This window comes from Apium graveolens, chromosome 11 (assembly GCF_009905375.1).
Source record: "Apium graveolens cultivar Ventura chromosome 11, ASM990537v1, whole genome shotgun sequence".
In the NCBI taxonomy this organism is placed as follows: Eukaryota; Viridiplantae; Streptophyta; class Magnoliopsida; order Apiales; family Apiaceae; genus Apium; species Apium graveolens.
In genome coordinates this window covers 188,103,111-188,175,199 of record NC_133657.1, presented here as the reverse complement: position 1 = coordinate 188,175,199, position 72,089 = coordinate 188,103,111, and the positions used below count along the sequence as shown (strand labels likewise).

Genomic DNA, 72,089 nt, shown 5'->3' with positions numbered 1-72,089 from the left:
CTTAGCTGACTTCAACTCTACAGATGCAGAATCTATTACTTGTCTTTTCAGCAAAGCAAGTTCAGTTGAGAGTTGGCTATGGCACAAGAAGCTATCCCATTTGAATTTCAAGACAATGAATGAACTAGTCAAAAAGGACTTAGTAAGAGGAATTCCTCTTGTTGAATTCTCAAGGGATGGTCTGTGTGATGCTTGTCAGAAAGGCAAACAAAGGAAAGCATCATTTCAGAAGAAGCTTGAAACAACAATTGATGAACCATTACAGCTGCTACATATGGATTTGTTTGGACCAGTCAATGTATTGTCAATAGCAAGAAAAAGATATTGCCTAGTGATTGTAGATGATTTCTCAAAGTTCTCATGGGTCTATTTTCTTGGATCAAAGGATGAGGCAAGTGAAATCATTATCAATCACATCAGGCAAGTCAATAATCATCCTGACTTGAAAGTAAGAAACATCAGGAGTGACAATGGAACTGAGTTCAAGAATTTGACATTAAGGCTGTTCTGTGAAGAAAATGGAATCATGCATGAGTTCTCAGCTCCAAGAACACCTCAGCAAAATGGGGTAGTTGAAAGAAAGAACAGATCTTTAATTGAGGCTGCCAGAACAATGCTTGAAGAATCAAAGTTACCAACATATTTTTGGGCTGAAGCTGTTAATTGTGCCTGTTTCACTCAAAATATTTCTCTGATCAATCAAGCTAAAGGCATGACTCCTTATCAGTTGTTCAAGAAAAGAAAACCAACTCTAAACTTTCTTCATGTCTTTGGATGTAAATGTTTTATACTAAGGAATCAATCTGACCATAAAGGGAAGTTTGATGCAAAGGCTGATGAAGGAATATTTGTTGGTTATTCAGCTGGAAAATCTTATAGGGTCTACAATCTAAGAACCAACATTGTTATGGAATCTGTGCATGTTGTGTTTGATGATAAAAAGATTGATGGACTAACAGATGAGGAACATTATGAGAGACTCAAATTTGACAATATTGAAATATATTGTGATGATAGTGAAGAAGAGATTGATGGAGACGACACTTCAAAAGGAATACAAAATTTGCTCCTGGATAATGCACAAAATTCAGCATCCGTTGAAAGACATTGTGCATCATCCGTTGAAGTACTTAATGAAGCATCCGTTGATCATAGCTCATCAACTGATAATCAATTTACATCATTAATTGATGGAACTCCAAGTTCCCTGCAAAGGACCAACAACTCAGGGGGAGTTTCAACTAATCAAAACTCTATCTCACATCATGACAATACTGAGATCACCTCATCTAGAGCTCATCTTCCACCTCAAAGGAAATGGACCAAGAATCATCCCTTTGAACTGATCATTGGTGATGCATCATCTAAAGTGCAAACAAGAAGAGCTACTCAAGATGAATGTCTGTATAGTAGTTTTCTATCTCAGGAGGAACCTAAGAAAGTGGAAGAAGCCTTATTGGATCCAGATTGGATACTAGCTATGCAGGAAGAGCTAAACCAATTTGAGAGAAACCAAGTTTGGAAGCTGGTACCCAAACCAAAGAACAAGAGTCCTATTGATACAAAATGGGTATTCAGAAATAAGATGGATGAAAATGGCATTATCATAAGGAATAAAGCCAGATTGGTTGCTAAAGGCTATTCTCAGCAAGAGGGAATAGATTTTGATGAGACATATGCTCCTGTTGCAAGACTTGAAGCTATCAGAATCTTTCTAGCCTATGCAGCCCATGCCAATTTCAAAGTCTATCAAATGGATGTCAAGAGTGCATTTCTAAATGGGAAATTAGAGGAAGAAGTCTATGTAAGTCAACCTCCAGGATTTGAAGATCCAAATTTTCCAGACTATGTGTATTATCTGTTGAAAGCACTCTATGGACTGAAGCAAGCACCTAGAGCCTGGTATGAAACATTATCAAAATTTCTTTTGGAGAATCACTTCACTAGAGGTACTGTTGATAAAACTCTCTTCTTTAGAAATGTTAATGGCTCTAGTATACTTGTTCAAATTTATGTAGATGACATAATATTTGGTTCTAAAGATAATAATCTTTGTAAGAAGTTTGCTAAGCTAATGCAAAGTAATTATGAAATGAGCCTAATGGGAGAACTAACCTATTTTCTTGGTTTACAAATTAAACAAGTTAGTAATGGAATTTTCATTAGTCAAACTAAATATATTCATGATCTTTTAAAGAAGTTTGACTTAATGGAATGTTCATCTGCAAAAACTCCCATGGCCACTGCCACCAAACTTGAATTAAATAAGACTGAAAGGTCTGTGGACATTACAAGTTATAGAGGCATGGTTGGTTCACTTTTATATTTAACTGCTAGCAGACCAGATATAATGTTTGCTACATGTCTGTGTGCGAGATTTCAAGCTGATCCTAGGGAGTCTCACTTAATTGCTATCAAGAGAATTTTCAGATATCTCAAGGGTACACCAAATTTAGGAATTTGGTATCCTAGAGAATCTGGCTTTGATCTAATTGGTTATTCAGATGCAGACTATGCAGGTTGCAAAATAGACAGGAAAAGTACAACAGGCTCCTGTCAATTCCTGGGAAACAAGCTTGTATCATGGTTTAGCAAAAAGCAAAATTCAGTCTCTACTTCAACAGCTGAGGCTGAATACATTGCTGCTGGAAGTTGCTGTTCTCAAATGTTATGGATGAGGAATCAACTCCTTGATTATGGACTTCATGTTGATAGAATACCTATCTTTTGTGACAACACAAGTGCCATAGCCATAACAGAGAATCCTGTGCAGCACTCAAGGACCAAGCACATTGATATAAAGTACCACTTCATCAGGGAGCATGTCATGAATGGTACAGTGGAACTACATTTTGTTCCAAGTGAACAACAAATTGCTGACATATTTACCAAGCCACTTGATGAATCAACATTCACAAGATTGGTAAGTGAGCTAGGTATGCTTAATTACTCTTAAAATTCATGTCTTCTTTGCAATTTGATGTGGAGCCTGAAATATATTAGTTGCTAGAACAAATTTGACTTTTAACAAAGTTTATTCCATCAACGGATGTTCCCTATCCGCTGAAAGTCAAAATTGCTCTATCAACGGATATTCATTATCCGTTGAAAGACAAGTATATCTCTGGAACTTTTATCCGTCAACGGATAAAGCTGAAGTACCTTTCAACGGATGACAATTTACATTATCCATTGAAATGTCACATCAGACGTTTGAGATGTTTCACAGCCGTTGATTCTATTTTCTTAACCGTTGATACCATACATACATCTGTATGTATTGGTTTTAAAGGTAGTTACTAGAATACTTACAGTTTATTCTTAAACGGCTGAAATTCACTAACACCTATTTATTGATTAATCCTTTATTTATTTTTTTTTCTTTGAAAGCATATAAGCCCTTCTGATTGTTCATTATTACTTTACGCTTTCTTAGAATTTCAAGCATTTACCATTTTCTCTCTGCAAAACCCTCAAGTTATTCTCTGCAATTTCTACTCACAACAATGGCACCAGTCGTGAAGATTATGTCTCAATCTGGGTTCATCTACGAGAAGAATAATTTCATAGCTCTGGTAGAGAAGAATGAAGCCCACTCAGATTATCACAAAATGATGGACTTCATCAAAAACTGTAAACTTAGCTATGCAATGCTGGAAGCCCCAACGATTTTCTGTGAAGTAGTTGAAGAGATTTGGACAACTGCTGAGTTCAACTCCATGGATATGACTATCTCCTTCACTCTCAAAGGTAAAAATCACTGTATTAACTGTGATGACTTACAAGCATGTTTTAAATTACCTGAGAACAATGCCATGACACCACACACTGATAGTGATGTATCCAGCATGTTAGATTCCATAGGTTACTCTCTTAACTCTGCTAATTTAGGGGGTATTAGACGAAAAGGCCTTAGGAAAGAATGGAGTTTTCTTGGGGATGCCTTCATAAAGGTTTTCTCTGGGAAAATTAGTAATTTTGATGCCATAACTTCATCTCTTGTTAACATGTTCTATATGCTTGTTTCTGATAGGTACTTTAACTTTAGCAACTATGTGATGCTAGAATTAGGTACTAGATTAGGTAACAAAGCTAATAGACCTAATAACATCTATTATGCTAGATTCTTTATGTTATTGGCTAACCATGTTGCTGAAGGTTTAGTCATAATCAATGAGAATAATAAACTCAAGTGCTGGACACAAGAGAAAAGAGTTCTTGCAGACTTGAAGAGAATGGATCTTAACAGCAGTGTGCAATTGGTATATTTACCAATCATGAATGCACCCCAGGTAGGTGAGGTAATTGCTTCTACAACTCCTACTTCTTCCAACCCCTCTATTTCTTTATCTTCTAGTGTGGCCATGAAATCTGTGTCAATGCCCCAACAGATTTCTACCAAGGTCACCAAATCCAAACTTTCAAAATCCAAGACAAAGAAAACCACCTCTGTTGTTTCTCAAAAGACAACAGTTGTAACAACAACCATTAACCCTGAGGGAAGTGATCAGGGTGTGAGTGGTGAGGGGAGGGGTGAACATCAAAGAAACCCCCAGGATAAGGAAGGAGAGTTGAGTGCTTCCCAAGCTAGCCAAGCCCCAGTTTCTCAAAAAGCTGTGGTGGTTGAAAAGGTCTCTAGCACATCCCTAGTAGCATCCTCCCAAAAGGATGTTACTATTGAAAAGAGTTCCCATCCAGGAACACAGAACAAAAGAGGGAGGGACACTAAAGCCAAACACTCACCTACAAAAGCCTTTATTAGAAGAAAGAAGGCTAGAACCCAATCTTCTACACAAGGTGCACACACTGCACAGATACATCCATCTGTCTCTGTGCCTTCTCAAACTCAGTTTGATGTGACTCCAATAAATGTGGAGTCACAGCCCCATTCTCTCACAATAACTACACATCAATCACCAAATACTTCTTCACCATCTCTGGATGTGGATATGCTATTCCCATCAATTCCTGATTCTCCCTCTTTACAACTCAGGGAGGAGCCCCACTCAAATACAGGTGATCATCATCTTTTAGATGATTTGTTGGATCACCCGCAAATTCTTTCAGATATAATTGAAGGATCTGTATCAACACATATCAAATCAATCTATACAGATTCAACAGTTATATCACTTTCAATTTCATCTTCTTTTCCTTCTTCAATGGATATCACTCATCCGTTGACAAGTGGTTGCTCTTCAACGGATAAGCTTAACAGCAGTTATCCGTTGATAACAACAGTTTCAACTTCAACGGATATTCCACATCCGTTGATAGTCTCTACACAAATAACTGAAATGATTCCAAGTGTAGAAGACATGAATACTGTGCAATCACTTTTAGGATTGAGGGCAGGGAGTGAAAATTTGAGTGAGAGGCTGGGTTGCTCCCAGGCAAAAGGAGAGATTGAGAGCACAAAAATGCATGCTATTTCTTCCAGCATGGCAAAAGTCAGTGAGTGGAGTACCACCTTAGAAGGTGAAGGTGAGGGAGTGAGATGTGTGAGCCAGGGGGAGCCCCTGATGCAAGAACATAGAGAAAAAGAGAGAAAAGCAGGTACAGTTGATACAAGGGTGGAACCAGCCATTGCTCATGAGTCAATGATTGTGGATGATGCTGAAAAGGAAAGACAATTTCAGCAACATTACAAAGCTGTAATTGATAACATTTCCTTGGATGCTGACACTTTTACTCATCCTGTGACAGCCTATCAACTGTTGGCTGCTCAGGGCAATGAGGAGGCAGAGAGGACACTACATCTAGTGCACTCAACAGAATCTCTTCAAAGGGATAAAGCTGCTATTAACAGGATGCCTTCTACAGCTGGTGAGCCATCTGAGGAATTTGGAGTAAATTCTGATGATGATGACTCTATTTCTTCTGATGGAAGCATGAACATAGGGGGAGATGAAGACCCTAGTTCCATTCCTAATCTACCTGAATGGGCCCTGACTAAGGAGCATAGAACAGGTGAATTCAATGTCCACCTGGTCAAACAAATCATCACTATTCAACAGGCCATTCAGAACACTTCAAATGCAAATATCAAGGCTATCCTCCAAGCTCACCTGGACTCACTGCATCTCATGAAGTTGCAGAAAGTAAAGCAAGATATGAGTCTAAATGATCTCAGGAAAGATATTGCTGACTTGAAATCCTTCACTTCAGAAAAATTGGATTCAGTCATGCCCTATGGTACTTTGCAGGACTTGGTTTCGAGATTGAAAAAGGAATCAGTTACTGAACAAAGGCTGGCCAAGTTGGAAGACAGAGTTCAAGGAATTGAAGATTCTGTGGCCACCCTTCTTCTCAACCAACAATCTCAAACCAATCTCCTAATGCAGCTGGCAAAAGCACAAGGCTTGACCCCTCTCCTTGATGATAACAAAAAGGGGGAGAATAAAAGGGAAGGGGAAGGAGAGCCCTCTACAAAGATTCAGATATCTAAAGTGCTAGTTCCTGCCATCACTACCTCTCCAATCATTCAAATCAAGGGAAAATCTGATGGAATTGATTTGATTCAGCTAGCAGCAGCTGAAATACAAATGAAAGAACAATGGAGGAGAATTGATGAAAGGTTGCAATTGGTGTTTGGTTCTACACAAAATAAATCAACATCTGTGAAATTTAGCACAAAGATTGAACCAATCAACATGGAGCTCATGCCAGTAGGGAGTCTTAAGGATGGAGAAGCTTCTTCCAAAGAGCTACAAGCTATAATCCTCAAGCCCAATGAAAGATCCAATAAGGACTCAACAAAGAATCCTTTAAAAGAAGTGGACTTTCCTCCTTCAAAAGATGATGAGAACAAGATCTTAGGCAGGAGTATTGCCTATCTCAAAAAGTCCATGGATGAGGCTGTAAGGAGAAATAGAGCTATTATCATTAGAGAGGGAAAGAGCATATGTGTGATGCAAGGACATCCCAAATTCTCAATAGCTAAGAAAGAAGAAGCCAAGCAATTAAAGGCTGACAAAAGAGCACAAGCAAAGCTTGAAAAACAGCTAAAGTCAAGCCAAGTTAAAGAAATGAAAGGAATTGAAGTCAGGGGTGAAGAAAAGATTGCTAACTTAGATGAGGTTCTTGGGAGCATATTTGGTGAAAATATGGAGGAAAGAGAGGAATGGCAGAAGGGAAACAGAAGAAAGGCCAAGGCACACAGAAGGAGTGAAGATAACCCTGAAGATACCAAATCTATATCTAAACCACTACCTTCCATACCTGAACCTTTTGTTACTGATCCCTCTATAAATATCCATGGTGAACCAATCATTCCAAAAGAGGAACCTATTGATTGGGACAACATCACATTGCCTACCTTTCTAACCACTCTTCCACCACCAAAGAAACAGAAAAGAAAACCAAAATCTACACCTCCCACAACCTCTAAGAAATTCACTCAAAAACAAAAACCTAAGCCTAAGTCACCCATTTCTAAAGATGATTATGTTCACATTTGTGACATAAAAGAAATTTCAGACATTGAACTCTATCTGGATGAGCTGGAGGATGTAAGGGGAATAGCTGCCTACAGACAGTTACCAGAAAGATTAGTGTTCAGATATAAAGGAGCTGGGGAAAGAACATGGCCTCTCCACAGGATTCTAAATGAAGGCTACTCTACCTTGATCAGAGTCTTTTCAGCCATCAAAAAGGATTCTGGCTTTACCAGAACAGCCAAGACTGAAATTCTCAACAAGATTGCCAACATAAGGAAGACTTGGAGGGAACCAAATGCTTTGCCCAGAACCTTACTCATACAAGAAAGGGGAACTAAAATTCACAAATCACCTCATTGGTTGATGGAATTTAGAGATGACAAAGGAGTCAGAAGATTTTTCAGACTTGAAGACCAACTCAAGATTGCCAGCAATGAAACTCTCAAAGAAATGCAATCTAAGTTGGATATCAGTGATGAAGATGAAGCTGAATTCTTCAGAAAACTCCAACTCCAAATTGAGGGAAATGACAAAGGGCTAGGAAAGAAAACCAGGGAACAAAGAAGAAAATGATGATTTGCTCAGGCTAGAGGAGCACCCTTGGAAATACTGTAAATCTTCAATTACCTCCTAGTACATACACTTTTGCAGCACTTTTTATATTTCTACTTAGTTTCAATTCAAATATTTGTTAAGTGTTTTGTTATCATCAAGTTAACCCTGAATTTATGCCTACAGTTCTTATAGACATAAATAGGGGGAGATTGTTAGGAATATATGTGCATTAGTTTGATGATATGTTTAACAAAACACTTAAGTAGAAATTTAGTGTCTGTAGCCTCAACGGATAAGACCACTTTGGCTATCCGTTGATGGTGTAGCTTTACTTAGAAATAAGTCTAGTATTGTAGCATATTTCAGTCTCTGTATTTAAAATTGTAATTCTTAGAAGTTGAGAGAAACTATGAGTCATGTTGACTACTAGATGATATGCAGATAGGAAGGCCAATTGTAAATATTTCATGCCTTGTAATTTTGTATAAATGAAGTGGTATCAACGGATGACTTAAAAGACCTTCAACGGATGAGAAGCTAAGCTTCAACGGATGTCTCTAAAGCTTCAACGGATAACATCCTTCAACGGATGAGAGCATCAACGGATGAAAGCTTCAACGGATAACATCCTTCAACGGATGAAGTCATCAACGGATGAAAGCTTCAACGGATGTTCTGCTAATCAGCCGTTGATAAGTGGTAGTTGTACCTACAAGCAGAGGCACGTGGGTTGACAGAGAAAACTGAGATGTGGTAGCCGAATTTCAGGATCAACAGAAAAAGCAGCCGTTCTTCTTTTGTACAAAGTTGCAATAGTCAACAAAGTACTTGAGTGAACAGGAAAAGAAGCAAGTGAAGAACTTATTTTACTATTGTAATTTTATATTGTTTTTCACTTGTACACTTGGTAATATATATGAACCAAGAAGAAGCTAGTAATTAGAGAGATTTTTTCCAGAGCTGTTAAGAAATATCTTGAGAGAAAATTCATCTAGTTTGTACTAGGATGCAGCTGTGATCAACATTGTTGAACACAGATTTTCTAATACACCATCTCTGGTGGAACAACAAATCCACCAGAAAAGTTTTTTTAGGTCTGTTGTGTTCTTTACATTTGTGCTTGAATATATATCTGTCTGTATTAGCTTAAAGCAATTCACACACTTGTTCTTCTTGAACACACAACTTTATAAACTGCTCAAAACTTGAAAAAGTTTTGAGATTTACATTCAACCCCCCTTCTGTAAATCTCATTGTTAGTCTTCTAGGAATAACAAAACCATATGAACAAATCAAACAAAGGCACCTTGACAAGGTGTTGTCTGCTCAAGTTGTGATAGATGCTCATGATAAGGAGAATCTAAAAGAAAAATTGATCTTATTTCTCAATGATGGAAGGACTTATAGATTAGCTGATACTGATGTATTAAAGAAGTCTATCAGAGAACTTCAACATATTCACTATCTTCTGGAAGTAAAATCTGATGTTACAAGATGATGGTCAGAATACATTTTGAAGGCTATAAGAGATCTATTCAGAATCTCTGGTACAAAGACTTCTCATTACAGTCCAATGATTATTGAAGGTGATAGAAAAGAAATTCCTGTGCTGAAGAATTTTGCTAAGGTGGAAGTTATTCTGAAAGGAAGATGCTTATGTTATAATGAAAACTCTTCACATCCTAAGGTTATCAGACTTGGTGATGGACTTGAAAGAACATCCATTCAAGCTCTCAGAATAGCCATTTATCAAATTGGTGATAGTAAGGAAGAAGAACTGATGCAGGTCAAAGCACAGTTAGCTGAAGTTTTGAAGAAAGCTGAAGATAATCTGATAAATGATTTTGTTAAGAATCATTATGGATTCAGGTTGATTCAGTGATGTTGGTAAAGCTGGATGTTTTGTAAGTTATAATTAATAGTCTTATTAAACTCTTATTGCATTTGAACTTAAATGCTTTTGACATCATCAAATCTATTAACTTGTATATTCTTGCATAATTTACAAGTTGGGGGAGATTGTTGGATATATTTGAGATGTCATGTTTAGTTTTCAGATCTTAACTAACAGGAAATATCAGTTCTTACTGAAATCAGGACTTACTGGAAGTCAGGACTTACTGGAAGTCAGGACTTAGATTATCAGAAGATAATATCAGAAGATGGATATCAGAACTTAAATACTGGAGGACTAACAGTTAAGGAAGGAAGCTGATTTACAGGAAAGAAGATCGAGACTAATACAAGAAGAATATATACATGGAAAGAGTTAGAGGACTAGAAGAATTATATAAGATATCTGGTTGATATATTTTAGGAGACAGAATTATATTCCATATCAATTAGAAGTTATCTTGTAACTGTGTGTCGATATAAACACAGACATAGGTTTACTCTATAAGAGTTACGATCATCGAGAAGATCATACAATTGTAACCTAGCAGCTCTCGTGATATTTGTTCATCACTGAGAGAGAAAAGTTCCATTGTAACAGAGTTTATTATATCGAATACATCTATTTTCTGTTACTTGTGCTTTAAATCGATTTGATTGTATTCTACACTGTATTCAACCCCCTTCTACGGTGTTGTGTGACCTAACAGGACTGACCTTTATCAAGAAGAGTATGAAGTACGTCTGCTACCAAATTGAACAGCAAAGGCGATAAAGGATCACCCTGACGTAAACCCCTTCCAGGGCTGAATTTCTTGGTAGGCAAACCATTGACAAGAACAGAAGCTCTAGAGGAACTTAGGATAATTGACAACCAATTTATCCATTTAGCATCGAAGTTTACCTCTTCTAATAGGTGCAAGAGAAACTCCCAGTCTATTGTATCGAAGGCCTTCTCAAAATCAATTTTCAAAATAACTCTTTTTTGACTACCAGCCTTTAATCCTTGCAGAATTTCAGAGGCTACCAAGATGCTATCAGCAGTCTGCCTGCCTTTCATGAAGCCCGATTGAGTGGAGTCTATTAACTTTGCTAAAACTCTATGTAGCCTTATTGTGAGAATTTCGGTGATTAATTTCATGCATGAGTTGATGAGGCTAATAGGACGAAACTCAGTTACCTTAGTAGGGTTATCACGCTTCGAACTAAAGTTATGAAGGACGAGTTTATGCCCTTGGGGAGAAAGCCTGAGTTGAAAAACTTTTCAACCAGAGAGAAGACATCAACTTTCATAACTTCCCATATTTTTTGAAAAATTCCATACTAAAAACGTCTGGACCCGGGGCTTTATTTGATGGACTTTGCCTCAAAGCTTCTTCAACCTCCAATAGAGTAACCTTCTTAGCCATAACTTTTGCATCTAATTCATTCAGCTTGACCCGAACTAGATTCCCGAGCGAAAAGATTCTAAGAATGTTCCTTCTACTAGAGAAAGATTTAAAGTGGCTCAAAAAATCCATATCTATCTATTCTTTGTCTAAAAGCCACTGATCATTCCTATTTGTAGAATCTGGATCTTGTTCCATCTTTTTTTTATCCAGTTATGATAAAACCTGGTATTAGATCGCCCTTCAATTGCCATTTCAGCCTTGACTTCTGACTAAGCATGTACGCCCTGTCATTATACAACTGATAAAATTTATCAGTTGTCTCAAGCTTGTCAAAGTCGCTAGCCCCGTTTTTATCTTGTTGGTACTGAAGATATTCTTAGGGCTGAGCATTCGGTCGGTTCGGTCCAAAATCGGACCGAACCGAATAGACCGAAAAACCGAATTATCATATTTTCTTGGACCAAATCGGACCGAAATTTAATTATGGACCGGATCGCACCGAACCGAAATAATTTGGTCCAGTCCGGTTTTGGACCGAACGGACCGAATTTTTTGAAAAAAATAAAATTATATTAAAATTTCAAACCAAAAATTATAAAATTTAAATATAATTAAAGTAAGGTGATATGTAGAGTTCTAAGAGTGTTTAAATACAATTATAAATTTAAAATTTATGATTAAAATTTTTAAGATATATGTAAAAGATATAATATAAAATTATGATATTTATGATTTGGACTATTCGGTCTATTCGGTCCGGACCGAAATATTTTTTACAAGAACCGAACCGAACTGAATTTTATTTCGGTCTATTCGGTCCGGACCGAATAGATCGAATTTTCTGAAAAATTAGGACCGGACTGGACCAAACGGAATTAGCACGGTTCGGTTCAGTTTTTCGGTTTTGGTTCGGTTTTGCTCAGCCCTAGATATTCTAGTTGAGCAATTTTTGCATTTATATCACCATTAACCTCTTTATTCCAAACCTAAACCAAAGATTTGGTTAACCTCAACTTTCATTGCAAATCTATCTTACCAGTTTGATTCCATTTCTCTGTCATTGAGTTTACCAGATCTTCATTCTCTAACAAGTGATCAAAAAATTTGAAAGACTTGGGACCCCAATTTCGGTTACTAATTCGCAAGATTATGGCCCTATGATCAGAATTTTTCCTGTCCAAAGTAGTTATCTCCCAACAACCCTGGACCATCCAGTTCCCGTTAATCAAAGTTCTATCAAGCTTACTAAGCTTCTGTTTTGTACCATACCAAGTAAAGCAAGAATTACAGAAATTAACATCATTTAACTCATAATTCAGAATAAATTTATTGAAAGCATGAGTATCCAATTCTCTATACAGAAATCCTTTCCTCTCCTCTGCATTTCTGACACAGTTGAAATCTACAATAATGCAAACACTACTACTATTATCCTTCATTACTTCCTCCGACAATGCATTCCAAACTACAGCTTTTTCTTGGGGATTTTGAGGAGCATAAATATTCGCTATGAAAACTTGGACTTTGAAGGATGTTATCTCTCCTCTTAAACCAATCCAATACCTATTAGAGCTGATTTCATCTATCTTCAGGACTGAAGGGTCCCAAAAGTTTACCAAGCCACCAGATAACCCAGCTGAAGGGACCTCCGTAAAACAAGAAACATCATAAACTCCCATCGAGTACTTAACATTATCTAGCTTAATAGAGCACATCGACTCTTGCAAACAAATGACACTTGGTTTATTTTGCATCACAAACCTTTTGACATTATTTCTATTTACTGAAGATGCCAATCCTCTAACATTCCAACTTAAAATTGATAATTTATCCATAAAAAGCCTAATCAGTATGAGTAAGAAGGGGAGCAAAAGCAACCTGGATTTATAAGCACTTAGCTATGTTTTCTAGTGCTTCCTTTTTAGACCCTTCCACGACTAGCCCCATGAGCTTACCTGTTTCCAGGATTTGAAGGGCCTCAATTTTACCTACAGTGCTAGCCATCACTTGATTTGCTTTTACTTTCTTGCGACTAGAGGTAGGTTTTTATGGGAATGCTGGAATATGAAATGCCTTAACAGGCATATTTGAGAATTTCTTTTTGGGGCGACCTCTTTTCTTTAAGATTTTAAGATTTTCCATGTTCTTCACAACCATTAATATAGACGATTCTGGGGCTTTAACTGGTTGATTCGATTGCAAAGAAATCATTTTACTCAGAGAATCCTGATTTTCTAAAGTAATAGCACTGTTCTCACTATCTCTTGGCTTCCATATAGCTGTTACTACGTCCACTTTCTCCATGGGAGTTGATTCCAAGGAGTGAGATGAATTTTTATCCATCCGAAGATCATTCACACATTCCCCATTTAATATCAGGATGTCATTAGCTCACATTAAACTCTACCCCTTTGAATTGCTTCCTTTCAGCACCTTCACTATGTACACTTTCCTCCAATTCTGCCTCATTTTCAACATAGGTTACGTCTTTGTCTTCATTCACTAACAAGGACTCACTAGCATCACTATCTATTTCATCGAATTCCCAATCCTGATATCCCGTAATTTCCTCCCTACAGTAAATTTCCATCAACCTACCTTCAAAATTGATCCAAATTTTACCACTTAAGTCTTCATTAATAAATGTGGCAATTTTTAAAACTGGGAGTTTAAAAGCAGTTTCGCAGTCAACACCTTTAGTAACTCCTAGCAAATCTCCCCGTTTAGAAGCTAAGTTGCTAAAGTACCGCTGCTCCACAATTTTAAAGGCAAGCCAAGGCACTTAATATAAGCAATTCTGGGAATAATAGTATTTTTCTTGTATTAGCCTTTACACAATCCAAGAAGCCTAATCCTAAATGCTCAATATCAACTGCCTCAAAGTACACTCGATCCTGGAAAGTTAGCAGAAATTTTTTGCTGGAGATACTGCGAACCAAGATTCCCCCATAGCCCAGTGAATCTAAAATATTAAGTAAGTTTACAACCGTACTACTTTTCCAGGTAGTAACTACTAGACTTCTTTCAATCTCCTGAGAGAAAAGCTGATTTATGACTACTGGCAAAATTGATTCTACTGAGGAGACATCCACTTCATTCACACTATTTGATTTCAGATCCAACTACACACTAGCCTTTGCTTTTACCTCCATCTTTTTTTGGTTATCTTTATTAGAACCTTTGGATGTGGCTAACTCACATTTGAGAATATTATTCATCATTTTTTCCCAGATATAAGCCCCAACAATTTCCTAGCCTCTTCCTTGGATCTTGCTTTCAAAAAGCCTAATCTCCTACCATATTTATCCCTCTTTTTAGGCAGAATGATATCCTTGATTAAGCTTAATTTTTTGAAGAAGGACCAAATGTCTTTAGTAAGATCATTAGTAGGAAGATTTGAGACAAAGACCGTATCTACCTCAATTTTTTTAGGATAGTGAGGCGTCCCATTCATTTTTGAACCCTGCACATTTGAACTATTGTCAGATGTCTTCTTTTTTAGCTGAACATCTTTGAAAGTGGGACAATGACCCTCTTTCTCCACTATTGTGTGTTCTGGAAAGACACTAGAGACTTTTGCCTCTTTAAGACTCCTAGAATGAATTTGGTACAAGACTCTGTTGATAAAAAAATCTTCTCATTTACTGGCCTCTTTAAAGAACCAATCATCTACCAAATGCTTATGGTTATTGATGAAATCATCCTCAATAGCTCTCCCTTTTACTATATTGTTTTTCCCAGCAGATTTACCCCTTACCTCCTCTGAATCCTTACAACTCAACTGTAAAGTTTTTAGTTCTTTTATGTCACAAGCCACTTTTAGAGTACCATAATGAATATGATTTAGCGCCATCTTGATCCCCTCATCATCTCCTTTTACGATCATCTCCAGAACATTAGGGTGAACAAGCTCTTTATTTGCCCAGATGAAATCTTCCAGAAACTTCTCAGTATCCTTTGATTTTGGATCATTATATAACTTGTTTTCAGAAGCATCCGAGTTGATCACCACCCTATTTGCCTTCTCCCACCATCCATAATTCATAAGGAAGCGCCTAGCAGAACAGAGAGCCTCCTCATCCCCCTCCAAACATTTTGACAATAGATCCTTATCTATTTTTTATTTGAGAAACTTGATTCTAGCAAAAGCTAACTCCAGCAATCTAAAATTACCATTAGCGAGAGCTGAGGCTAACTCCTTTTCCAAAAAGAACCAATAGCTCATGGCCTCATCTCTTAACTGTTTTTTAGAAATAACCTCACTGCCATTAAGCTTCTTACCAGCTGGCCACTGATTATCGGAAGCTTGAAGATGATCAAATTTGAATTTGAAGAAGCCGCCCTGGATACCATTCTTTCTCTCTCTATATTTTCTGTCTCTATGCTCTCTCTCTCTCTCCATTCCGAAAAAATTTATTAACACAAATAAATATATATTATCATAAGTATATTTACATAATTTATTATTATTTTAGAAGTAAAATAAACTATTATTTATTTATAATTTAATTTAAGTTTAGGTCTGATATACACATGCTTCTCAATTTTTACAAGGTTAGAATAGGATATAAAAATATTTTTTCCACCCCCGAGCTCTTCTGCATCGTCTTAAGAAATCTTGTATACGTACTTAAGTTAAGCCTATAAAATTTTGAAATTTTGAGGTCCCTGGTCTAGGTGGGCCCTGTATTGTCCCACGGGCGACGCTGATATAAATAATTTTATATAATATAATATAATTGGTCTAAAATTTAGAAATTCAATTTTATTCTTATAAAATGATTCAGTTGTTATTTTTATTTTTTTACTGCATTGTTATTCCCTAACAATACAACAAGAATTACAGAAGGGGGGTTGAATGTAATTCTGGCTACTTTTTCAAGATTTTAAAACAGTTCTTACTTGATAATATATAAGTGTTTGATTTGCAGAGTGCGGAATGAATGATTTATATGAATCAAAAACACAAAGTAATAAAAACACAAGTTTTTAAAACTTTCTGGTGGATTTGAAAGTATCCACCGGATATTTTTATATATATATATATCAAATGAAAACCCTGTGAAGCTTGAATAGCTCACAGCTGCTTATAAGTAGAACAAACAAACTACAAAGAAATTCTTGACAAGTACAGCGTTTTCCATCTCTCTTTGAAATGTGTTTTCTTAGTTATTCTTTGTTCTACTAGCTACACTTGGTTTATATATCACCAAGTTTACATGACAATAAGACAAGATAATAAAACAAAACATATCTAGTCTAACTCCATGCTACTTCACTACTCTATTCCAGCATCTTTGAATATCTTCATAATAGCATGAAAATGGTAATGCTTCTTTGTTCTCAAATTCCTGCTTAACAGGCTGCCACATTCCTTTTACAAACACCCAACGCATGTGACTGTATTGTCACTGCCAATAAATATTTGAATTTTATCATCCGTCGGGTACATGCTTGTCATCCGTCGGGTAGCTTTGTTAATCATCTGTCGGGTAGCATTGTTGATCATCCGTCGGGTAGCTATTTGTCACTTGACTCTATTTCACTTATACAGAATTACAAGACATCTCATATTTATAATTAATCATCCTATTCTGCATATCCACTAGTAGTCAACATGACTCATATGCTCCTACAGATTCTACACAAAAGTTGTATACAGAAATGTGCTACAATACTTATTTTTACATAAGCTACTCACCCAGTGGATGTCAAATCGTCATCCGTCGGGACTATATTAAATCATTCATCGGGACTATATTTGATCATCCGTTGAGTGCTACAATAATTCACTAAGTTAAATCTACTAAGGTGTTTTGTTTAATTTATCATCAAGTTCCCAACATATTCCAAACAATCTTCCCCAATTTATGTCTACTGGAATTGTAGCCATAAATTAAGAGACACTTGATGATAACAAAACATCCTAAAGATACAGAATAAAAATAGTAGATGAAACTGATAGGGGTTGCAATATTTACTGAAAATTGAAGAAAACAAAGTATACAAAGAAGTTGCTCACAATCATTATCAAGGTGCTCCTCTAGTCTGAGCAGATAAGTCTATTTCCTTGATTTTATGGATTTCTTCGCAAGCCTCATGTTGTTCTCTTATATCTGATTTTGGAGTTATCTGTGGAACTCAAGTTCATCAGCTTCTGAGAGATCTAGCATTTCTTGCATTTCCAGTGGAGTCTCATTACTAGAGATACTCTACTGATCCTCCAATATGAAGAATCTTCTTAGTCCATTTTCATCCCTGAATTTCATCATCCAATAAGGCCTCAAATGCACTCTCTTTCCTGTGAAGGGAATTGACAGAGTTTTTGGTAGTGCATCTTTAGCTTTATTACTCCTCAACTCCTCAATTTTCTTTAGAACTAATCTCCTTGCAATCACATTGTATCTAAAGTTCTTTTTGAAAGATGAGTAGATCTTTATTAGAACAGATTGGATCTCTAGAAGAATCCCGTGAAGTGGCCATATTATCTCTTTTACTCCCTTATATTTAAACACCAACCTTTCAGGAAGATTTTCCGTGGGCATCAATCCCTCTTACTTCTTCCAATTCATCTAAGTAGAGGTTTATGTCAGAGAACTCCTTGATGTCACAGATGTATAACAAATCTCCCTTGTTGATTGTAGATTGAGATTTGGTTAGGGTCTTGGATTTGAGAGTCACGGGCTTTACTTTCTTGCTTGCTCTAGTCTTTGTCTTCTTTGACTTGTTGAAGATTGGAAAGTTTAGTTCAAGAATTGGCAAGCTATCCTAGTCTACTGGCTCATCCTTTGGAATTATGGGCTCACCATGAATATTCCTTGTTGGATCCACCACCTTGAATTCTTCAAATACCATTGAGGGTTTTGATGTCTGAGTTGAAGTTGTAGACTTTTTGGGAATGTAGTCTTCCATTTCCTCATCACTGAAGTCCAATTTTCTTTTGGAGTGGAGCTTATATCCGAATCTTCTTTTTTATTATGGTTCATCTTGCACTTTTTGATCTTGAGGTTCAGCAATTATAGATGGTTGTTCAGAAATCTCAGTTGTAGTCTTTACAGCTTGAAGTTTGGCCAAGATAGTAGTTTGCTCCTTCTTTTATTTGAGCTTCTGAGCATCTAAGGAAGATTGCTTCTTTTCTTGCCTGATTCTTTCCTTCTCTTCCTTTTTAGCTTCTACAAACTGAGGGTGTCCAGTCACCACACAGTTTTTTTTACCATTTCTGTAAATCTTGACAATTCTTCTTTTAAGTGTTGAATCAGCTGGATCCTTGAAAAATGCAATTGACCTAGCCAACAACTTCTTCTCATCTGGCCTAGGTGTTTCATACACAATATCCATATGATTTTTGTCTGAAAACTTTCAGTAGTTTCTTTTAGGCTTCATGATCAGCTTTGCTTTTGGAGATTTGATGCAAGATGTTTGACCCTTTTCAAGATAATTCAAACTCATTTCATTCACAGAGATGTGCTAGACTTAAGAGTGATGAGTGAAGATTTTGTCTGGTTTCTGAATTGGTCCAATTTTTTGTTAAATTTCTACATCTATTTTCCTCCATTTTCTTTTAATTCATTCTCAGCTGCTGCTACATCAATCTTTAGCAGTTTGTCATTTGTTTCCAGTTTTGCTGCTGCCAGATTTATGATGTCAATGTTGTCCATGGCTGGTGGCTTTGTGAAAGCAATTGTTGGCGTAATTACCTTGTTGACTTGTATGTTGAGCTGTTTCTCCCCCTCACTAGATGAGCCTTTCTCCCTCTTTTTGTTAGCATCAAGTTGGAGAGTGGAAGGGAGTTGAGCAGTCACCAACTTTTGGAGCAGAGCAGTCTGAGTTTCTTGATCAGCAAGTATCTTGGCCATTGACTTCTCTACATCAGATAATCTAGAGTCCATGGCCTCAACCTTTCTATTGAGATCAGCCTCCTTCCTTAGCTTCTGAGCTATCTCAGTCATGGTGGTTCCAGGAAGTCTAGCATCCAACCTTGGTATGAAATCCTGTTTTACTTTAGATACCTCCTGCTTGATTTCATCCACACTTTGACTGTGTTAGAGAGATTGAATCTTATGCGGCTAAACTACTTCAAGATGTGTTGTTAGTAGCCTCTTTGTGCTGGCATTTGTAGATGTCTGAATGGCTGTTTGGGTGTCATGAATCAGCTTGAATAGTGTTAATTGAAGATGTGAGTAGGAACATTCTTTTGTTAGCATCCAGGCAGGAACATCTGCATCTCCCCCTATGCTCATGTTATCTTCCTCATCATCCCCACCAGCATCCCCAAATGAGTCTTCAGCCAGTTCAAAATGACTACCAGTAGTTGAAGGCATAGCAGTGATTGCATCTTTTGCTCTTTGCAGAGATTGAGTAGTGTGCACCAAATTGAGTATTCTTTTAGCCTCCTCATTGCCCTGTACAGCTAATGTTTGATAAGCTGTAACAGGATGAGTAAATGTCTCAGCATCTAGGGAAATATAATCTATGACAGCTTGATATTCTTGTTGAAATAGTCTTTTCCTTTCTGCATCATTGACATTCATTGACTCACTAGCAATGGTGTCCATCCTTATCTCTCCAGTACCTGTATTTCTCTCATGATCTCTCTCTTTTTGCATCAAAGGCTCCCTTTGGCTTCCCACCCTCATACCCTCACCTTCACCATCTAAGGCGGTACTCCTCTCACTCATTTTTTCCAGTCCTGAAGAAATGGACTGCATTTGTTCACTCATATTCTCTTCTTTTTCCTGGGAGCAACCCAGCCTCTCACTCAGTTCACTCCCTTCCCTCAGTCCTAAGAGTGATTGCATTACCATTAAGTCTTCTACACTTGTGATAATTGAAGAAATTTGAAGTTGTGCAGAGACTCCCGACGGATGATGAATATCCATCGGGACAGTAGTATGGCTATCCGACGGATGACTGTTGTTAGGCTTATCCGTCAGGATACAATCACTACTCGACGGATGATGAATATCCATCGGGATAGAAGAAATGAATGAGTTTGGAGTGGAGACTATTGTAGACTCTGTGCAGATTGATGAAAATTTAGGCACAAATATCTTAACAGACTCATAAAGAAATGGCAAGTGAGCCAACAAATCATCTAAAAGATGATGCTCACTTGCTTGGATTTTTGGCTTCTCCAAAAGAGTTAAAGATGGAGAATTTGGAAGTGATGTATTGATCATGTCAACATCCAGTGATTGTGTGGGTGAATTTGGTGTTTCAGGTACTTCAATTATTAAGGATTTTAGCTGTGACTCCACATTTATTGGAGTCACATCAATCTGACTTTGAGAAGGTGCAGTGACTGGGTCTTTACCTCCAGTTTGCACTGTGTGTGTTCCCTGTGCATCCCCAAGGGTTTTTGATCTTTTCTTTCTAACATAAGTTTGTGGTGAATTTGTGTCCCTAGCCCTCTTGATATGTGCTTCTGGTTGGGAGCTTGTTTCAATAGTAACATCCTTTTGGGAGGATGAAACTAGAATTGAGCTTATGTCCTTATTAACAACCACAATTTGTTGGGAAACTGTGGTGTGGCTAGGCTTGGGTACACTCATCTCACCAGCCTTATCCCTAGGGTTTCTTTGATTTTCACCCTGTCCCTCACCTTGCTTACTTACCTTCACACTCCCCTCTTTATGTTTAATAGATTTTGCAACTGATTTCTTTTGAAAGAAACCAGAGGGGGATTTCTTAGATTTGGATTTTGACATTGTTGGTTTGGTAGCTTAGGTAGGCATCTGTTGGGTCATTGACACAGATTCCATAGCTACACTAAAAGGCAAAGAAATGTGTGAGGTTGGAAGAGTGGAGACAGTAGAGCTTACCTCACTTACCTGAGGACCCTCCATGACTGGAAAATAGAAGAGGGGCACCTCTTTGTGGTGATTAGCTCTACTAAGATCTGCAATAATCCTCCTTTCTGATCCCAATAATTTAGCGTGTTGGTTGGGTTCTCAATAAGATGGTTAGCAAGCATCATAAAGAATCTAGCATAATAGACACTTTTACCTCTCTTTTTAAACTCTCCTACCTTATAACCTAACTCAAACAAGACCAAGTCACTGAAATTAAAGTACTTATCAGTAACTAGCATGTAAAGCATGTTAAGCATGGAAATGTTAACAGGGTCAAAATTGCTAATTTTACCAGAGAAAACTTTAGTTACCACATCACACAGATAACTCCATTCTTTTCTAAGACCTAACCTCCTAATTTCACTTAACTTAGAGGTAGTAAGTGCATAGCCCATGGAATTTAGCATGTTAACTATATCAGTGTATGTGTGTGGAACAGTAGCAGTATTATCTGGAATTCTAAAACATGCTTTGACAATGTCACTGTTAATGCAAAACTACTTACCTTTGAGAGTGAAAGTGATGGTCTTGTCAGTTGATTTATACACGGTAGTTGTCCATATCTCCTTTAAAACCTCACAGTAGATTGTGGGAGATTCCAGCATCACATAGTTGAGTTTACAGCCTTTCACAAAGTCCATCATTTTGTGAAACTCTCCACATTGTTGAATCTCCTTGTTCACAAGAGCTGTGAAGTTATTTTTTTCATAGATATATCCACTTTGAGACATGATTTTGACGACTGGTGCCATTGTTAGAGAATGAGAAATTTGCAGAGAGAATATTTTCTTTGGAGAAGAAAGGAAGTTAGAGCAATTGAATGAGAATGATAAAAGAGTAGAATAAAAATGAATTTTGCTTTTATACTATCTCAGAAATAAACTATCAAAAATAATAAAGTCAAATAAATTAACAAATCAAAATAGTCCAAAATAGCCGTTCAAAAATAAATAAACTGTAAAAATTCTGTCACTTATCCGTCGTGTCATGCTTACAAACTGTAAGTATACTCGATGGATAATGTTCAGAGTTTTAACGGCTAAAATTGAGATATTTCGACGGATAAGGATAAATCAATTATCTGTCGGGTTATGAAATAATCTAGAAAATTAATTGATTTTTTTATTATTAACAAATAATATTCCGACGGATGACCAAACCTGATGGATAATGAGCATCCGTCGGGATGTAAATTTTGACTTAGCCAAAATTTCATCCAAAGCTGAAAAATCAATTAATTTTCTAGCTGCATTAAAACTTGCAAAAATATCTGAAATAATTCAAGAATAATTAAGCATACTGAACTCACTTACCAACCTTGAAAAGGTGGATTCATCAAGTGGCTTGATAAATATATCTGCAAGCTGCTTTTCACTTGAAACAAAATGAAGTTCCACAGTACCATTCATCACATACTCCCTAATAAAGTGGTACTTGATGTCTATGTGCTTTGTTCTTGAGTGCTGCACTGGATTTTCAGTAATGGCAATTGCACTTGTGTTATCACATAAAATGGGAATTCTATCCACTTGTAGACCATAGTCCAACAATTGGTTTTTCATCCACAAAATCTGTGCACAACAACTACCAGCAGCAATATATTCAGCTTCAGTTGTAGAAGTGGAAACTGAATTTTGCTTTTTACTAAACCAGGACACAAGCTTGTTCCCTAGAAATTGACAGGTTCCTGTTGTACTTTTTCTGTCTATTTTACAACCTGCATAATCTGCATCTGAATAACCAGTTAGATCAAAACTAGAATCTCTAGGGTACCAAATGCCAAATTTTGGTGTTCCCTTGAGATATCTAAAAATTCTCTTAATAGCTACTAAGTGAGATTCTCTAGGATCAGCCTGAAATCTAGCACAAAGACAAGTAGCAAACATTATATATGACCTACTGGCTGTTAAGTACAGAAGTGAGCCAACCATGCCCCTATAGCTTAAAATATCCACATACTTTTCAATAGTGTTTAATTCAAGCTTAGTTGCAATGGCCATGGGAGTTTTTGCAGATGTGCAATCCATTAGATTAAACTTCTTTAAAAGATCATGAATGTATTTAGTTTGACTAATGAATATTCCATCACTAACTTGCTTAACTTGTAAACCAAGAAAGTAAGTTAGTTCTCCCATCATGCTCATTTCATACTTACTTTGCATCAATTTGACAAACTTTTTACAAAGTTTTTCATCTGTAGAGCCAAATATAATATCATCTACATAAATTTGAACAAGTCTACTAGAGCCATTAACATTTCTAAAGAATAAAGTTTTATCAACAATACCTCTTGTGAAGTGATTTTCCAAAAGAAACTTTGATAGAGTGTCATACCGGGCTCTAGGTGCTTGCTTCAGTCCATAAAGTGCCTTCAAAAGATAGTAGACATATTCTGGAAAATTTGGGTTTTCAAAACCAGGAGGCTGACTAACATAGACTTCCTCATCCAAATCTCCATTCAGAAAAGCACTTTTGACATCCATTTGATAGACCTTGAAATTGGCATGGGCTGCATAGGCTAAGAAGATTCTCATGGCTTCAAGTCTTGCAACAGGAGCAAAGGTTTCATCAAAATCTATTCCTTCTTGTTGACAGTAGCCCTTAACAACCAATCTAGCTTTGTTCCTGACCACTATGTCATTTTCATCCATCTTGTTTCTGAATACCCACTTGGTGTCAATTGGATTCTTTCCTTTAGGTTTGGGTACCAGCTTCCATACCTTGTTCCTTTGAAATTGGTTTAGCTCCTCCTGCATAGCTAAAATCCAATCAGGATCCAACAAAGCTTCTTCTACCTTCTTTGGTTCTTCCTTAGATAGAAAGCTGCTATATAGACATTCTTCTTGAGTTGCTCTCCTTGTTTGAACTCTAGAAGATGCATCACCAATGATGAGCCCAAAAGGGTGATCTTTAGTCCATTTTCTTTGTTGTCTTGATGTGTGACTGATTTTTTATTATAAGAAACTCCCCCTGAGTTTGTGTATCTTTGATTTGAGAAAGGGGAACTTTTTGTAGGTGATCTATTCTGAATTCCAGCTTCTCTTAATGTTCCGACGGATGATGTACTTTGTGTCCCGACGGATGAAGCTGACTGTCTCCCGACGGATAAGGCAGATTATCTCCCGACGGATGAAGCATTTTGCAACTCGACAGATATTGAATTATGTGCTTCATTAGTTGTAGATTTTTCTGCATTATCCTTATCCACTGTTTCTTGATCACTTTCATCATCACTATCATCACTAACCATCTCCACATTATCAAACTTGAGGCTTTCATGGAAATCTCCATATTGCAGTCCTTCAATCTTTTTGTCATCAAACACAACATGTATTGATTCCATAACAATGTTGGTTCTGAGATTGTAGACCCTATATGCCTTTCCCACAGCATATCCAACAAAAATTCCCTCATCTGCTTTAACATCAAACTTCCCATGTTGAACAGTTTGATTCCTCAAGATATAGCATTTGCAGCCAAAGACATGAAAAAAAAAATTAGAGTTGGCTTCCTATTATTGAACAATTGGTAGGGTTTCATGCACTTTGCTTGATTAACCAAAGAAATATTCTGAGTGTAGCAGGCAGTATTCACAGCTTCAGCCCAAAAATATGTTGGTAACTTTGATTCTTCAAGCATTGTTCTTGCAGCTTCAATAAGAGATCTATTCTTTCTTTCCACTACTCCATTTTGTTGTAAAGTTCTTGTTACAGAAAACTCATGCATAATCCCATTCTCTTCACAAAATTATCTCATCACAGAATTCTTGAACTCAGTTTCATTGTCACTTCTGATTCTTCTTACTTTAAAATCAGGATGCTTGTTGACTTGTCTTATGTGATTGATGATGATTTCACTAGCTTCATCTTTAGACTTTAGGAAATATGTTCAAGAGAACTTTGAGAAATCATCCACAATTACTAGGAAAAATATTTTCCTTGAGATGGACAACACATTGACTGGTCCAAATAAATTCATGTGTAACAATTGCAAAGGTTCTTCAATTGTTGAGTCAGGCTTCTTTCTGAATGATGCTTTGATCTGCTTTACTTTCTGGCAGGCATCATACAATCCATCCTTAGTAAACTCCACTTGAGGAATACCTCTAACTAGTTCTTTCTTGACAAACTCATTCATGGTCTTGAAGTTTAGATGGGACAGCTTCTTGTGCCATATCCAACTTTCATCTTGACTTGTTTTACTGAGAAGACAAGTGACAGATTATGTATTAGATGAGTTGAAGTCAGCTAGATACACATTTCCTTTTCTCACTCCAGTGAGAACCACTTTGTTGCTCCTTTTGTTTGTCACAACACAGGCTTCTGAATTGAAGGTTACTGAATTGCCCTTATCACAAAGATGGCTGATACTCAACAAATTGTGCTTGAGACCATCCACTAGGGCAACCTCTTCAAAAATGACATTGTCTTTTGAAATCAAGTCATATCCCACAGTATAACCTTTATTGTCATCTCCAAAAGTAATACTTGGGCCAACTCTTTCCTTGAACTCAGTGAGCAGGGTAGAATCTCCAGTCATGTGCCTTGAGCAACCACTATCCAGATACCAAAGATTCTTTCTGTTTCCCTGCACACATCAAAATTAAATCAAGTTGATTTTGGTACCCAAGTTTCCTTGGGTCCTGCCTTGTTAGCTTTCTTCTTTGGCTTCTTAGGTTTGATATCATTTGACTTGGGAATTTCTGATTCATCCTCAGTCATTTGAGTTTGACCTTTGAAACCAGTCATTAAAACAGAATTATCATGCACATTTTGATTAACAGGAAAAGGCATGCTATTTGCAAATATGTTATTCCAGTAAGGCATGCTAAATGGCATTTGCGGCATACTAAATGCAGCATAATAAGGATTAGGTGCAAATGGCATATTAGCAAATTGTGCATTCATATTCTGAGTAACATAGCATTCATAGGCATGATAGGCATAACAGTCATGTTGGGAAAAAAAGGAGGTACAGACATAGGAGTAGGCATGGCAAGTTTGCAATTAATAGACAGGTGATTAACACTACCACACTTAACACATATTTTTCTTGGTGCATATTTATCAGGTGTGTAGTTGTTATGCTTGTTAATTCCTACTTTTTTATTTCTATTATTTTCTTTTTAACTTCTGCTTTAACCTCAGTCTTTTCTAATCTGTGATTTAATTGCTTGATGGATAGATGACCAACATTAACTTTCTTCTCCTTCTTCACTTGACTTGATTATCCTGGAACAAAGTTATTAGAAACCGATCCATATTTCTCATTCAGCTTGGCAAGCTTAGCTTTGCTCACAGGTTTACTCACAGCCGACGGATGTGGCTCTTTGTCACTCGACGGATAATCCTTTTGATTATCCGACGAATGATTTTCATCATCCGTCGAGTCCACATCTATCAATAATCCTTCAACCAAGTTAGATTACAGCTTCTCCTTACTCTTTTTCCAGGATGCATCACAAAAGGACTCAATACCTTGAACTTTAGTGACTTGAGCATGAACATCTCTGGATGATTTCCATACTTTAATCACTTCATGTTCTCGTTCTCTCTTCTTTCTTCAAGGACTCGGTTAATTCATCCTCATCAATCTTACATTCAACTCTCAATTTTTCAAATTCAATAAACTGAGACTCTAGCATATTATTCCTCTCACTTAAAAACAAATTGTTTTCTTTAATTTTAGCATTTTTCTTAGTGAGGGACTTAAGTGTAACACACAAGTGATATAATTCTGTGGACATGTCATTTATGGCATCATTACACCCAGCTTTAGATAAATGTGCTAGGTTAGTGGTGATTACCTAATTACTTGAAGAACTTGTTTCTGTTTCATCAGACTTGGCCATCAGGGCTAGATTGACATAGTTTGTTTCTTCATCTTCATCCAAACCATCTGCAGCCCAGTCATTCTCTTGTGTGATGAAAGCCCTTTCCTTTTTCTTGAGCAACTCAAAGTATTTCTGTTTATAATCAACAGACTCAAACTTCTTCTTGCTACAATCAGACTTTCTACATTTACTTACAAAATGCCCTGCCAAGCCACATTTGAAACATTTGAATTTGGATTTTTCCACCATATTTCTACTTGGCTTGGTTGCTCCAAAATTCTTTTTGAATTTGAGCTTGGAAAATCTTCAGGATAGGAATGCTAGATGTTCATCAATATCATCCATGTCATCTTGGCTCAAATGATCTTCATTTTCAGCTACCAGCCCTTTACCCTTGCTTTCACAGACCTTTGATGTAGACTCAACAACTTCTACCTTCATCTCTCTATCCTTCTGTAACTCAGCAACCAGTGCTATGGACCCTCATTTCTTCCTTCCTTTCTCCATCCTCTCATCTTGCTCTATTTCAAGCTCATAAGTTTTTAGGATGCCATATAGTCTCTCCAAGGTGAACTCCTTATAATCTTGAGAAATTCTCAATGAGACTGTCATTGGCTTCCACTCTTTTGGAAGAGATCTAAGGAACTTGAGGTTAGAGTCTTTTGTTTGATAGACTTTTCCATGCAACTTCAGAGCATTTAGTAGCTTTTGAAATCTACTAAAAATGTCAGTGAGAGACTCACTTTCTTCACAGTGGAAGTGCTCATATTGCTGAATTAGCAACTGCATATTATTCTTCCTTACTTGCTCAGTACCATCACAAATAATTTGGATTGTGTCCCAAACCTCTTTGGCTGTTTTGCAGTTAATGATGTTATCAAACATATCACCATCAACTCCATGGAATAATATATTCATGGCCTTCTTGTCTTTCCTGACTTGCTCAATATCAACATCTGACAATTCATGCCTAGGCTTGGGAACAGATGGTTTATTACTTGTTGCAGCTCTCATTGATACATGAGGACCTCTCTTTATACAATCCACATAGGCCTCATCTTGGGAAAGAAGATGTAGGTGCATTTTCACCTTCCAGTGGTGATAATTATCATTGTCCAAAAATGGAATTTTGACTCTAACATCCTTCTTGTTCATCTTGCTGTTTGTTGTGATCTTTACACTCTTTGTACTTTAAGAGCTTGTTCCGATACCAATTGTTATTCCCTAACAATACAACAAGAATTACAGAAGGGGGGTTAAATGTAATTCTGGCTACTTTTTCAAGATTTTAAAACAGTTCTTACTTGATAATATATAAGTGTATGATTTGCAGAGTGCGGAATGAATGATTTATATAAATCAAAAACACAAAATAATAAAAACACAAGCTTTTAAAACTTTCTGGTGGATTTGAAAGTATCCACCATATATATATATATATATATATATATATATCGAATGAGAACCCTGTGAAGTTTGAATAGCTCACAGCTGCTTACAAGTAGAACAAACAAACTACATAGAAATTCTTGACAAGTACAGCGTTTTCTATTTCTCTTTGAGATGTGTTTGCTTAGTTGTTCTTTGTTCTACTAGCTATACTTGGTTTATATATCACCAAGTTTACATGACAATAAGACAAGATAATAAAACAAAACATATCTAGTCTAACTCCATGCTACTCCACTACTCTATTCCAGCATCTTTGAATATCTTCATAATAGCATGGAAATGGTAATGCTTCTTTGTTCTCAAATTCCTGCTTAACAGGCTACCACATTCCTTTTACAAACACCCAATGCATGTGACTGTGTTGTCACTGTCAACAGATATTTGAATTTAGTCATCCGTCGGGTACATGCTTGTCATCCGTCGGGTAGCTTTGTTGATCATCCGTCGGGTAGCTTTGTTGATCATCCGTCGGGTAGCTATTTGTCACTTGACTCCATTTCACTTATACATAATTACAAGACATCTCATTTTTACAATTAATCATCCTATTCTGCATATCCACTAGTAGTCAACATGACTCATATGCTCCTCCAGATTCTACACAAAGTTGTTTGCAGAAATGTGCTACAAAACTTATTTTTACATAAGCTACTCACCCGGTGGATGTCAAATCGTCATTCGTCGGGATTATATTAAATCATCCGTCGGGACTATATTTGATCATTCGTCGAGTGCTACAATAATTCACTAAGTTAAATCCACTAAGGTGTTTTATTTAATTTATCATCAAGTTCCGAACATATTCCTAACATGCATACCTAATTAGAATCAGTTTTTATAATATAGAAATGATTTTACGGAAATAGTAAATTTATGATCTAATTGATTTAATTTTTTAGCGTGGCCTTCCCTTGAATTGTTTAAAATTGAGTATAAGATATATGATTGATTAACTAACTAGGATGGTTAATCTAGGTATTATAAATGAGAGCTTTTCTGAAATATACCCTAAGACCAAATTTTTTTTTGTAAAAATATTGTTATTTTTTGAAATATTTTGCAAGAATGCCTTTTTATTTGCAAACATATTATTTTTTGTAAAAATACGGTTTTCTGCAATTCGAATCAACTACATGAATTTCTGCAAATTCATACAACATGGTACAACCTCAAATGCAACAAAAAAACTCGAATCAATTGGTTGTATGATTGTATTTTTACAAAAAAAATCAGAAAATAATAAAATTGTAAAAACACTTAGAAAAATTAATATTTTTGTTAATTTATCCATAAAAAACGATCCTTCATAGTTTATGCTCTACAATCTAGGCCCTGTTTGGTATTGCCGTTACAAACAGCTACAACAGTTTTTTGCTGAAAAACCGTCAAAAAGGTGTTTGATAAATTCTAAAAGCTGCTCTCAGGAAGAGCACTTTTGGTCTAAAAGCTATTGTTAGCCAAAGTATGTCCCACGTGCTTTTGGAAAAAGATGTTTTCAGCTTTTAGAGAAAGTAGCTATCAGTTTCACCATCAAACATTTTCAAAAACATTATTTTTATATATTATATCTCAAAATATGTATAAATTAAAAAAAATTACCAAACTATTATCTAATTTTTCTGACATCACTTTTTCTATCAACATTTTTTCTTACAGGCACACAGCAGTTTTCAACGGAACTGCCAAACGAAGCCGTAATCACCAACCAACATTTTTCTCGTGTGCCCATGTACGTGTATTATTGTTTAAAGAATTACATATAAATTCAGAAATAGCATAGCAGCCCTTGGGTTGGCTGATTAGCTCATGTCCAAATCCAGTCACTACTTCAAGAACGTTCCCTGGCCGTCTGTTCGTGTCTCTAGAATAATTCGCGAACAAACAATAAAATGCACTATATTTTCTACATTTGGCGCCTCACAGTCAGTTGCCACCACAAATTTGGCACTAACAAATTGTTACTACACATGTGACAACAAAGTAGCATCAAATAGATAACGTCCTCCCGATACCCTGCAATCTTTGATTGTGAGTTTTTAGAAAAATTTTGAATTATCATTTTCTAACTTTTACTAATTTAATTATAACCTCCATCCTTCATTCTTGATACTATTATCACTTTTATTTATAATTGATATATTATTTTATTTGTGGCAAAAAAATAAAGGAGTTTTTTCAAAAATACCCACGTTACTGAAATTATTGTCAAAAATACATTATACAATATTTGCAATCTTATAGTAGGGAAATGTTATTTTTAGAGTTTTTTTTATTTCCAGAGTAAAAATTGAGCGAAATTATCAAACTGCCCTTGCATTCACAATCAACGGTTCCTAAAAAGAGTGATACAAGGGTAATTTGGTAATTTTACGCTTTACTACTCTGAAAACAAAAAAAACGCTCTGTAAATAACATTTCCCTATATGTAACATGAAATGTAACATTACAATTTCGAGAAAACTCATCTACAACCTCATATGCGACATTAATCGTATTTTTGTAAATAAGTTAAAAAAATATGAGTATTTTTGATAAATTTCCAAATATATATATATAATTAAATCTTATTTTGAAAAGAAATTGGTGAAACCACATTAATTATGAAAAAGATGTTCCACTTGATTGAATATATTTCTCATACAATGATGAATATTGTATAAACATATGATTTTACTAAAATTTGTCAGCTTACATTTAAAATAATTCGGCAAAAATCCAAAAACGCCAACCCTTCTAAAAAATTTGTTTGTTGAGCATTTGAGGTACTTATCTAAAATATTAGCATTATTTTATATAAACAACTACTTGATTGAATTATATAAATTTATTTAGAACATAACACCATGTTTATGGTAACAAAAATCTGCCAATTTTTTTTTAAAATTACCAATAAATGAGGTAAAAATATTTATTTAATCTGTTATCTTTTTGCTCAAGTGATAACGGGTTAAATTCATAGTTATTGATGATTTTATAAATTTATAAAAAAATTGATTTATACAAAATTATTAAAAATGAAATTTCAACTTTTCAAAAAATATCAATTCTTATAATTGTCAATTTAATAATTTTTTGCCGGAATGCAACCCTTATCAATAAATTATTTAACTTTTTAGAATCACCCAAAAATTACAAATTAATATCTTAGCAAATTAATTTCAATTTTCGAAACCTAGTACAACACAAGTAACACAACACACACATGAATAAGATGTTTGGTAAACTAAGCAACCAATTACCAACTACGAAACTACCAAACCCAATCTTTTGACTTTATATTGTCATGAATCATTACGCATTGAAAAGTCAAAGTTCAACATAGGAGGCGTGTGGCTAACACGACGTCGTTCTTCACTATTTCCATAGATGCATATTATTCACATTTCATATTCTTTATTATTATCTCTATTATTCTTCTTCAACCCAATTGTGTGTCTAACCACTTTGTCTCCTCTTTGATTCTTTCATTTATCTCTGCTCTCTTCTCTCTCTAGATTCTCTTTCTTGATCATTTTCTTGGTTTCCATCGAAAAAGGTACCATTTTTATTTCTTGCTCTTTAGTTTTTGTTGATTATTTGATTGTGATGATTTAAAGATTTTGATATATGATTTGAAATTGTGGGTTTTTTGTTTAGTTTGAATTTATGTTGGTTTATGTTTTTGTTAGTGGAAATGTTTGATTTTTTGCTTTGGTAGCTGAGGCAAGTGATTAGGATCTGCAAAATTCAATTTTTATCATTATGGAGGGGGGGGTGGGAGGGGGGTGGGAGGGAGAGAGAGAGAGAGAGAGAGAGAGAGAGAGAGAGAGAGAGAGAGAGAGAGAGAGAGAGAGAGAGAGATCTTTGATGGAGTGAGGGAGGGGGGCGAGAGAGAGAGAGAAAAGGAGATAGATATCAATTATGGGGGGAGGGAGAGAGAGAGAGAGAGAGAGAGAGAGAGAGAGCTAAGGGCTGGTGATGATTTCTTGCATCTTCATGTCTATCTCATTAGTTGTATCTACATGTCTAGATGATTAATACTCGGAAATAATTTTTAGTAAATGATCTATGAGTTATCTGTTGAGGGATTGGATGATTAAGTCAACTCTACATGTTAAATCTTGTTAATTTAGCTTTATTTTTGTCATACTGAAATTTTTATCGGTTTTGTCAGCTATATACATAATATAGAAACCGAAACCTCATGAACTAGTGACTTGTTCCTCGCCGATTCATGTCCTTTAATTTTCTTGAGAGATTTTTGTGAATAGTTGCTTGTATCAATAGATTTTTTTGGTGTTTTATTGCTCATTTCTGGAAATTAGAAGTCATTTGAAGCCCCCCAATTTATGCTATGAAATAATATGCAGTATTCTCCTCTCCTTGGTTCGAATGTTAGGTTCTTGTTTAGACGGGATCCATTGCTATGTTACTATAAACTGATCTCTTATAAGTAAGACATAGGCCTGCTGTCTATACACCTCTGAACTGATACAAGTCAGCTAAGATTATTTATCACATTTTATGTTGGTTCTGCATCACATATGTAGATTGTTATTTAACAAAATTTACGGTTATATTATCTACCTTATGTTACTTCTGTACTTATCATTACGTTTACCTTGTTCTGTGACTTTTTACTTCTAGATCTCGCGAGTTAACGTTTTTAAGATTTTTAACATTGAGTCGCCATGTTTGTACAAAATGTCGTTGCTTACTATTCTTTTCCTTTTTCAGGTTATTTCACGAAGCAAAACAAATGGATAATTTCTTTAGAGGCATCGGCGAGGAGTCTTCACCAAACCACCTACAAATTGTTAGGTGCCCATTTTTGCAAAATATTAATGAGCCAACTAATTTTTCCTTCTCCACCTCCATGGCTTTTTCTCTGCCTGTAAGTTGAAACATGATTTGTTGCAAATGTTTTTAACCAATTTTTTTACCGTCCTTCCATTAAGCCAAATTAAAGCAGAATACTTCCTTATAATGTTAAATGTACTTTTCAGGGACGCGGAGCAAAAGGTCCTATATTTGAGGATGGTCCCAATTTTGATATGGCCTTTAGGCTTTTTCACGGACAAAATGGTGTTGTCCCGCTTTCTGAGAGGTCAACCTTCGAACCTGTGAAGTTAGAATCTGAAAGTGTACAACCTCAGTTTAACCCTTTAGCAGCCAAAGCAGCTACCATCAGTTTTTCAGCATTTGGACCTGGCGGTCCCTTTGGGTTTGATGGATTTTCTGAGATGTGGAAGAAACAGAAATTTAATTCTAAGTCGTCAAAAAAGAATTCCTCTTCCAAGGTACATGACATGAAAAATGATTATCACACAATTTAGTCTGCAAATTTTTATCATATCTTGTTGGGTATTAATATAATCCTTTGACATCAAGGGAATCTGGTTGACAATTGTTGCTTATATTACTCCTAACAATATTGATTGAATATTGCATTCAGCGCGTTTGCTAACGGTTACATGTTTTAGGGAGGAGGTTCAAAGCACGAAGCAGTAAGCAATGAGTGGTTACAAACTGGAAATTGTCCAATGGCCAAGTCATATAGGGCAGTCAGTAATGTCCTGCCACTTGTAGCAAAAGCCCTTCAGCCACCTTCTGGCATGAATTTGAAGTGCCCCCCTGTAATAGTTGCTGCAAGAGCTGCCATTTCACGAACAGCCTTGGCTAAGAATCTTAGGCCACAACCTCTGCCGGCAAAAGTACTTGCAATTGGTGCACTGGGCATGGCAGCGAATGTACCTTTAGGAATTTGGAGAGAACACACGGAGAAATTTTCTCCCAGTTGGTTTGTAGCAGTCCATGCAGCAGTCCCATTCATAGGCATGCTTAGGAAGTCAATTCTGATGCCGAAAGCAGCAATGGCATTTACAATAGCAGCTTCAATTCTGGGACAAGTTATTGGCTCTAGGGCAGAACGTTATAGATTGAAAGCATTGGAGGAGAAGAAGTTGACACTTTCAGAATCATGTGTCAGTGAGTCTGGTTTTGTTCAAGTTGATGGCGGAGAGAAGGTTACACTTTCAGAATCTCGTGTCAGCGATTCTAGTTTCGTTCGAGATGGCGGACGTTGTGGAGAGATGGTTGACTGGAAAACTGAGGCTGGAATTACTTCATCAGCTAAAGCCTTGTACTGATGTGTGTGCCTTGTAAAGCCATTATAAAGTACTGCTATGTATCTGCCTTGTGATTTATTACTCTATCTATACATTTGAAATTGGCCTCGAACTATAATACTAGTAGGCTATTAATTTGTGGGAATAATGTCATCAAAATACAGTAAGGTTTTATTTTCTGTTTGCTTCTGAAATTATAAAATGTATTCATGATATTTGCTAAATAATTTTTTTGACTTGTATTTGTATAGTTGTATATACACTTGACACAATTTTTTTGCCCAAGCACACCAATTCACAATATTTATAACAAAGGGGAAATTGAAATGCATGACATTTCAACTACTATTTTCATTGTAAATTTGTAATGCAATTCCAGAATTACCGAAAGTATTGCATTACAAATTTACCGAAAGTACTCCAAGTAATCGACATTTTCCACTGATTGCACTTGTTGAAGACGCGGACTCTTTCCCCTCATCTATGTTTCGTATGGATTAGTTTGAAACTGAGATCATGTAATGACACAACGAAGCCCTTCAATTTCATGATGAAAGGGCTTTCATTTCGTGATGAGAAGGCCAGAAGTGCTAGAGCATCATTATTCCAAGGCCAACATATCAATCTTGTGAATGCAGCTTATATATGCTGACTCGGTTTGCCAACTATTTTTGTCTTTAAACATAGCCTGTAAACTTGTTCACTTGGGTTTGGACGTTTGGTGAACAAAAAACATAGTAGGCATATCAAACCAAACACTTGATATCCGACAAAAATCACGGATTAATTAATAGTAATCATGAATGCCGGCACGGATTCAGAAATTAATTCCTGAAACATCACTTATTATATTTTGTGACCTTATATTTTTGAATTGTTGGGAGCACTTTCATGGAGTATTACAAATTTTAATGATGAAAAAATATAAATTTTGATAAGACACGTATCCCCGTTCCCTTTACTAGATCCGTCCCTGATCTGATACAGGGGACAAGGACCCGTCTATCATTATGATTTCAATTATCACATTACAGCACCTTCTCTCTGCTACCTCTTATCTCTAGAGGATGACAATGTACATTGTGAGAAACATAAACCCACACGGCCACACCCTTGTATGTAGCACAGGCACATGACATTCCATATACATGATCCAGCTACATGCAACAGAACAGCCATTTGGAGGAACATATGTTAGATATGTACTGCAGAAATGAGAAGCTGATAAATATAACTAATAAGGGGAAAATAAGTCCAACAATCTTTTGCACCCTTGTATATAGAAATAACTTTGAAAACGCAGGATGGGAAGGGACATCTAGTCGAAAATGGTTCGAATGCCCAAGAAGCTGGCAACTGCTGCCACCTCCAGACATTTGACAGATTATTTTGTTTTCATCCATTGAATACAACAAAAATCAAATTGCTAAATATTACAAACATCTAAAATATTGCCGATCGAATGAAAAAAACACCTGAACTATTTAAATAACAGAACTAAAGTTGTAACGACTAACTATTATACAGGGGCAACAAACAAGTTGAGATTACTTGCCGCCAGAGGACCTTCTCTTGGAAGTCCTCACTGCACTTCTACTACCTGCCTACATTCCCTTTACTTCTCCATGGTTCCTCCCTGATGATGCTCCCAATCTGCCCATTGTACTGCTCAACTGCATAATGCCTTCTGATCGCTGCTACAGGATCTGAAACAGTGTTGCGTGGCCCAACTCCGCCATTAAGGATCCCCCCTCTGCCCAGAACATCAAGTCCTACCATACCCCTCTGCTGTTGTACACTTGACACACCGTCAAACTCACTTCCTCGTCTCTGTCTCTGCATCTCTGAGTAGTATCTATTTTGTTGGTGCTTCAAATCGACTGCAAATGGCTGAACCTTGGTGCCATCACAGTTCATGTAAGCCTGATAGTCAGCAATCCCTTTGCTGCTACCTAATTCTCTTGCTGGCATAAGTGATGCACCATTTAAATTACAATCGCTAATTCTATGTAATTGTTGCTGCTCTACATTAGAAGAAGAAGGTGGGTAATTACCAAAGGCAGCAGGATACCTAGCAAGCAAGATTGCAGAATCGGGCAACGAGGGAAAGCCAGTTTGTATTCGGTTACCATCCCAGAAACCAAAACTTCTCACTGGAAGACCCATGTCTCTAAGGCCCAGGTAACTGTTATGATCAAACTTGGTAGAAGCTAAAACTCCATCCAAATTCTGGCTGGGAGTAATTTTCATGTTGAAGGAATTTTCGGATAACTTGGCATGTTTGGCATCCCTATCTTCTTTTTCCTCTGCTCTGGAATTTGGCTTTTGCTGAGCTGAAGGGTTATTTAAAAACTGACCAAAGAGTTTCACATCACCTTTACGGGTTGGTTGATCTGAATCTGATAAGCACCGCGGCCTTGGTCTTCTTGAATTTTCCTTCAGATAGTCTTGGGACAGCAAGTGAAGTTCAGACCTCATATCATTATGCTTTGGACCATGACCATTGGACTTCGGGAGATAGGTGTCCTGAGGTAGAAGGTGATCAGAATGAGAATTCTCATCCAGTTTTAAGATACTTTGACTAGGAGTTGGTTTATAGCTACCAATATCCCCGTTCAACGCTTTCTTCGCTGGTATCGATGGTGGATAAGCTTGAAGGCTATTCAAGGGACTAATATGATCCATTAAGGACTTCTGATACGGAGGCTTGTTATAACTGTCTTCAGCGCTCACAGAAATATTTGAATGTGTATTACTGGACTTCCCTGAAAGTAAATTAGATGTCAGCTGAAGACTCTTCTCTTGGATAACAGGTGTTTGCAACACATAATTGGAAGCAGTATCCAAATTGACTGGATTTATCTGCTCACGCCCAGGGACAGAGCCAGTTGGTGATAAATTTGTACCAGCTGACACGGTAACATCTCCATCAGATAGGGTAATAACTTCAAGACCGTCCCCATTGAAGCTATTTTTAGGTAACGAAAACTCAGTTAGCACTTCTCCTGCTCGAGAACTATCAACATTGAAACTGCTCTCTATGTTTGTACAAGAGGGTTTCACAATGTCACCAACCTCCTGAACAAATTTTGGTTTCTCCCCATTGCCACTTTCTGTAGCTTCACTTTGTCTAGTTTCAGAACGAGTCCCAAATCCATTTTCAAGAATCTTCAGAGTCAACTCACTACCATCAGGATTATTGCTACCATCACGACCTAGGCAATCACGTCTATTTTTACTTCCAGCAGAGACAACGTCTTCTGGCTCAACAACTAGAACATCCAACTCTCCTGCATTATTGCTTTTCTTTGACTTGCCAGTGTCGGGATGAATATTTACAATCCCTTCAGGAGATGTTTCGGTCTGAACTGCTTTCGAACTAGACAAGGACAGATCATCATCAGTCTTGCAGCCCGATTTAGTACCAGAGCCATTCTCCAAAAGAGAAGCATTCTCCGTGTCGGCTCCACCACCTCCATCACCATTGTCACTCAATGACGCTCCTCCACTGCAAGAACCAGGATGCATCATATCCAGCCCAAGGCACTTCCGAGCCTTACTGAAGAAGATTTTGCACTGATTACTGGATTTCGTCCTAACACACTGGGAAATCATTGCAAAATCCTTGCCATAGGATGACACAGCCTGAATGAAAACAGACCTTTCCTCATCGGTCCAATCTGCCTGGTCTACCTCCCCACAACTCTCATCTGAACATGTACCTTCATCAACATCCTGTGCAACCTCAGGTGTCACTGATCGCCTTTTCTTCAAGCGCATTGGTTGGCACTTTCTATCTTGATATCCCTCTCCAATATCAATCGAACTGGTAATGCAAGAACTCATAGCTTCTGAAGACAGGGAACCACATATACCAGCCAACACATCAGCAGCAACATTTTCTCTCTCACTACCCAAGATGTTAATAGCAGTGGACCTCTTAGACATGACATCATCACCCCGCGCTGTTCTAGAATTACAAGAACCAAAAACTAATCTTGGTGCAAACTTTTGATTTTTCAAGCCATCATTATCATTAGCAGCTATCGCTGAGGCTGCACCCAGCAAATCAAGTGAAGCTGCATTGTTGTCACGATTCCATCTCTTACCAGATGTAATCAAGTAAGTATTTTTAGAATAGGACTTCCCTTTTTCTGCAAACTCCGGCTTCTTCTTTGCTCTCTGAAAACAATCTGATTTGTGATTCTTGTAATAAAACTCAACACAGTCTGCAGTTGTTTTGTTATCAAGAAAGGAAGCTATTTTTCTGAAGTCTTTCCCAAGTATAGAAAGCTTATCTAAGAAGATCTCTTTCTCTTCAGACGTCCACGGATTGGTTATACATCGTTCTGTCTCAAGAGAGCAAGGATCCTCTACTAACCCATTACTTGAAATGAACCTTGACATTATTTTCTCCCTATCCTCCAAAATTAAAGAGGGCATATTCAGAGCACTTCTGTAGATCTTTGTACGGGAATCCTCGAGCAATTTGCTTGCAAAATTAATCACCTGTGTGGTGGGGACTAAACTCAGGTTCCCCGCTGCAAACGACATAAGATACATTTTACAATGATAGTTGAGAAAAATGTAGAACAAGTGTATTACTAAACTTCCCAGATCCAGAAACTTGAGAACTGGAGCACTGGCAGTAATCAGGTCCTGAATTCACACAAATGTACGATGCATGAAAATGCTAAATCTCATCAGATAATTAAGTATAAAGTATTAAAAAATAGTCTAAAAAATCTGCCAAGATAATGCACTAAGAGCACACAGATCTACTCAAGCAAATATATACTGCAACAGCTTTTTTGTAAAAGATTCATCTCCAAATACAGAGCAATATAAACAGCGACGCAATATAAACAGTGACGCAATATAAACAGCGACGCAACACAAGTCATGAATGCAACATGTTGCTGTTCTTGAAGTTTTGATAACCGATTCTTATAGCAAAAAATAAGGGTCAGCACACTCACTAAAAAATATACACATGAACACCTCAGCAGTTCTACACAAACAAGATGTTTGAGATTTTAACCCCAGTTCCTTGCGGGATGGGGAAGCGGGAATCAGAAAATCAAAGAAATTTTTTAAGTTAGCTACCCGACAAACATGTACATTAGAACATTATGCATTGCTATCATTTATTCTAGCTTCCACCTGGGCTCTAGGGATTAGACAAATTGAAATGAAAAAATGTGCATATGGAGTTATAATATATGATATCATATATTCACTCAACATTTATGATGAATAATAATATTATTAAGGTAAGCACTGCTAAAAGGCTCAACCTTGCATAATTAGATATATAATTTAGGCAAAAAATTAGGTATAACTCATAAAGTTCTCTTGGGATTTCATACCCTTATAGAAACTAACAAAATTTGCCTCGACACGTTTATACATAGTGGCAATTCTTTGCGAGAGTCTTACTTCTCAGAAGAACACAAGTACATCTATAAACATTATAAAGAACACATTATGAAGGCATAAAATTACTAAACTATTCCACGTTACAGCTTATAGTCAAAATATTACTTAGGATAAGCTATAACACTTTTCCATAATGAAGGAGCTTGCAAGACAAGATATCTTACTAAAAAGATGTATAACTAAGAACCACGATTGTATGATAATAAGTTCAAACTCAGTACAAAAAATTTGGTCTGTAAACAAGATGAAATAACAAGATAGTGATTGTAAAAATAACTAAAACCCGTTGAGAAAAAACGTTTTAGATCAATTAGAATAGTTAATGTAACTCATATAGTTTGGCAGTAAGAAGATCCAGAATAAGAATGTCGTGGTATTTAAGGCAGCAACATGCTAACATACCAATAAAGAACACTAAAACAAATAAATACTTCTAATTTCCGGATCTTGTCTATAGGCAACAAAAAAGAATAAGAAGCAAAATGCAACAAATTTATACCTGACCAATAGTAGATGCCATAACTTAAAACTTCAACAACTACAAAAGCACTAAATTAGAAAAGTTACTAACCAGGAGATGAGAATCTTGAACGAATAGATGCACGATGCTTTTGGTAGCCACAGGGCAGCATTCTGCTGCCAAATTCAAACTTCTTCTGAGGCTTTGCTCGGCTTCTCTTTATGGATAGCAAGCGCAGATCTTCCTTCCAGAGGTGCTGAAATACTCTGAACTTCAGAGTGATAACTCTTTCCTTAAACATCATGAAACGCTTCCTCATTGCAAATTTCTCCTTTACTAAAGGATCGACTCTCAAGTCGGAGCTATTATCAACTACTGGAATATGAATAGAGGATGAATTGGCTGGCACTAACTTGCTAAACACTTGAGAAGCTTCATGTGCAGACTCTTTGTTAGAAGCCACTATCAGATCATTTACATTTTCTGTCTGTACACAAACATTATTGGGAAGCATGTGACAATTACCCTGACTAGGTCTAGGTTCTTTTCCCTCTTCGACAGCATATACCAAGAACTTAACTTTACTGTCATCTCTACAAGCACCGATTTTCCATGAACTTTTGACAGAATTCAGAATCTCAGCCTGAGAAATTAGCTTCCCCGAGTCTATAGGTTCAGAAAACTTAGATGTAGCAGTGCCTGGACTATCAATATCCTCATCTTTACCTTCTGCAAGTTCCCCTTCAGAGGCACCACAAGTCCTGTCCATAATATCTCCAGAAGTTTGCAAAGGATCTGGTCTAGGAATTATATTAGATGCGGTGCCTACATCTGAATGCTTGTTGAAACACACCAGTGGCAAAGAACTAGAAGAAGCTGGATGTGGATGAACACTCTCAGTGTCAGATATCAGTAACTTCAATTCAGTTTCAAGCGAATCAATCTCAGACTCGGTAGCTTCTATTCTCTTTGAGACATCGGCTTTTAATACCAGCAACTTGTTCAAAGCAGTAGACTTCACAAAATCAGAGTCCGTCAAACCCAGATCACTACATTGAACCAATTCGTTAATTGAAGGGTATAAATTAGCAATTGGTGTCTCCTCCAAGGTCACCGGATTGCAATATAAACCTTCGCAGTGATTCAAAGACTCCGAAGGAGAGACACATAAATTAGCAGTTTCAACATTCACCGCCTTGCCCAAAGATTTGTCGTCTACGCCTGTTGAAAGAATAAAAATCTGAAAATCAGATATCATGCATCATATTCCCAGTAACATGAAAAGAATATGGCACAATATATAAGAAGGTGTTTTTCATGAAAACAGAAGCATATCATTAGTTACATGAAAATAGGTAAAGCACAATACTTACAAAGAGAAAATAACTAAGAGTCCCGGCACAGGTTACAATACAGGCACTATTATTGCTTCCAGCTAGCACGGTAAAAATAAGAGGTTACCAAGACATTTTTAATGGTCTGTACTTTTTCTGCATTTTTACCAAATAATACCTCCCAAAAGAAAAAAAGCTGTCTACCTTGTTCTATCTTCAACAAACACCTTTTTAATAATATCAAACATATTTGAAATTTAGCACATTTGTTTGCGCTTCTCACTTCGATAAATTTACACGTGAATGTCACAAGATTTTCATTCAACAAGTTTTCTGTGCTAACCTCATTTAAATAGATACAGGTTTTCACCGGTTTGTGAATATATTTTATTTCAAATAAGAAAAGTTAACCTCTCATATGTGAGCAAATCAAAACTAAAACTGCTTTAAAAAAACTATGTACCTGATTATTAAGAATTCCCACTGATTACATAAGTTCATATCTAGTTTTTTTAACACAAAATCATAAACATAGTGGGACTGGTTAACGGGAGGGCCAAAAATGAAGATACCAGGTTTACCAGTAAGCCATTACCAGTATACATACCACAGGATTGTACCCTCCAACCCAGAACCCCAATTACAACTTGCTTCTAAATTTAATGCTACTTTGTTAGCCATTTCGCTATCATGGACGTACTCCACCAATTGAAAATTCACTCATCTGTGAATTTGAGATACTTGGCACGAAGATATCAAACTTTGATTAAACATCACCAAGGTATCATATGTAGAACACTAGGATTTTAAGATGTCTCTGCCAAATTAGCAGGCCAGGTAAATTTTGTAATTATTGTATTTTCAGGCAATTCTGAACCTGCTATTTCACCTAGCTAGGATTTATCCTACAGATCAGAACCATACTTGATCCCTCATTTTAACTGAATACTGAGAAGCAAGAGGCAGTATAAAATGCAACTACCAAAAACATAACAAGCTCAAAAGAAATATTTGACACGAAATTTACTGACTCAAGAACAAGAAATAACGGTCATTGTTGGATCAGAGATAAAATAGAAAAGCAGCAATGCATACAGGGCATCCAAATTCAATATATTTGCTCCAGTGGGTTTATATATTACTTTAAAAATGCCAAACATAGAAAAATATTCTCCTATGCAATGTTAAGGGTCTAAACCTTCAGATGGCTTCTTAGTTTAACATCAACGGGACAATATCATACATACATATATATGCAGCATTGGAGAAACTAACAAACACGGTTCAGGCAAGAAATGCAGTGCGCAGGTAACTTCTTTGTTTTAACTCAAAACCCGGTGACCGTCAACGTTGTCTTCACATACAATTAATACGTAAAGAATTTTGTGCTGGTACTACTCAGAATGAAATTAAGAAAGTGGAAACAAGATACTAATGGAACAATTTACTTACCCGGCGAAGAACTGCAAGCAACTGAGGATGGAGTAGCAGGAGATATACAGCTCAAAATACCTGCAAATCTAGGACTTCTATCTGGGACGATGATGACATGAGAACGTCCATGTTCTGTGTTATTTTCAGATAATAGCATTCCATTTTTCACTGCAGTGTCACTACGGATGTCAACTTCTTTTTCAGATAAAAGCATTCCATTTTTTGCTGCGGTGTCACGAGGGCTGTCAACCTTTTTCTTCTCAAACTTTGCAAGCCCCTCACCCCATCCAAGGCGTGGCTTCTTCCGTGAACTCGTCTCTTCAGTGGCAGCAGCAGGACTTGCACCAGCAGCAGGACTTGCACAGGCAGCACCATCACATGAAGGGGACTGTAATGGTGATACAATTAGAGGATGCAAATTAGACTTAGTTTCAGTAGAATCTCCTCCAATGCTCTTGGAGCTACTTGAATGGCTCAAACCAGAACCCCGTGAAGACATGCTTCCTGAACGTGTCCATTTAAGAGTCTTCCAATCTTTGGAGCCCAATGAATTCTCTCCATCTACCTTCTGACCTGTGCACGAGCCACTAACACCGCCACTCTTATCATGTGTGTCTTTCAAGTCAATTTGATTACATTTTAGTACGTCATCTACTAACCTCTTGTCATTAACATCAGACTGCATACTGGCAGACCCATTCAGTGATGAATTGACAGCAGCAGCAACAACAGCACCATCAGAGGAGTGTCTATTCAAACCTCTCTGACTAAAAGGCTCACCCCTATTATCCCTACCATTTCTCCCATACTTCCCAAACAACCGACCATTCTCATCATCCAGCATCTTATCATTAGACCTCAAAGGTCCAGACCCACGAAATGATTCTTCAGATAGCATAGGAAAACCTCTACCATAACCTACAAATTCCAAAACCGCAAATTATCAAAAAAAAATTACTCAGCAAGGACTGAAAAAACATCTCATAAATTTAACACACCACAACTCACACATAAAAACCACCCTCAAATCAACAAAAACAACCTAAACAACCCAGATCCACAAATCACCCAAAGTCAACATTAGATCTACCCCTTGCCTACACACACCTACCTACACACAACTTCACACAAAACCTATTCATTCCTAACCACACAAAAAGCCCCAAGATTCAAACTTTCTTCCTCCAATCAATTCAAAAGAACAAAAACTAACAAGAACAAAACCTAAATTAAATCAAGAACACAAATATAAATCCCATCTTTACACCAAAAAACCTAAATTACATCAAGAACACAGATTAAAATCCTATCTTCACCCCAAAAAAACCTAAATTAACTCAAGGATTCATATAAAAATCCAATCTTTACACAAAAATCCTAAACTAAATCAAGAACACAGGTAAAAATCCAATCTTTATACCAAAAAACACACCTATATACAAAAACAAACACATAGATACAAAAAGATTAAAAACTAACCTCCAGGTCTTCTCACATCTCTCCATCTATTAGAACCACCACCTTCTGATAAAGACCTCTCGTTCTTTCTCTCTCTAAACAACTCCTTCCGATCCCGGGGCAATAATTCCGGCGGCATCAACCAAAAAAGCACACAAAACCAAACAAATATATGTATAATTATACACACAAAATCAATTTCAAGCCCAAAAGCCCCAAATCCAAGCTAAAGATCGAATCTTTATGAATCCTAGGGCTCAAAATAACCAAATCTTGAAATTTAAGCTCGAATCTTGGACACCCAGATCGAGAATTGAGATGGGTTGTGAGTAAATTGTGAAAAAGAGAGTGAATTGGGGGAGAAAATTAGGGTTTTGAAGATTGAGAGATGGGTGGAGTTGATAAGAGAGAAAGGAAGGGAAGGGAAGAGGAGAGAGAGAATATAGGGCTAGTTTACTTCTTTCTTCATTTTCTAGAGAGAGAAATGATGGAAATTTGTATTTTATTATTATCAATTTCTATATTTAATTTATTAGATAGTGAGTGATTTATGGAATATAGAGATAGGATTTTGTATGTATAGGTAGGGTGTATGTGTTTATATAATATATATCTTTATTTTATAGTAGTAATTTATTGTGAGTTGAAGTGTACCTCAATGGTGATGTTAAACCATATTTGATTTTGTCATTCAAGTCCGCCGGTAAAATATTTATTTTAATTATAGATTTTTGTGGCAAAATTGTTAAAAAACTGAGAAAATAAAAAGAGCAATCCAACTCCCGAAAAAGAACCCAAAAATATTTTTAAACGGCACGGGTTGTTATTTTATTCAGGTACTCATATTAATATTAAAGTTTTATTCATTAATAAAATAAAAAATCAATATCAGTACGATAACTCAGTATATAAAGACGGGTTTGTGTACTCTAGCATTTCTCAAGTAGAAAATAGTAAACTTCTAATCATAAAATTCAAAATTTTATAAGTTTTGTGCATTTTTATTGGTGGAATTGTTATAAATGCTGGGGTCCATCAATATTTATGATTAGAGCACCAATCAAAATGTACCAAATTCATGGGAGTTAGTGCTTAAGGAAAATGTTAGCTGGATAAGGTTTTCCACCAAATACCCTTATTTAATGCATAAAAAATTGTGAATTAGGCTAAATTTTAAAAAGTAAAATTTTGGGAATAATAAATACCGGATAGTTTTGGAAAATTACCCTAAAATTTGTATTGAAACAAGAGATGTACAAGTAATTTGGGACAATTTTTTTTTCCAAAAGGGACATGTATATTGGGACGGAGGGAGTATGATGATTAAAAGATGAATAAAAGGAAAAATTTAAATAAATATTATTATCATATTCTATATTATGGTAATTATTAATTTATTTTTCTTTATTGAATAAAGCGTGAATTTGTATTGATGGGGAAAAAATGGATGAACGAAGTATGTTTTTTTTTTCTGAAAAGTATGATTTATAACTTTATAAATTAGTATTTGTTCTCATAAATTTTCAGAATGAGCAGGGATGAACTCAAATCTCGAGAAAACAGAGTATAAATTATCGACCAATTAGCTATCTAATATATTTTTAAAAAATATAAAATGAAAATATTATATGAATTGATGTTCGGAGATGTTTTATATTTTATACTAGGATTTATTACCATATGCTTTATAGCTTTAGTGGGGAGATAAGACTTCAATTTTTATAATTACATTGCTTTTTGACTTTTATAGCATGCCGTAGATTTCTACATTAATTACTTCAGGTATTCTTTTTCTTATTCAATTTTCTAGTTATGGTGTGGTGATTACTGTATAACTGGAACTGACGTGTTTCTAGGGTTTTCTTCTCATTTGACTATTATACCCTCAATTTGGGGCGTCCGTGTTAAATTGATACCTCTTCTTTTTTAATATAAAATTCCCTTTGTATAAAAAAGAATCTTAAGTAATTCTTTTGGAGAGAGAATATCTAGCTAATCAATGTTTACCCTCCTTGAAAATTTTATTAAAAATAAGTACATATTTAATATATTGAATTAAATGCCTTTTGAAGTAGTAGAATATAATCATGGTAAAACTAATCAGAAAAATGGATATTATTCTAAATTCTAGAACTTTCTAAAATTTAATAAATCCTTTGTCTATATTCTTAAAAGGCTAAAATGCAAAAAGATTGAGTAGTGATATTAACTTATTGCTAGATCTTTTCCATAATATTTTGGATCATTAATTTTTTTTTGTCAGGAGAATATTTTGGATCTTAACTTATCAAAAATCCTAAATGAACCGTATATTCAGGAGAAATTAAAAATGCTTGTTTGAGTATGAGAAAAATTGGAAATAAAAATATCCATGTTTTAAAAATCACCATTAAGATAAGACAATCATAGATACGCATATTTCATTATCTATTATCTTTCTTTTCTGAATAAAATCTATTACCTTTTTTAATAATCAGTCTTATATATTTTGTGAATGAATTTCGGGTGAGCGATAAGTGAGAACCAAACTAAAATCCGAAACCGAAACCAGATTACTCGAATTTTATTATCGTGCTCATTAATTATTATTTTAATATACGACGTATATTAAAAATATTCTCACAACTTACATCTTAAAAATCCAATGATAAAAAATACAAAATTAAATAAGAAAAAAGTTAATTTAAATAAACCATGAGTAAAATTAAATGAAATTAATTTTGTCATTTTAAGCTAAATTTTGAATCCTTTTACAGATTTAATAAAATTTATAATTAAAAAAAATTAAGATGTCCTTTAAAAGTAATAAGGTTGGTACCGAGAAAAAAATATTATTTTAATGAATTTATTACTTTATCAGGAATAAAAATATAGTGTATTAATTATGTTGAGACCGGAAAAAATTACTTATTATTTTAAGGAAATTATTAATTTAAGGATAAATGAAAGTGGCGGGCGGGGACATAATCGTATCGATAACCATAAAAAAAACAGTTAAAGTTGATCAAGTGGCTCCAGCTTACATTCAGTTTTAACATCCATAATAATTTTCACGCAAATCGAGGAAGGTTAATAATTCCCGCCAAACCAAACATCAACTGGTCAATCCCGCGTTCTTCGACTATAATACATGTACTGCAGTAACAACACTAGTCGGGGTAAGCAAAAAATTTCATAATCGTCCAAATCAATCGTTTCAAATCACCCAAACCGAAATTTAATGGTTTGTAACGGTTTAGATCGGTTATGATTTCATTTTTTCAAAACCCGAAAAATAACGATTTGGTTTGGATTTGTCTTTTATACCGCTCGTTATATCCAAACCACCCGAATCTATTAAAATATTTTAATTTTATATTTTGAGAATACATATATTAAATAAATTATTAATATTTATAAGTAGTTGAATTCAAGTTATGTTAAGTGCACTTGAATATTACATATTGAAGTTAAAAGATCCAAATTATTACATAATAAATTTGTTTAGTTGATAATTTATTAACTTATTAAAAAATTTACCTAGTAAATATATGCACATATTTTTCTTAACGGTTTAAACGGAAACCGCCCAACCCGAACCATTATAGTTTGGGTGGTTTGATTATATCAGTAACGGTTATGGTTACGGTAATAGTTAAGTAAAATGTAAAACCGCTAAATTAGGTTTGAATGATTACGAGCTCTAAACCCGCTCATTTCACCCCATACTCACCCGTAGACAGTACATGTACAATCTCGGAGTTGGAGGTGTACTAAATTAATTAAAAGCAACACGTCATCGGATTTGAGTTTATCTCGTGTACGTGTCAGCCCCTGTTCCGGCACGTGCGTGGCTCACAGTTTTCGCTGATAAAGTCAAACTTATCGAAATCTGCTGGCCCCACTTCATCTACTTTTGCCTAACAACTCACGTGATTTCGAACTGTACATGACGCTTTCATACATCTTTCCTTTTTTCTTTTAAGTTCACAAAGTTGTTAAATTTCCGTTTATTAATTCTTTACTAACCAAATTATGAATTTATGGCTTAAATATTTTATACTTGAAATTCAAATTGTTTTTTGGTGTAATAGCCAAATAATCAAAAATCTCACTTCTGTATTTATATAAACTAACTTAAAACCCGTGCGATGCACGGATCGCACATTTTTTTTTAAAATTATATAATTTTTTTAAGAAAATATTTTAAAATCAATTCTTAATTTTATTCATTTAAAACTTTAAATTATATGACTTCATGATAGTTATATTAGTAGACGTATATATTCAAAAAAATTTAAAACATTAAATTTTTTAAAGTGATAGCATTGGTAGGGAGAATATTATTATAACAAAATTATTATTTTATTGAAGGTAAAAATATAATGTCTCCATTATGTTGAGTCCTTAAAAAAATATTATTTTAGCACGTTGATTAGTTAATCGATTAACTATAACTCTATACAAATATTTAAAAAATACAACATTACTGATTAAATAATATAGTTATATTGATAATTTTATGTGTATTTAAAAAAAGTTATGTTTTAATTAAAATTTAATTTTTTTAGTTAACATCAATAGAATACGAATTTTACTTAATCTAATATAAATTTGATTTATCTCGGATCAGTGATTTACATTATTTTATTTTAGCCCGATACCTAATACACCGATCAAATCAAACTAATTATTTTTAGTTTAATTTTAACTTTTTAAAGTCTGAATCAATAAGATAATTTTATTTTAGACCGAATAATAAGTACATATAATTTTATTTTTGTGAGTCGAATTGTATCTTTATTTTAATTTTGTATTAGTCTGAATCAATTGTATGATGTAGTTTTTTGATTTTGGATAAATAAAATATTTTATTTTATTTATCAAAATTCATTAATATAATTTATCGAATTAGTAGAATATTTTTGACTAATTTTTTAATATTATATCAACTATTTTTGAAAAATAGACCGATTTTTATAATCATATAACTTGATCATTTTGCTTAAAATTTTAAACATATAATGTGTAAAAAAAAGGGGATCGGGGTAACGTCCTTTTTCAAGATTCTACAATGATGAGTAGTTGAGATATGCATAGCAATTACTCCTCCGTGGTTCTTATCCCTTCCATTTATTTATATTTTTCTTTCAATTTTATATATTTTTAAAAAAATTAAGGTTAATAATTTTTTATAATTTAAAAAATAATTATATTCACATTAATCGGTTCAATTACTTTACACGCTTTTTTCTATTTTATTACACTATTTTATCACTTTTTTAAACCTACGTTGCCAACCCAAATATAACAAAATAGGAGTGGCGGATAAAGCACAATACATAAATTTGGTGTTAAGCGACAAATATTTCACACGATCGCCCCTTATTTTGCTGGTTAAAATTAAAACGTGTAAAAGACAGTGTACATGCCAAGTAAAAGGTGTAAACTGTTCCGTGAAAAAAAGGTGTAAACTCTTACTGGTTCATTTCAACCAAGATTTAATGTAATCGTTCAATCATTGTTATGACCTGTAAGATTTGACCAAAATAGATTTTGTATCTTGTTTTGTTCACATTTTACATCCTGCACGAAGTTACAAACCCTATCAAACAGATATGTAATAATACCTCCGGGGATACTTTCACATGTTGTTCATGACAGCCTCAAGCTTCAGACTCACCCTGCTTGATGGAAGATGTGGTGTTTTAGCCCCTAATATTGAGGCTCAGTTTCGAGCTAGTAATATTAATCAAGAAATTTATTTCTACTTAAGAACCGTCTGGATCGTGGGATTTCAACCTGATTAACGGGAGACCTGATCGTGGCTAGTACGTTTGGAGACACTGATTCAAGGGCAATCTGTCAAATGTGAAACAGCAGGTTACAATCACCTTAAGATGCATGCACACTTTAGGCTCATGTGCAGTCCTAGATCTCAACAAGGAGGTTCAAGATGTGAAATGTCATATTTTTCCCAATTCCTTTACTGCACGTCCATTTTCGTATGTTTTCGGATTGAATGTGCTGATCTTCTATGAACTTGCAACTTCAGCCCATGGTTACCAGGTATTTGCATTCTTCCTTTTCCATTTTGTTTTTGGCAAGGTATGTCATCTAATTAACTTGTTAATTATGTTATTTTATTGCGAAACTTGTAAGAAGTTAGTCTATTCTCAAATGAACTAGTTTGCCTTCTTCGTATTAGATTAAACCCTATAAACAACATTTGAAAATCTTTCGCATAAATGAGAAAGGGGTTTCAAGCAATGTCAATTTAGGTGAAAAAGACTTGGTACATGATTCTGTTGATTTGTTATTGTTCTTTTTGTTTCAAGTCCTTTCTGTTCCACCTTGTTACAAATCTTACAGCTAGCTAGAAAGGTTTAAATGATAGTGCACAATCTATAAAAACAATTAGAAGCAGACATACATAATGGGCAACATGCCACAATTAAAAGGGAAAGAGCATTCGCTAACGTGATAGTGATACTCCCATCAGATATTCTAATCCTTCTATCTAGTCATGCCATTACTGGTAGACTGTTGTAGAAATCCAAATTCTGCAATAATCTGTTATTCTTGATATCCATAATTTTAGCCTACTAGTTTAGGAGATCACGGCGGTAGACACTAGACAGCCACTGCTATTTTCGACAGTTGAATTGGTTGAAGTTGGGAACTGTTTGGTAACTGTAATTAGAAGCTAGAGGTGGAACGTATGTTGAAACTTTAAAAGCCATCACGGTCCAAAAGATTTAAGTAATGCTTTCCATAAACCTGCTATGCAAAAGGATGTCTTCTTTTACCTGTTTCGCTTATATTGTTCCATGCTTTTTGAGCATTTATATTGATGTTAAAATAAGAGATTTCTTTCATGTTATACTCACTTCCATTACACTTGCCACAGCTCACGTCATATTTTCCCCAGTCTACAAACTTGAGATTGTATACAGATAGAGACTAGTGAGAACCGTCCCTAATAATAGAATTCTGTTATGAAGTAGATGGATTATTTAGGCAGCAAGAAGGGATTGAATATACTGGATCATAATTCTAGAATGGTCAGTTATGGAAGAAAATTGAAGATATTGGAGTACAAGGATGAGCATTTTGATGGAGATGAAGTATTGAACAGGACAATAGGTAAAGAGACTGAAGGAGGGACAGAAAAAAAATAGCCATCTCTGTGCATGCGCTAGGGAATGGTCACTCGAGGTATGAGGAGGCATCTAGGCTGCACAAACTAGATCTGATCATATGGATACAAGCATATTGAACTATCATTGTCGATCTCTCATGACTGGTAGTGCTGACTTTGAAGATATGGTTTGTACATCAGAGCAGTTACCAGTTGAGCCTTTACCTTATGACAAGGTTATTTATTTGGCATGGTCTGTGTCAGTCTCGAATCCAAACTCTACTTGATTGTTGGGCGGTGGCAGAGACATTTTCAGATCCCACTCACTGGCATGTACACCTTCCAGACGTCTTCAAGTGTGCCATCAATGTCAAGTGACAAGTATTACCGTGTGCCGCATGATGATCCTCGTTCCCCTACCACCAGCAATGAAGTCTGGCAAGTCGTCAATCCTTTCACTTTTTGTTGATAACATCAGCAACAAGATTTTTGCCCTCTCAGCCACCTACGTGGATTATGTTCCAAGAAGGCACCACTAATGTTTGAGGTTCTTGATCTTCAGTAGCGCTCGGACTGTATTGGATGCCCTCTTTGTAAATGCAATTTCTACAAGGATGTCTTTCATGGTTAGTTCACTTCCTTCACCCATTCCTAAATATATTCTTGAAATTTCATAGACTCTACAATTTATTGGTTCTTTCCTCTTAATTATATCTTCGTGTTTGCATATCAATACTCTTATAATATGATGGATAACATTTTCTTGTGGATGATTAATACGATTTCATGTCAACTAAATTTGATATAGGGCTTTCATTCTGATTCTGCTACACCACTTCCTATTTCTAAAAGCTGTATTGACAAGCAACTCTAAATTCTTTGACACTTAATTATCTTCTTCAAGATGGCAACAATTTGGAAGGGTTTGTTTTCTCCAACACACTATGTTAAACCGTTGCTTCATGTTAGAGAAAGCTTTTACTTCTTCTGGGATGTTTAAATGATTGATATATGTGTATGTAATTTGACTATTAGAAGTTGATCATAAGAAAAAAAAATTATCTAATCATTACTCTATCGAAAGCCTATCCAGAAAAATTTGCCCATACATGGGTTGCACACAAAGCTCCAAAAACATTTATGCTTAACTGTTGTTTCCTTTATGGTAAAGTCTGTTGAGGTTAGTGATGCCTCTTCATGTTACTTAACTGTTGTTTCTTTTACACTATTTTACACTGATCTTTCATGTCTCTTCATGTTACTGATGCACAAATTGAGACTGAAATCGTTCTCCTCGCTACAAAAACAAACATTTGTTAAAGGTGACTCAACATTCCAAATACAGTACCACTCCAATGAGATTTGTATTTGTATCCAGGACTTCTATCTCTGAGTATCATGCTTACCTACTCATTTCCTTATCAAGTTCCAGGAACAACTTAATCTACATAAAACAATGCAAGTTACAGAGAAAAAAATCTTAGAAATGTATAATGGAATCCTAACCTCGCCTGAAATAAACATCTATATATGAGAGCATTCATAACTATGATTAAAGTTACAAATTTCTTTATTTTTCTTTTAAGTGATTACTTTCTTTGTAAAAGAATGATCACATTCACATAGGACATTCTCACAAGTCACGGTTGAGGTATCTTCTAATTTTTTGCACCCATTTGTATATGTTGTTGTACACACATACATGTAGATATTTGACATTATGCATTGTGTATAGTTCAATTCTATAGCTATATGGGTCATCAAACAGAGGGTGGTCAAACTATAAACCAGCAGACTAGTGGCCACTGTAAAGGGAATAAATATATTAAAGGAATAAAGAACTATAGAAGCAAAGAGATAAAGATAAAGAAATTAATAAAGATCAAAGTATTCCATTTTTCAGCACCACTCAAAGATAATCCTAACTCTTGCTTTGATCATGCTTAAGAAAAAAAGCACAATGGGCTCCAATCCCAGAAAAAGTTGCACCATTAGTTTGATGCTTTTACCAAACTGCCCTATTACATGCATATTCTTTGCTTGCAGGTCTTCATAGATGCCTTGCATTTTTATATGAAGATGCTCTATTATCATACATGATTTTGAAATATATTTTGATTGTCCTTCTAGATCAAGCATGGATATACAGATAACAAAATCTCTCTTTACTTTTCCACTGAAAAGTAAAATGCATGGTGTGGCCAGTGCCACAAATATGTCTCTGAGTTAACTGTTACATCCAGAGGGGTAATGTGAATAGAATTTGAAATGAAGTTCCTTAATAGCTAAGAAGTACACTAGTGTCATTTTCACTCCCTGCAAAATAAAAGTTCTTTGATGCCCTATTCTAAGGAAAAGCAATAAAAGGTGAGTGAAATATAGAATTCATTCTTCAATCTTTTAGAATACTTAGTACAATAAACAACAACAATACCACCATTTCATCTCACCATTATGGATAAAGCTGAAGAAAATATTACAGAACCAATATAAATCTCTCCCAATTCACACACACACACTAGCACACAAAAAAAGACAGAAGCATGTATAGGTTTAGTAATACAGTGATAGGGTTCTTGAACCTCTTCACTCTGTTAGCATCAATACCAATCATCGGAGGAGGTTTATGGATGGCTAGGAGCAAAACAACATGTGAAAGTTTTCTTCAAACACCGCTTCTAGTGATTGGCTTTGTAATTCTTATTATTTCTCTTGCTGGATTCATCGGAGCCTGCTTTAATGTTGCATGGGCACTTTGGGTGTATTTAGTTGTCATGTTGTTCCTTATAGGGACTTTGTTAGGCATAACTCTTTTTGGTTTTGTGGTCACCAGCCGCGGTGGAGGAGTGGCAGTTCCTGGTAGGGCTTATAAGGAGTATCATCTTGAAGATTACTCTCCATGGTTTAAGAAAAGAATCAAGGATCCTCAGTATTGGATGACCATCAAAAGTTGCCTTTTGGGTTCGAAAACATGTGCACAAATTGCTTACTGGACTCCTCTCGACTATCTTACCAGAGAAATGTCTCCTATTCAGGTGATCATTTCATCCATGCAATTAACTATAGGAAAATATTGGTTGAAATCAATTAATGATACCTCATAAGTGCTCAAGTAAAATTTATTTATATTCTCCTACTGTATTATGAAACAAAAGATGGTTTTTTAGTCGATATGTAATGACTTTAAACTAGCTTCTTTTATGCTAATTTCTTCACTATAAATGATACATCTCCTCATCTCAAAATTTAAGATTCGTTTTATACAACTCGATATTATGTGACATCTGACATGAACTTTCTATGAAATTCTCCATGGTTTATCATTATTATGTCTGTGATTAATGTTGAGAATTTTGTTAGTTGAAAACACTTTTTGGTTTCCTTGTGCAGTCCGGTTGTTGCAAGCCACCAACTACATGCAGTTATGCAGGGACAATGTTGGCTCAGGATGCAGACTGTTACCACTGGAATAATGCACAAAATTTGTTATGCTACGACTGTGATTCATGCAAAGCCGGAGTTCTGGAGAGTGTAAAATTAGACTGGCACAAGCTCTCTGTCCTCAATATCGTCATGATTGTCCTCCTAATTGGCATCTATTCAATTGGATGTTGCGCATTCCAGAACACCAAGAGGGCTGAAAGCGATTACCCGTATGGCGAAAATCGGATGTCTAAAGTCCATCCCAGATGGGATTTTCACTGGTAAGTCATGCCACAACTAAAACCGTGTCAAGTTCTCATATCACTCTATTAATCAAGATACTGAGGTTTTAACTTTAAGCCTTCAGAACCACAAGAATGCAAAAGATGATTATACTTTGCTGCTTTGTTTTGCAGGTGGAGATGGTGGCATGACAGAAGACGCCAGCTTTACTAGAAGAAAATATGTTCTTTGTTCATCAAAATTCTTATCCTATAGGTTTGATTTGTTGCAAGGAGGGAACATCTTTTCAATAGTTTATCATATGACATATTGTATGGACATAAATTTCAACTCATCTTTTTTTTCCTCTTTGTTTGTAGTTGCTTTTTTTTTTGTGTAAAGAAACATTTACCTTTAATTTGAAGGGCCAAACCGGCTTCTCTTTTACTTTACTATGGCTTTACACGTACATATATACAAAGAATGTTAGTTGGTCTCTCGATTGTGATATTTTTTTGTTTTCTAAATATGAAATATCATCTCCATCAGTCATCAGAAAGTAACAAATTGAACGTAAGAAGTTGCTAGCAAAGCTGGTACAAAAATCTTTGTTAAGTTCTGATTGAATTAGGCATGCATCTTTTCATACAGATTTAGCAAGTTTTCATTGAATTAGTTAGTTTTTTTTATTTATACAGATTTAGAATTTTTTTACTGAATTAGGCACTTTTTTACAGAATTAGGCAGACAAATTTTCATACAATTTAACAAGTTTTTATTGAATTAACCATTACTTGTGGAGTCATCCCTCAATTTTTTATTGAATTACACAAACGGTTTTTCATACAAATTTAGTAAGTTTTTATTGAACAATTCATTATTTACATTATTTACAGAGTCGTCCGAGATAGTGTTAGTAAAATGTTTGTTTGAATAAATTTTATTGAATTAGGTATGGATTTTTCATACAAATTTAACAAGTTTTCATTGATTTAACATTATTTTTAGAGCCATCCCTCAAAATTCAGGTATCAACACAGCCCTGCACCTATAAATTTATAACTCCAAATATGCTATCCACTCTCCAAAACCCTTAACAATTTACAATTGCTGAAATTTAATTTTAATAATATATAATTGGCTGTTTTAGCGTTGCTGTGACTTCTGAGTTCTGATAGCAAGTGTAGGTGGAATTTTTTTGCATATTGCAGGCAGCTCATTGTTAGACACAAATTTATACAGTTTCAGCAAAAATGTCCCAGTAGTTTCATATAAACATGAAAAAAATGAAATGACATATAATAGAACTGAGATTTATTTACAGATAACGTCCCCAACTTAGCCCACATTTTATATGTACAAATTGAATTGAGGGAGTTGGAGGGTTAATTAGAAAACATATATTAACCGGAGCTTTTAAATAATTAAATTATGTCACGCAGCAACTTTGCAGATGGGGCAGAACTTCTTCAGCCCTAGCCATTTCTTAATGCAATCTACATGGTATTCATGTCCACAGCTCTTCAATGTCCCAATAGTATCTACATTATTCCTGTACTCATCCTGTAAATTGAGTAAATCAATTATGCAAATTCACTTGAGAGATTATAGATGTCAGTTTATGTCGAAATGAACTAATTCACTATATGTTGGATCAACTTAACCGAGGAGCTAATGTTCTGACAGTGCTAACAAGACATGCAATTACAAGAGGCCAGTATTATATCTATATGATGTACTGGTAGATCAAAGCATGTGCATATGATTCTTACAAGGCAGATAGTACACTGTTCGTCATGGTTCTGATCTCCAGAACAGTAAACTCTTTCCGTTAAACGCTTAAAGACAATATCTTCAGACAAACCAGTGTTGACATTTCCAATCCTATCCCCAAGAGCAAGAAGTTCCTGCCCAGAACAAGTTATAAATATCTCAATACAGGACAAGAAAGCAAGAAAGTGACACAAACGAACAAGAATTAACAATCGGCACCAACCTCATACGTCATGTTGTCAATGTCAAGCCTCATGTCTCTATACCGATCAAACGAACCTCTTGAACCACTGTAAGTTGATGCATGGTCCAAAAGCTGCCAGATTGAATAAACTTTTTATAATTAGCTGACTAAAATTTAAGATTAATTGCGGCTTCAAAAATCATTTAACAACTTTATTCTGCCATTCAATTTCAATGGATTTAAGGTGCTATTTCGAATTCTAAATACTTAGTGGTGAGTGACTGATTTTCGTTGTCCTCTGTCATGTCAACAATCCATATCATTTCTATTTAGGACAATCCAACCTAGTCAGTACAAAGTAACAAGATATGTTTTAACTGATAACAAATCCAAATTACAAAATTCATCCTCAAACTATTTAATAACATAGTACTGATGTTGGAATTTTAAAAGTAAACTACTGAAAGAAAAACTGAAACCTCTTAAATATTTTATTTTAACACAAAAAAATGTTAAACCATAAAACTACACACCTGAGTACCCATTCTATTTCGGGCATCCTCCACAGTCGAAGTTGATTGAAGCCTCGGAGTAACTGTTCTCGACCTTCCACTTCTGTAATTGTTGTGCCATCCTCTTGTCAAGAATGGTCTTGAGTATCTAGAATTTGAACTTGGCCGCTGTGAACGCAGACTCTCTGACGTAACAGGTCTAGCCCTTCGAAAATGAGTACTGTGGCTTTCCCTGGAAACCTGAGTAGAGGTACCACTAGAATTGTGTGAAGAAGAAACAGGATATCCACTTGAAACATTGTAAGGATTGCCAACGACAGTATTCACAGTACTCCCATCAATTGTAAACTGATTCATTCCATGGATGCCACTAAGAGCTGCATGTTTGTAACAAAAAAGTGGTAAATATGGTATAATAATGACAAAAATATCAACATTAACTATAAAAATTATCACCGGGTGGAGTTATTGAGGGTCTTCCAAGAGCAGAACAAGGTCCATGAGCCCACTGACCAGTTGAATCATTATTTTTCACCTGGACAGAAGGATTTCTTGGAAAGGTTGTTGAATTGTAAAGCTGAGACGGATAGCTAGGAAGATGTGCATGTTCAGCATCGAATGTAGATCTGCTTCTCACATTCCTTACTGAGGTTTCACGACCAATTGCTAGGCCATCACCTCTGTGTTCTGGTATGTTGGTAGGCCCCAAAGATAAGCCTTGGTGATTTGCAATTGGATTTTGTTGTGGCATCTGATAAGAGCTGGAAGAGCTCCCTGCTTCAAATGATCTACTTGAACTACCTACTTCAAAGTTACCGGTGTAGGCTGGGCCTGCTGAGCTTTTCCTTTTATGTGGCCCCATTTCATTTCCTACCATAGGGTCTCGCATACCACCCTCAACGAGATGTCTGTTGTAGCAACTTGGGTGCATGTGGCTGATTTCGTTATTTGGCTGCAAGCATAAATTTGCGGCACTTGCGGAGTGTGGAAAAGGATAATAAGACTGCAACTGAGATGCTGGTGGGAAATATTGTATTTCCCTGTTAAGACTCGAGGAAGCATACTGATTATTTTCCCTGCCTCTCAAGTTCCACTGCTGATCACAATGTACTCCACCACTTGGCATATTATTTAGTGGCAAGACAAATGAGCCACTTTCTGAGGTAACAGGCCCTCCTGATAAAAGGATTTCACATTAGTGAACTGAATGAGATCCACACCTCAATTGATGACCAATTATATTAAACACTATAAGTGTCTGAGTTGATCTTTTCAATGACTAAAATGCATGATATAATGTGTCATATACTTACAAACAACTAATAAAGGTCTAAATAACAGTACAATTATCGAAAGAAGATTTATTCAACCAACTTTTTGCAGTTCAGTCTTCTCCATAGGAAAGTACTGCATTTGGTATATAAGGGAGATACCACAACACTATGCCCATTCTTACTTAAGAAATATGCTCCCAAGTTACGTGAGTACATAGTGTATTTTAGTGGCAGAGCTGTAATTTTTTAAATAAATTCTGCAATTACAAAAGTGCCCCTCATACATTCACATTAACATCCTTTGCATCTCACCTAAGTTACATGAGTAAGTACTTTAGAGAATCAAGCCCTATTCTTACTTTCTTTTATCTGCAATTTTGATTTTCTTAACAATAAGGTAAAGGGAACATATTTCATTACCGATTGGATGGTAAGGAAGCCCTAACTGATGACTTTGATTCTGACTTCGATCGTCTCCAAACATATTGAATGAGTTGGGAAATTGTCTATGCCCCATCTGTTCGAATAAAAACAAATATAGATTGCAGTAGTCGGTCAATATACTAGGTCCAACCTGCAGATAAAAGAGTAGTTTACCAGATTTTCAGCAGTCCAAAGAAGTAAAAATTCTAATTAAAAAACAGCACAGCATTTCTAAAAATTGGGGCCTCCAAGTTTACACTTCCAATACATATATAATCCAACTAATAAATCAGGAACATTGCACCAAGAAATTCCCCACCGGACAATAATGACATAATTCAGAACTTGACCGCTGAAGTGATAAAACATATCTCAATCAATATTCCTAATTTTCATAACTTACAAAATAGTTTAAAGACGTAAACTATCCTAAAACACCCTAAACATGTACAGAACCTGAAGAAAAAACTAATAGCTTAAGATTTGCTAAACAATTTCCGAATCTCCAAAATGGCAATTTACCTGATCTGTATAATCCTTAAAGGAGTCAAGGACTACATAATTTTCCGGGGAAAAATATAAATTGGAAGTCATCATAAATGAGTGCGGATACCTCAAATTTTCCGATCAACTTCAGTCCAAAAACAAACTTTTGTTGTTAGCTACATGCCGACCACATTCACTACAATATGCCCCAATACTAACTACATACTCTACCATTATGGTCAAAAATGGTGGATTTTAAAAACAAAATAATTCCTGAAAGAATAATAACAATTCAAACTAGTTTCTAAAATACTTCACTACAGGATAAGCAGTTCAAAAGAGAGACTACGCCTTATTCAAGGACTAGCTGATGAAAACACAAACTTGACACGTTCCAAATGCTAACACTTGAAAATTATGGAATGAAGAGATATGATATTTAAGGGTACTAATTAATTGTTGATGAGTGAGAGAGAACTAAAGAGTTTTTAAAAAGATCGACTTACACTGATCAAAGTTGAGATCAGAAAACCAACATAAAATAGAGAGACCAACGTGCAAGAAGATTTAAAACATAGTAAAAGATAAAGACATTACAATGACTGTATGCATTACAAGGATGTGTTATGATGCAACAATAAATCCATACTATTACTTTACTACGAGCAGACATAAGTATTAAAAGAATTATTTTCTTTCTCCAACAAGGTTTAGATTGAATGGCCTGTATACATCAGTGGTCAATCTATTCTTGATGACTATGATCCCAAAATGTAGATCCAGGGCTAACTGGAGACTACAAATATAAGTCATTCCTGCTACACATTCAAGATTTCTGCAGTGCCCTATATACAATATGTAGTAGTATACAGCACTTTAATTCTGTCTGCCTTTCAGAATCAAGTCTCACATCTATACAGTCTCCCATTGAACAGAATCAAATATTCAAGGATAACTGTCCTGAAATATTTCTATACACTCCTTGACAGGACTTCTAACCTAAGTCAAGAGAAAACAAAGTCAGTTTACATGCCATTAGAGCCTTAATACACACAATGCTTTGCAGCACAATGGAAGAACCAGTAGAGGAGACGAGCTGCTGGATCCACAAAATTTCTATACAAACAGAATAGTAACAAATAATCCTTGGCCCATTCATTGCTCCTAACACGTTTGTGCACCTATTCCTTGGTCCTCCATGTAGACACCTTCTACTTATTAAGCTTCCTTGTTTTATAACATACCCGAATATAGTTTTTTACTCATGGTACCCACTGTGCTTCAGCAATCTATAACTCAATTCTGGTTACACTATTTCACCTCTGCATTTTGGCACCTTCTCATAGGATTCACTATCATCAGAGAGCTACATGAAATAAATCTCCCGTCACTGCTCCTAACAATTAGAACTTAAGATATAGGGAAGATCTCCAATGCTTACTGTAAAATTGCTGCTGCGGCCATAGATATTTTTAAAGCACTAAAACTTGACTGCTTCCAATTCCATATTATGTGTGGCAACAAAGCTTATTAGAAGCTTATACAGATAAAAGAGAGCCCGATATCAACTTCCACGATCACACAGACCAGACCACTTGAACTCTGGACAGAGTCCAATGACTAATACTATATGAGAGAAGACTATGCATCTGCTTAAGTGAGTGGCAATAAGCATTACCGTCGACAGAGTACTAAAACATTCCATGGCCTTGTGGTGGTAATTAATTACTGCATATCAAAATGGAGAATCCCCGGTTTTTCGCACCTTAACTGGATTACGATATTGACATGACAAATCCATCATCAGAATCTATAGAACATGACGATTCACATAAAAGATCCCCCGTTTAAGAGAAAATTGGAATATCATCAGTATGAAGTCCAATGGAATAAGATATATATCAGCCTAAATCACTAATGAAATTGGGTATGAGATAAATTCGTTATGCTTTCCCAGGATAAACATTGACAATTTTACAGAATTACAGCTGTTCATATGTATTTGAATCATGATAGACTTATAGAAATTTGTTCAAAAGCAAAACTCCTCCTTCCATAGCTCATGTAGATTATAAGTGCCTGCAATGCAATATTTTTTAAGATTAACATAGGAAACTGACCAAATAGAATCCCACCAGAGTCTCCTACAGATTGCTAAAGACTAGATATCCCTTCAGATTATAAAACTAAATTCACCGCTTGAATGACTGTCACTAATTTAATTACTATATTAATGAAGAGTGTGGGACGAAAGCCATGAAGAGATGTTATATTGTTTGAAGCAAAATAATTTGGTACTCGATAAACATTACTATAAAAAAGCTAAAGAATAGAATACTAAACTAGATGTGACAATGCACAACAGCTGATTGAGAATGTCCAGATTTTCCAAAAGTTGGAGATCAAAAAAGTAGATTAGTAACTCCAAGTTTTTGTTTTCCCAAAATGTACCTAACAAAGAAGATACTAACATCAATGTGTTCCCTACATTTACTTTTGCAACACCAAGGAATATGTTTCCTGGACTAATCAGTTCTTCTATTTAACAAATTCCTGATTAACTATAAACTTCTGATAAAATTAAAAGAAAACGAATAACTACGAAACACCATTTTAAAAAGGGTAAGAAGAATTTTCTACAAGGTAAACACCCATTTAATTTTCTAGGTTTGTCTCTAAGAAGGAATGTATCAGGTTCACATGGAACAGACTATTTTTGATGTCCTTTCCGCTGTTAAAACAACTCGCTGACCCGTCTTCCCTATTGCCAGGTGAAATATACGAGAATATATTATCAACTAACTAGAACACTAAATTTCAAAGCTGTAGAAAATTTTCTAATCTTAATCAGAGAATCTAATTTGTACTAATTACAAGAATAATTAAACACATATAACACATATCAAATGTTTTGCAGATTACCAAGTATACCCCACCATACCACTTTTTATTGTATGACGCGTTCACCTTCTTGTACCAAAATGGTTACTTATTCCAAATAACTTAGCAGTTTCGTTTCACCACCTAAGCATAATAGCTTACGCGGCACATATTAATCGAAATAAGAATGCCGACTTCAATAAAATGTGAATGACTTATAAGATTTCCCAACATCCATCTAGTCCAAGGCCTGCAATTTTTAACAAAAATTAAATAGTTAAATAATCAGTGTATAATATATGAAAATATATAGATTAATCAACTAAAGTGCATACTACAAAGAAAATCACACTTTCCAATGAACAATATTTTATTTTCCTACATAATGTGAAGTTTTAGAGGAAGAAGAGATTATATATATAGTTTTCAGACCATGACACATGCCAGAATAATACAAAAATCCATTTAACCTAACAAAATAATACAATCAGGTAGTTAAGTGGCCCTTAAGGCCTTTCTTACACCAGTTACCTAGTTGCTGTATTGGGACCCAGGTGACCAACAAATGATGACATATATACTTGAACCTAGTCCCATTATTAACTCTGTGGCAAAATCAATTATAGAAAATAAACACGTAAATAAGTAAAGATCACAAACTCTATGCCAAAATGCCAGTGATAAATAATTACGCACTACAAATGTTTTCTTGACTGCCAAGGCAACCTTCAAATTCTAAAATATATTAAAAACATTAAATTAATTATAGAAGCATCCCTCCAAATTTACGAAAAAATTAAAAGGCTCTTGTTAGGATGATCAAAACTATTTACAAATGGACAAAATTTGACAGATTAACCGAACAACAAAATTCAGACTTAGCTTTATATCATCATCGAGAATCTTAACTTCTAATTCCTTTTAACAAAAACACGTGATCAACAAATAAATTCAATCCATCTATATTATTATATTAAAGACGAAATATTAAAAGTTTGGTTATTGGTTGTTGGTCGTTCTATTATATTTAAAATAGGACACTTAATATTATATTTAAAATAAAACACCCAAAATTACTCGCCTATCAATTCAATTATATTTAAAATAGGACACTTATATTATGACACTTAATCTATACTATTATATTAAAGATGAAACATTAAAATTTTGGTTGTTGGTCGTTGATCACTCAATCCAGTGCCGTCTGATCAAATTGATGAGAACCGTTAGATATAATTTTAAAAATTATTATAGAAAAAGTATAATGTTTGAATCCTATCAGCAATATATTAAAATTATAATTTACAATATATAATTATAAAAATTACCGTGGTGCATTGTAAAATTATTATACTGGGGTATAAAGTTCGAATCATAACAATAATATATTAAAAATTATATTTTATAATATATAAGATAAAAACAACCGTGCGGGGTTATATACTAGTAACAATAAAAACTAAATTGACAGATTAACTGAACAACAACAGCAACGATAATTACACTCAGACAGACTTATAAAATCGTCGATAATAAAGATATAGTTCATCAACCTCAAAATCAAATCATGATTGATCATATTTAATCGAAAAAAAAGATCTTCAAAACATTACAAAGGTTTTTGAACACGAAAAATCAAAATCATCATGCAATATCACGTTTAAACAATACAATCGAGTCACAATATATGTATATAATAAAATAGATTTGATATGATATGTAGAGAGGGAGAGGGAGAGGGGGAGGGAGAGAGAGAGAGAATACCGATGGAGGTTGAAGAAAATCGTTGACGCCGGCGAGTCAAAATGATCGTCCACCGGAGAAGAAAGGGGGACGAAAAATGTATTAAAATGATCGAGGACCCAATTTCAACTACCTTTCCTTCCTTTTTATATTCCTTTTTGTACAGGCGTATAGATTGTGTGTACGTATAATACTATTCTGGCATGGATCGCAAGTTACGGTACATGTAAATGACTTTGAATAGCTAAATTGATTACAAGTTTTATTTATAAAATTATAAGTTAAATTTATAAAAAAATATTTTTTTTTTTATCAAGCATTTGCTTGGTGATCCTTATATAAAGAAAAGAACAATAAGGGGTCGTTTGGTTCAGAAGTCGGTATGAGTTTGAAATCAGAAATCCAGTTAAACTGATATAGATTATTGATATTATGTGTTTGGTTCATTGCTGAAATTAATCAGTTTTATTTTAAATATAATCGAGATCTTAGTTTTGATTTTAATATTATGTATAAGTATACATTGTACATTGAAACTAAGTTTTTACACAATTTACAAATAAAAATTTACTAGGAAAAAGTATTTGATTAAAAAAATATAATTTAACCAATTAAATAATATTTTAATATTTTTTAATAAATTAAATCTTATGAACTAGAAATAAATAAATATTGTCATGACTTTATTTTAAATTAAATAATATTTTAAATTTAAAATATGTGTTGTTAGGTCACACACACACTGTAGAGGGGGTGAATACAGTGTATAGTACACTCAAATCGAACTTAAAGAACTTAAGTAACAGAAAACAAACTTTATTGAAACAATAAACTCTGTTACAATATGGAACTGTTACCTCTCAGTGATGAACAAATATCACGAGAGCTGCTAGGGTTGTATAGGATAATAACTTCGATAATGATAACACATATAGTGTAAACCCTATACCTGTGTTTATATACTACACAGTTACAAGATAATCGCTATTTGATATGAAATATAATTCTGCTTCCTAAAATATATCAATTAGATATCTTCTATTCCAAGTATTCCATTCTTCACGGAATTCCTTCTTCATGCATATCTCTTCTTATGTTTATCTCGATCTTTTTTCCTTTAATCAGCTACTGTCCTTATCTGATTGTCCTTCAGCACTTAAGTTCTGATATATATCTTCTGATGATTATCTCCTGATAATACAAGTACTGATATCCTTAAGTCCTGACTTCCAGTATAAGTACTGATCAACAGTTAAGTACTGATCTATCCTGTTCACACAAGATCTGAAAGCTAAACATAAAATATATTAGCAATGACATTATCAAATATATCTAACAATCTCCCCCAACTTGTAAATTAACAAAATATACAAGTTAAACAAATATTTGATGATGTCAAAAACATTAAGTACAAATGCATGAGAAATAGACTAGATAACTACAACTTACAGTCCTTAAAGTTTTACCAATTTCAACTTCTGATAACAACTTCAATCTGTATAAATATCAGAATTTAAGCAGTTGTAGATCTTCGACTTGGCTTCATCATCTTCTGATCTCTCTGATGTCAGGAGTTGTTCTGAGATAGTTCTTCAACAAACATTTCTCAGCATATCTTAGTTCATCAATCATTCTCCTTTTAACACCTTTAAGCTCTGCAGTATCTTCACCAGTTTGAAAGATTGCAGCTCTGAGATCATTAATCTTTGCTTTCCTTAACTCCTGATCTAGTCTTATAACATAAGCTTTGTCAGATTCAAGATTGAATTCAAGTCCCTTAATACCAAGATACGTTCTGATCTGTGCAGTATTAGGCTTCATATCAACAATATCACCATTGTGATCTCTGTACTTTGGAACATATCTGCTGTCAGACTTAACAGAATAAAGCCTTTTCTGTCTCTGAATCTGTTCTTTTAAGTAGTTTGCAGCAGTCTCTGTTATTCTGTCATCCACTTGAAGTAAGAAAAGTACATGCTCCAATTCTTCAAAGTACTTCAAAGGAATGGCATTTTGTCTTATATGATAAACCCTACCATCTGTCATGAAATACAACATGATGTATTCTTTCAAGTAGGTATGGTAAACCATCTGTACAGATTCCAGTTGATTCAATCTCTCAGGAGTTGCTCTAATACCTGATTCACTCAAGGAAGTTGGATCATCGGTAGTGTTGTGTACTCTTCTTTCATCAGCACTTCCCAATCCAGTTTTATCTCTAGCTTCCTTTCCAGTAACTACTCTTGCTTCAAAACCACTTGGAGTAGTCTTCAAAGATTGAGTCTGTTTTGCTTTAGTGAATCCTGGTAGGAGTGTTTTAGATCTATTTTCTGATATCAAGTTAACTTGAGCACTGTCAGAGGTTACTTGCTTCTTCTGAATATCAGAACTTACAATTTCTTGACTCTGAACAACTTGAGCCATGTCAGAGGTTGTTTTAAGAACTTTTCTTGAAGTCAGAGCAAGATCATCTTTTCCATCAGTAATTTCTTCTTCCTCAGGAGGTACATAAGGCTTGATAGGTTCACCAACCTTTTCTTTACCCTTGGATCTTGGATCTATCTGTGGTTGTGATCTAGCCAAAGTTTCTTCAGTATGTATCCTTTCTTTGATCACAATGCCTTTAGGTTTTGGAAGTAACTTTTTACCAGAAGCTTCAGATTTAGATGTGACTTTCTCTGATTTAAGTCTGGCTTCTTCTTCCTTTAAACTTTCCAAGTCCATCCCTGGATTTTCTTGAAGAAATAACTGTCTTGACATTTCCTCATCAAGATCTAGAAGTTCATCAGAACTTATCCTTTTACCAGCAGCAGAACTTATTCTTTTCCCAGTATCAGAACTTGTTCTGTGACTAGCTTGTCTTGATGTAAACCTTCTACCTTGACTATGACCACTACCCATTCCAGAGGTTCCTTGGTCATCTTTTCCATCATCCTTTCCTTGCAGTGTCTTGTTGGTTTTGCATTTGGACTTAATTACCTTCTCCCCCTTTTTGGCACCAGCAGGTAATAAAAGAGAGATAAGTAGTTCCACTGAGGTCTGGATTTCAGTAAGTTGCGATTGCTGAGAAGCTTGATTTGTCAGAATTTGATCAATCTGAGCTTGTTGCTTCTCTTGAGTTTTCTCAATATAAGCAACCCTGTCAATGGTAGGTTGGAAGAACTTTTTCTTATCAATTTTCCAAACTTGTTCCTGTTTGATAAAGTTCTCCTGAATCTTGTGTAGCTCTGCATGAGTGTTGGAATGAAGACCTTGTAGATGTTTAGTACTCAATGCAGTGACTCTAAGCTGGGTTTTAAAATCATCAGAATGTAACATTTCATCAGCTTTAGTCAAGTGCTCAGCAAGATGTAAAGCATTTGGAACACATGAAACTGAGTTCCATTCCTTAGTCCACTCCTGACCTGCAGGAGTTTCACTCCAAGGTACTGGTGCATCCCTGATAACAAACTCCTTTACCAGTTCAGACTTAGGAAGAGTCAGTGGAGGAGTATGTCCTGAAGGACCTGCTTCATCAGCATCTACAGTTGTAGCAGCCTCACCAGTATCTCCAACATTTGCAGCATCAGAACTTAGAGAATCAGTATCTTCTGATAAGACAACAGTGTGAGTAGCAATGGAGGCTTCAGCATCCTCTAATTGCTGATCTGATACTAAGTTCTGATCAACAGCCATATCCTGATGCTTACCTAAAATCTGATCATCAGCATCTTGATGCAGAGAAGGTGATGGTGATAACTCAGGAGTTTGAACAGCATCAGTAACAGGTGTTGTGGAAGGATTATTTGCTGTTGGAGCTTCTAAGAAAAGTATTTCAGGCACAACCAGGTTCTGAATATCAATTTCAGCACTTGTGCCTGGATCAACAAGAGACACAGAAGGTGAATTAGCCTTGTCAGATACAGCTTCCTGAGATGGAGTTGATGGAGAAGAAGTGACTGGAGCAAATTCCTTGTCTTGTGAGATCAGAGATTCCTGATCCCCTTCCTTAGCTGCTTCCTCCTCATCATCTGAAACTGGCCTTTGTGCCCTCTGTTTCTTGTACTTCCTTGTTGATTTGGATTCCTTGGGAGTTTCAGGAACTGTCATACGTCTAAGCCTCTTGAGAAGCCTAGAACCCCCAATTGCAGAATCCTTCTGAGAAGTTGCCTTCTCAGCTTCATCTACCACAGGTTCTGAAGAAGGAATTTGATCCTCAGAATCTGATTCATCTCTCAAAGTAATTCTCCTCCTCTTTTGAGGTTTTTGAGGAACAGTCTTTGTTCTCTTTGGCTTAGAGGATGTAGGCTTCACAATAGGTGCTGAAGAAGAAGGTTGAGCAGTCTGTGAAGTGGAGAGATAGGATTTGAGATAAGTTCTGAGGGTAGGTTGAGTAGAATGAGAGGTAGGTACTGAGGTTGATGGATTTTGGTTATGGTGAGTTGGTTGAACATTTGAGTAAACAGATTTGTAAGTAGCAGGATCAGCATTTACCAGAATCTGTTTCACAGACTGAGGTATCTGTAATTGTCTCACCATTGATTTCTTTGTGTCAGCATTTATCAGGTCGTTAAAGTACCTTTTTGCAACCTTAAAAGGTGGGGTTTGAGTGCTGACTAACTGGGGTTCATCAGTACAGTAAGTGTAAATAAGTTGACAGAATCTAGCAAAATAAACAACATCTCGATCCTCTGTCATCCTATCCCCAATAAAACCAATTATTCCAGTTGCAAAATCAAAATGAGTTTGATGGATAATAGCATACCCTATGTGCTGACTCAGAATTGGGATAGCATCAAAATTTGAACATTTGTTCCCAAAAGCTTTGGTGATGCAATCAAAGAAGAAACTCCATTCTCTTCTGATATTAGCCCGTTTCAACTGTCCAAGTTTCGTCAGACTCTTTTCATATCCCAATTCAGCCATTAACTCTCGAAGGGCTGAGTCCTCTGGAACTGAGAAAGTACAATCCTCGGGAAGATGTAAAGCCCTGCGTACTGTACCAGGAGTGACTACAAAAGATGAATCACCCACTTGGAAGATAATACTGGGAGTTCCACGGTTACCACCATCATCAAAAATGCCAGTCCTCCAGAACCTAAGAACTTGTTGACTTGAAAATAATTCAGGCTGAGTTAAGGCGTACCCAACCTCACTATGTGCAAGAAGATCTTGCACAAAGTGTAATTCAGATGGAGCTTCAGCATGATCAAGAATTGCAGCATAGTTGTTTGGAACAAACTTAGCTCCATCAATGATTAAATCCTTTGGTGCCATGTGAAAAAATTTAGAGTTAAGTATGCCTGATAGGTGTTTGATATAATATCTGTATGAAAACAACGGAAATAGTAAAGTGAAGGAGAGTAAAAGTAAGAAGAGAGATAGAAGATGAAGAAATTAAAAAGATTAAAGAAATCTTCTCTCTGCTGTACTTATACAAAAAAAATATTACCGTTGGACACCTGTCAGACATGCAGTAATAACGGATAGTTACTGGGCTCGAGAAAACAGTAATCATGACTTACCCATTTGCCGAGTTTCAAGGAAAAACTGTTCCATTTATCAAGGGAAAACTGTTCCATTTATCAAGGGAAAGAATTCAAATTTTAACCCGTTATCACTGATTGGATTATTTATCACTGCAACATTAATATTCTGAAAATAAATCATGTTAAAAATGACCGAGATAATTTCGATGAATAAGTGCTGACAGAGAATCAGAACTTAAATAAAAACAAAATTTAAATGGTCATCAGAATATCAATCAGGATTTATCAACACAAGATAAAATAACTCAGAGACAAAATCTTGAAGTAAAAACAGTTTTCATTAATATATCAAGTCAATACATATATGAAATAGAAATTACATCAATACAAGATTTTCCCTAAGCTTCTAATCCTAACGTCAACAGCTTTAGTCCTAGCTAAGAAGCCTGACAAAGCTGAGGATGAAGAAGAACAGGAAGAAGACGAGATTAAGTCATCTTCCTCTTCCTATCTTCGACGAACAAGATGGCGAGTCGTATGATTCGCTCTTGCTGACGGATAGCTTCCCGTCTTTCCTCCTCCAATCGCTCCAGATGGCGATGGTAGTCCATATAGAAGAATAGGAGGTGAGTTAGCACCTCCTGTGGGACAGAATCCCAGATCTCCTCAGGAATGGCTGTTACATGCCACTCCTGCTGCCACTCGGTACAACTGAGCTCCATTGTGAAGGTTTGGTTGTTCAAAAACATGTTGTACCGAACCATTGTGTTTTTGATAGAAGAAGGAGGATAAGTGTGTGAGAAGAATGAGATGGAAAGACTGATGTGAAGTGGTTGCTTATATAGGCAAGAGAATGCCAAGAGACGCAAAGATATTTAATGCTGACAGGTAGAATTAATTCTACCTCGTCTCCCTAGACTTTGAAAAAGAATAACAGTCATTGGAAAGAGGAATCATGGTCTAGACCGCACAAGACACAAGAAACAGTGGACTGTTCAAGTACAAAACCATTAATCCTAATCATAGTGACTATTAATCTTCCACTTCAACATATTTGAGTACAAACTAAGACTGTTATCAAATTTTATTCAAAGATAAGCCAAGTAAAGGATTAGACTGAGAAATCAGAACTTAGACCTATACCAGAACTTAACAGTCATCAGAACATAATTTCTTAACTCGAAAAAGGAATGCCCATCTTAGTAAATCCTCATACAAGTTCTGAGTTATGGACGTCAGAACTTAATCATCAGAACGTGTAACTTAGAACTTGTCCTCAGAATTTGTGCAATAAGGACACACTGACTGTTTATCGAAAATAACATAGACCACCACAGAAATTTTCATCATTCAGATGGAGTGATTAGTGTGTGCATTAAGCAAAAAACAGACAAAGAGTAAAGTCTGATTCACTGCAGTACATTTTAGAAATAAGGCATAACTAAAATTTTGCTAAAGATCTGTCATTGTCCTGAAACCGACTGAAGAATGAGTTTATGCTTGAGTCCACCTCAACTATTTTGTGCTAATTTTATGCATCTTTAAAAATTCTATTGTACAGTGGCTTCTCAGTGTAAGTGAGTCACGACTGTTTATCAGAATTTATGCTATTTTCAGAGTATTTCTCCAGTAATCATAGAGTGTGAAAAGTCACCAAGAAAATATTTTGCTTTTCTGATGCATATTTACCTAATACCAGCAATGCACTTGGGTCGTCCCTTCCACATTTTTACTCTAGATCTCAAAGGAGTACCTGATTTTATTCTTTGATCTTTTTGCTTTTTCTTTTGATAAGAGAGGTCTATCAGCACTTAGTGCATTCAGCAGTTTTACTAGTATCAGAACTTAACAGATGAGTAGCATTATTCTAATTTGTGACTTAGTAATAAGATATATAAAGTGAACTTAACTAAGCTCAATTATCAGAATTTGCTA

The 72,089-nt window shown here is 35.5% G+C and overlaps 4 protein-coding genes across 12 annotated transcripts; 2 read left to right on the top strand and 2 right to left on the bottom strand.

Moving 5' to 3' along the window:
- The first annotated feature begins 31,792 nt into the window (after nt 1–31,792).
- On the top strand, nt 31,793–34,763 carry LOC141697265 (uncharacterized). Its single transcript, XM_074501554.1, has 4 exons — nt 31,793–31,949; nt 33,131–33,287; nt 33,400–33,693; nt 33,877–34,763. The coding sequence occupies exons 2-4, from the start codon at nt 33,153–33,155 to the stop codon at nt 34,540–34,542; spliced, it is 1,095 nt and encodes a 364-aa protein (XP_074357655.1). The 5' UTR covers nt 31,793–31,949; nt 33,131–33,152; the 3' UTR covers nt 34,543–34,763.
- Nucleotides 34,764–35,770: 1,007 nt separating this feature from the next.
- LOC141695171 (uncharacterized) lies at nt 35,771–45,147 on the bottom strand. Of its 4 annotated transcripts, none has more exons than XM_074499435.1 (5): nt 44,668–45,147; nt 43,207–44,106; nt 40,532–41,641; nt 36,576–39,062; nt 35,771–36,485 (listed from the first exon to the last, which is right to left on the bottom strand). In XM_074499435.1, exons 1-5 carry the CDS (start codon nt 44,783–44,785, stop codon nt 36,118–36,120), a joined length of 4,983 nt encoding a protein of 1,660 aa, XP_074355536.1. In that variant the 5' UTR covers nt 44,786–45,147; the 3' UTR covers nt 35,771–36,117. The 4 variants fall into 4 exon arrangements, with proteins under 4 accessions (XP_074355536.1, XP_074355535.1, XP_074355534.1 ...); XM_074499434.1 differs by having other exon boundaries at nt 35,771–39,062; nt 43,207–43,775; nt 43,848–44,106; nt 44,668–45,146; XM_074499433.1 differs by having other exon boundaries at nt 35,771–39,062; nt 44,668–45,146.
- Nucleotides 45,148–50,173: 5,026 nt separating this feature from the next.
- LOC141697424 (tetraspanin-6) lies at nt 50,174–55,863 on the top strand. Of its 2 annotated transcripts, XM_074501808.1 has the most exons (5): nt 50,174–50,694; nt 51,536–52,392; nt 54,600–54,801; nt 55,157–55,470; nt 55,606–55,863. In XM_074501808.1, exons 2-5 carry the CDS (start codon nt 52,364–52,366, stop codon nt 55,643–55,645), a joined length of 585 nt encoding a protein of 194 aa, XP_074357909.1. In that variant the 5' UTR covers nt 50,174–50,694; nt 51,536–52,363; the 3' UTR covers nt 55,646–55,863. The 2 variants fall into 2 exon arrangements, with proteins under 2 accessions (XP_074357909.1, XP_074357908.1); XM_074501807.1 differs by lacking the exons at nt 50,174–50,694; nt 51,536–52,392 and having other exon boundaries at nt 54,143–54,801.
- An 820-nt stretch (nt 55,864–56,683) lies between these two features.
- Nucleotides 56,684–64,860, bottom strand: LOC141696721 (uncharacterized). Of its 5 annotated transcripts, none has more exons than XM_074500839.1 (9): nt 64,708–64,860; nt 62,986–63,193; nt 60,100–62,142; nt 59,575–59,728; nt 58,337–59,056; nt 57,902–58,257; nt 57,408–57,500; nt 57,184–57,318; nt 56,684–56,974 (listed from the first exon to the last, which is right to left on the bottom strand). In XM_074500839.1, the coding sequence occupies exons 3-9, from the start codon at nt 60,172–60,174 to the stop codon at nt 56,846–56,848; spliced, it is 1,662 nt and encodes a 553-aa protein (XP_074356940.1). In that variant the 5' UTR covers nt 60,175–62,142; nt 62,986–63,193; nt 64,708–64,860; the 3' UTR covers nt 56,684–56,845. The 5 variants fall into 5 exon arrangements, with proteins under 5 accessions (XP_074356940.1, XP_074356939.1, XP_074356941.1 ...); XM_074500838.1 differs by having other exon boundaries at nt 63,005–63,193; XM_074500840.1 differs by having other exon boundaries at nt 61,505–62,142; nt 63,005–63,193.
- Nucleotides 64,861–72,089: the final 7,229 nt, after the last annotated feature.

Excerpts from the sequence above, each read along its gene's own strand:
- LOC141695171 (XM_074499433.1), bottom strand. The coding sequence starts at position 44,785 with ATGCCGCCGGAATTATTGCCCCGGGATCGGAAGGAGTTGTTTAGAGAG. Across the intron at positions 44,107-44,667 it reads AGATGTGAGAAGACCTGGAG|GTTATGGTAGAGGTTTTCCT; the intron begins GTTAGTTTTTAA and ends TGGAATTTGTAG. Across the intron at positions 41,642-43,206 it reads TGCTTGCAGTTCTTCGCCGG|GCGTAGACGACAAATCTTTG; the intron begins GTAAGTAAATTG and ends TTCTTTCAACAG.
- LOC141697424 (XM_074501807.1), top strand. The coding sequence starts at position 54,310 with ATGTATAGGTTTAGTAATACAGTGATAGGGTTCTTGAACCTCTTCACT. Across the intron at positions 54,802-55,156 it reads GAGAAATGTCTCCTATTCAG|TCCGGTTGTTGCAAGCCACC; the intron begins GTGATCATTTCA and ends TTCCTTGTGCAG. Across the intron at positions 55,471-55,605 it reads CCCAGATGGGATTTTCACTG|GTGGAGATGGTGGCATGACA; the intron begins GTAAGTCATGCC and ends TTTGTTTTGCAG.
- LOC141696721 (XM_074500839.1), bottom strand. The coding sequence starts at position 60,174 with ATGATGACTTCCAATTTATATTTTTCCCCGGAAAATTATGTAGTCCTT. Across the intron at positions 59,729-60,099 it reads TTAAGGATTATACAGATCAG|GTTGGACCTAGTATATTGAC; the intron begins GTAAATTGCCAT and ends TTTTATCTGCAG. Across the intron at positions 57,319-57,407 it reads TTGACAACATGACGTATGAG|GAACTTCTTGCTCTTGGGGA; the intron begins GTTGGTGCCGAT and ends TGTTCTGGGCAG.
- LOC141697265 (XM_074501554.1), top strand. The coding sequence starts at position 33,153 with ATGGATAATTTCTTTAGAGGCATCGGCGAGGAGTCTTCACCAAACCAC. Across the intron at positions 33,288-33,399 it reads CCATGGCTTTTTCTCTGCCT|GGACGCGGAGCAAAAGGTCC; the intron begins GTAAGTTGAAAC and ends TGTACTTTTCAG. Across the intron at positions 33,694-33,876 it reads AAAAGAATTCCTCTTCCAAG|GGAGGAGGTTCAAAGCACGA; the intron begins GTACATGACATG and ends TACATGTTTTAG.